A 72,089-nucleotide genomic window follows, 5' to 3' on the forward strand; every position below is an offset into this window, starting at 1 on the left:
TATTTAATTTGTAAATTTATTAAACAAATTAAATAACCCACCTAGATAAGATACTTGGATAAAGTACATTTCAAATAAATCTGTATTACATCGTATAAACTGAGGCATAAACCATGAGAGAGAAATATTTTCTAAGCATAATTATGAAAAGAAAATCGGCATACGAAGACATCCAGGTAGACTACAGATGCTGTAGACGAATAGCATTAGAAAATATACTGGAATCAACGCTCGAACACCCTCGAAACAGAGCAACGACCTAGCTACATCGAAATACCGTTTCCTAAAGGATCACCGAAGTTAAGCGATGTTAGACGATGTGAGTATAGGACAAGAGTATAAAATCTATTGACACACACTGCTCATTCACTCTGATATTTCGTAAGAGTCGATTTAGACTCGCCAAGTCGGTAGGTCATTGTCAATGATATGGCCGAGGATCGCGGTTTGGATTCCGCATAAATAAAGTTAAATATTCAGATTAAAGTTAAATATTCAGATTATATGGCAAAGTAGAGTAGGAGGAGGAGAAAGTAGAGTAGGAGGCAAAGAAAATAAAGTCCTCCTACTCTGGGTGCCCGCTCACCAAGGGATAGGAGGCAATGAAAAAGCAAATGATCTACCTAGGAAAGGAGCGAACACTTCACTAACTGAACCAGAACCGTTCTATTTTCCAAACGGGAACCAACTGAAAGCGGAACTGAAGAATCTAGAAGACTCCATCCGTAACTTGGAGTGGGTGTCCTCCAACGGTCTAAGACACTCGAAAAAGTTCCTAAGAACTCACGACCGAGAAAAATCAAAGGTTTTCCTTGATTTAAGTAAAGACAATCTTCGGATTGTCACGGGGTTTCTAACAGGACACTGGCTCCTCAACGAACACCCCAGTAGGCTGAAGCTGAGAAACAACGGCGAATGCAGATTCTGTGGGGAAAATGGGGAAACACCAGAACACATCATCACTGAGTGCTCCGCCGAGACTGTATAGAAGCATAGAAAATTAAGAATTTATCATTTGAGAACCAAATATTCCAATATTAAATTCAATTAGTTATAACTATTTATAACATAGTTTTATATTTCCTAGGAATGTTAAAAATGTATGCGTGCATAAAACTGCTACTAAATTCATCTTTTAATGTGCAGGCAAAAAATATGCAAAGCTTGGCTAATACATATGCATGCACGTAATTTATAAGCCAAGGGCTCTAATGAAGAATTAATTGTATTCAAATTTCATGTTTTAGTCATATAGCATTCATCTATTATGAAAAAATATACCGAGAAAGTTCCACCGGGAATATTATAAAAAGTATATGTTATACTCGTAAATAAATGCCTTTATTGTCAAAAATTTTTACAATTTGTAGACAAAGGTAAAGTAAACAAACAAAGTAAACAAACAAGGTACACATCTCAACAAAACAAACAAAAGATAATACAAAACATTATACAAATAATATTGTCAGTCTTATTGTTTAAAATAAACATTTATATAAATGTTTACAATATCAAAGAATAAAAAAAAAACAAAAAAAAAACAAAAATAATATTCAAAAATATTTAGTTAGTTTATAGTAAATATCAATGACCTCTAAATAAATTTATTTCGGTGTCATTGGTAAATATAGCAATAGCAAACATTAGACCAGTGTTTACAAAATCAAATTCGATTGTCAAAATATAATTCATTTACGGCGTAGAAAGCCTTGTCTAGTAAATAACAGTTCAATGCTTTGCGAATTGAAGAAAATGATGTTATGGATTTGATTTCAAATGGCAGGTGATTGTGCATTTTTTCGAGTTGTATAATACTGAACTGTCGACAATATTGTACAATACTGAACTACAAAGTCCTGGCAATCAGTTCTGCTGTTTAGTCCCAGTGAATATCGAACAGCTCTCTTCTGGAGCTTGAAAATGCGGTCAAATTGAGTCGCACAAAACGTACCCCAGAATGGAAGGGCATACCTGAGGTGCGACTCAAAAAGTGCATAATAAACAGTTCTATCCGTTGACAAGTTAAGCTCCTTAGACACAGATCTTAATGCAAAACAGGCAGAGCTCAATTTTTTCGACAAAGCTTCGATATGCATGTCCCATTTCAGAGAATTGTCCACAACAAGCCATAAGAATTTTACAGATTTTACGACGTCAATGGTGGTGTTGTTAAGTACAAAAGGCTACTATAGAGTCGTGCATTTAAGGAAGTATGATCACAAAGTTTTCTGATCATGCTACAAGCTAGATTTCGATAGTGGTAGTTAGGCAGATTCTTATGATATGTATTAAAATATTATCAGGAAGTTTGGTTGTATTTTATACTAGTAATTATTAAGTAAAATTGTAATAATATTGACATTGTGAATGATCTGAGCTAAAGAGTATAAAGTGTAATTGAAATCACTATTTTATTCAACTAATTACTGATTCTGAATGAAGCTTATATTAGTTTAATAATATATTTTCGTACTTTTGTGCTTTACTTTTATGCCTAGACGTTAAAATTACTTTTTTATATTGTCAATCACGTCGCAAAAATTAATACTTTCGTGACGTTCGAAAAAAATATTTTTTTCTTCAAAAAGTACGCGCGGTGACGTTTTTTTACAAGGGACAAAAAATGTAGTAAATACTATAGAATAGAAAAAAAAAATTACGAAAAACCAGTCCCGTGCGTTTTCTTGATTTTTGTAAAAGTCAAAGCACTTAGCAAAATATAGACTCCCAAAATTTCATTCAGATCGTAATAAGAGTTCTTAAAATATCTGAAAAAATGCGATTAAAATCTGAAAAAATATGTGAATTAGTTAAAAAATACGTTTTTAAGCAAGTGATTTTAATAAATATATTTTTTTTGTTCCAGGTTCTACTTTAAAGGAAAAGGAAGGTAAGAAACATTTTCCATTTCATTCGATATCGACGCGTTCGCATTTGCGATCGGAGGTGAAAACCATAAAATTTTCTCTCGCCAATTCCGCTATTTTCTATGTGACATTTAATCACACAGGGTAAGTCAGAAAAATTGCCTCCGCCATCTATTCTTAATGCCTTCATATATCTTAGAGTGATAGAACTTATTGCAGTAAAGATATACGGTTTCATTCAATTTTATTTTATTTTACCACTCACAAAAAATATTTAAAGGAAATGAATAAATTAATCAATTTTATTGTCAATTTTAAAATAAATGTAAATTATACCGGGTGCATCTCAAAAGTTGCGCACCCCTATAACTTTTTATTTTTTCTGATAAAAAAACGAGATTTGGTACGTTAGTATATGACATAAATTAGGATTGATTGACATATTCAATTGTTTTTGGCCACCTCCTGTTTCACCGGAAATTACTACAAATTTTTATTTTTAATTAGCACCCTTGGTATATTTTTACTTTATTCGATAGAAAATGACACTCTGAATAGAATGACATATTATATGTCAACTTTTGACATTATCGCCTTAAAATTAATTATTTATTATTTTTATTTATTGTAAAGTTTTACAGTTTTTTTCGATTTACTGTAAAGTTTTAAAAAAGTTGATTTTTTTATTTAAATCACATGATTAAAATTAAAAAAATCACTTATGTGCAATAAATAGTTTCTTAAAAACAGAAATCAGGGCATACAGGATACGTGTGTTTGTCTAATTATACGATCTGTTCAACTAGTCCACGACACGTCTACGAAGTGTGTATCTCTACTTATAAATTAAATACACGAAAAAAGACAGAAAAAAACACACAAAAATGGGACGCCCTGGACACGAAAAAGAAAAACAGAAAGTCGCAAAGCATCCAGTAAATATTTGCACTAAATCAGAAAAGAAACGTCCAGAGTAGAAATTAAGTTCAACCGTAAATTAAAAGATAATTCAATTCCAGAGCTTGCAGGGCATCCCCTAATTCTTCGGAACACTTCTCGCCAAATTTCCAGCCCGCGCCTCTCCCGTCGTAATAGAGAACGCTTTCCAGGATGCACCATCTTTTACCGTCCGCTTTTTGGATATTTAGATTTAGGATGACGGCGCTCTAATTTAACCGGGGATTGGGGTACCTACAATGTGTAAATTCCGGTCGTGTTAAGTCGGAAAACGTAGCAAGCTGGAGCAAGCGAGGCAGTTGGTCTCGAGAAAATTCGCGTACATGTGGAAATTTAATTAAGAAACCCGAAAAATCTTATTTTTGTCGAGTGTGATTTTTTACATGGATTCCGCTATGCGTTGTAGTAGTTTAGGTTGTTTTAATTTAATAAAGCAAACATGTAAAAATTTTCCAATTTTTGCAAATTTATTCATATTTTCGCTAATAATAGCTTATTTGTCAAGATTTTTTTGTGCGGGGGCCAGATATCACAAACATTATCATACACAATTTTACATATACACGAATTAATCATTTGTAATGGTGATGATAACGCAAAGCAAGAATTTCCATTAACATACAAACTGGATAAAATTTTCTCACATTTATGTCAGCATGAGAAAAAACAATATGGCGATATTATTATATAACTTGTTAATATTTGAGGGGTAGTTTCATCTCGTTGGAATTTGACATTCGAAAAATCCGTTTACCAAAAATAAGCTTTTTCCGTCAAGCAGCTTAAGCAGAATCATGGTTAAGAAATTACCCAACTTTTTGGAACACCCTGTATGATTTTTTAAAAAAAATTCAAATTGTGTAAAAAACCAAATAAATTATGCTTGTCCAAGCGTTTTCCCTAAAGACTAACCGTTTTTTATATAACAAATATTGTAATATTTGAGGGGCGTTTTCACCCTCTTGGGATTTGAGATTCGAGAAACCCCTCCTTATCGAACCTCTACACCCCACAGTAAATGCGTTTGCCAAAAATCAGCTTTAAACGTCAAGCAGTTTAAGCAGAATCGTGATTTCTCAATGGTCATATTTTATGAAATACCCTTATAAATTTATAAAAAATCTTAAAATATGTAAAACAACAAAATAAAATAAACGTGTTTAAGAGTTTTTCCGTAAAACTCACCGGTTTTTAAATAAAAAAAATATTTTAATATTTGAGGGATAGTTTCACCCCCTTAGAATTCGAGTTTCGAAAAATCCCTTCTTATCGAACCTCTACACCCTAAAGTCAATCTGTTTTCCAAAAATCAGCTTTTTACGTCAAGCGCTTTAAGCAGGATCGTGATTAATCAATGACCAGATTTTTCGAAACACCCTGTATACATTTTTAAAAGATCTTAAAATATGTAAAAAAACAAAATAAAATATACGTGTTTAAGCGTTTTTTCGGAAACTTGACCTTTTTTTAAACAAAAAATATTCTATTTGAGGGGTGGTTTCACCCTCTTGGAACTGGAATTTCGAAAAATCCCTTCTTATCGAACCTCTACACCCTAGAATCAACCTGTATGCCAAAATTGAGCTTCTTACGTTGAGTGGTTTGAGCAGGATCGTGATTAATCAGTATGTCAGTCACTTAAGGATTTTATATATTAGTATAGATATAGATGTGCCACAGCTCCTAGATCATCAAGGGGTGTTGGATGTCCCTTGGATGCTGATATTTCAGACCAAATAGTGAAGGTAGTCCATTATATCCGGGAAAATGGACAAGAACAATATACTCTGAAAGAGTTGCAAGATATTGCAGGTAATTTTGAACTTTTATCATTGATGTCCAACTCCTCATTGATGTTTGTTACTTATAAAGTTATTATGCAATTTTCTTTTGTTTACACTTTCCGGAAATTCCTAATAAACGGAAAAGCCGCTCCCGAATAGTTGTTTTTTATTAAAATGAGTTGCTTAAAGAGGCTCTAAGAACAACTGTTAAAAACAAATCTTGATAAATAATTTTAATAATAAATTTAATTTAATTGTTTATGAACATATAAAAAATACATGATCTTCATGCGTAATAAATATTTTCTTAAAACCAGTAACCAGGGCATACAAAATACATGTGTTTGTCTAATTACACGACTTCTAGAAACAGACACGACACGTCTACGAAGTATGTATCTCTACTCACAAACTAAAAACCCAATAAAATACTCAAAAATGGGACACCCTGTACATATATGGTCCGGACACGAAATAGAAAGATCGAAAGAAGAGTCACAAAGCATCCAGTAAATACTTGCACTAAATTAGAAAAGAAACGTCCAGAGTAGAAATTAAGTTCAACCTAAATTAAAAGATAATTCAATTCCAGAGCTTGCAGGGCATCCCCTAATTCTTCGGAACACTTCTCGCCAAATTTCCAGCCCGCGCCTCTCCCGTCGTAATAGAGAACGCTTTCCAGGATGCACCATCTTTTACCGTCCGCTTTCTGGATATTTAGATTTAGGGTGACGGCGCTCTAATTTAACCGGGGATTGGGGTAACTACAATGTGTAAATTCCGGTCGTGTTAAGTCGGAAAACGTAGCAAGCGAGGCAGTTGGTCTCGAGAAAGTTCGCGTACATGTGGAAATTTAATTAAGAAACGTGAAAAATCGTATTTTTGTCGAGTGTGATTTGCTACATGGATTACGTATTCCGCGATACTTTGTTGTAGTTTATTTTGTTTTAACTTAATAAAACAAAAATGTTCGTTTATCTTTTTAAGTATTAGTAAGTTTGTAAAAATTCGGTATATATATACAGGGTTAATAGACGATAGAACTTGCAAAAATAAAACAAAAAGTTCATATCAACTTGTAAGATTTGAAACTTCCTTTTCGAGATACAGGGTACCATTAGAACCCTAATTATAATATTAATTACCAATTAGAATTTAATTTTTTTCGCAAGAAGTAAGCAAGATAGACAAAAAAGTCAGGAGACAAAAAAATTATATTTTTAATTACTAAATCCAAAAATAATATTAAACTTCTAAAAAAGCAGTGGCGTGCCTATTTCTTCCTTTAAAATAATTTAACAGTGATGCCCCCCCTGGCCATTAAACTTAAATCTAATTACATCAAATTAAGTCCCATAGTAAGTATTATAAACGGGTCAAGTTATATCAAAATCGATTAAATAGTTTTTCAAATAACTTAAATTTTTTTTCTTTTTTAAGTAACTTTAACGCCCTGTATCTCGAAAAGGAAGCTTTAAATCTTACAAGTTGATATGAATTTTTTGTTTTATTTTTGCAAGTTCTATCGTCTATTAAATTTTCCCGATTAAAATCTGAGACACCCTGTATATTCCTTTCTTAAGGAAAACTTTCAGTGAATGTAACGATAGTCCTAGAGTGGTGTCCCAATGATTAATTTCGCAGTACCGTCTATCTTCAATCTGTTAAATGCAAGTTGGATTGATTTACTGGACTATTGGAAGACTGACAAGTACGATATCAACAGACGCCGTGTTGCTGCATTTAGTAGCTGAGGAAAAGCGAGATTTATTTGTTAAAGGAGAGATTACCGATAAGGTGAAAAAACGACAACGAAGAAATACCAGTCAAAAATTGTAAGGGGAGTGGGATGTATCCGAAAAGGGAAGGTGGACTAGAAAGTTAATCTACAATGTGGAGGACTGGATGAGTAGGAAACACGGGGATTTGGACTATTACGTAACACAGTTTCTTTCTGGGCATGGATTCTTCATGGACTTCTTGCACAGAATAAAGAAAAGACCAAATGGCAACTGCATGTACTGCGTCGAAATCGATGATGCCGAGCATACGTTGTTCTGCTGCCTAAGATGGAAAAACGAAAGATCTGCCTTATTGACGGATGTAGGAGAATTAACTTCTGACAACTTGATCATTGAAAATGACCAAAACAAGCGAAATCTGGAGAAAGGTAGGAGCATTTATGAAACAAATAAAATTAGAGAAAGGAAAAGAAGAAAAGGCAAGAAATGTGAAAGTATCCTAAAAATAAATACGATAGTATATAGATAAAAAAAACAGCATAGATACGATGTAAAGGCATCTCTAGGCAACCTTTGACCAACTACGAATTGAGAGTTTCTGAGTTGATCGCTTTTAGTGCTGTTTGACTATCGGATAAGACGGCTTTCCGGATTTCCTGTTTTCCATAGTTCCTATCTAAGATAAATTGTACGCATCTTTCGATAGCGTAGATTTCTACATGAAAGATGCTGGGGTATTGGTTGGGATTATTTAGTTTTCGGACCAAATACTCCTGTTTGATTTTTGGAAGCATCAGTAAACCACGTTATGGTAGGGTATTTACATGCTGAGCAAACGTTTCTCTCTTCCAATCCATTTTATTGCTCAATACTACAGTGAGGTTTTTCTCAAAGTTGTACATTCATTGGTATGTCATCCACTGGGAGTTGGAGGAGTGGAATTTTCTTTTTGGGGATGTTCCAAGCCCCTGACCTGAAAATTCTCCCAGTACTGTTTACATCAATGACCATTATAATTATTGTCGCATTTGCAAACAAAAAGAAATTGTGTAACTTTGTTACACAATTTATTTTTGTTTGTTATATCTATGTTAAATACAAATATTGTTGCTTTTGGACTGATAGTTAGTGTATTCAAAATTCCGTCGTTGTGGTGCTGCATAGTTAGTAACAAAAGTGATTATAAATATTAGTTTTTGTTAGGCTTTTGTCACGTGATTAATATTTTCCAATAGAAAGTCATGCATTTGAGGTGGACATCGAAAGATGGTGTTTGGCGGTATTGACGGAATAAGCCCGATCAGCCACACGTTGTTGTATGATTTTTGTCGCGGTCCATTATTTTGAATAGTACAATGATATTTATAGTATATGACAGTTGTTACTGACAAAATGGAGAATTGTATCGTTTACAGGTAATGTGTTGTTTAAGTAGTTGTTTAGAATGATCAAACGTTAATATTATTTCAGTAGCATTATGGCGGCCAAAGATTTTCTTGAAGAGTGATGGAAACGACACCGGCCGAAATGATGCATTGTGATCTTGAGTTTAACGCTGAACGAATTCAACAATTCAAATTTGCAAAGTATGTAATATTTCGCTAGATGATGAGAATTCAGATGTATAGGAATACGAAGTCAAGCTAGCAAAATTGTTAAAAAGGTGGAACTTACTACAGCTCGTACTAGTATAAAAGGTAAAAAAAATATTTTGATGAACATTACAGAATGTACAGGGTGAGTCAACGATAGAATAAGGTCATTATCTCCTTTGTTTTGAGATTTACAAAAAATGTTAAATATAAAAGTTATAGGGAGGGTTAAGATACACATTTTAAAATTATTGTAGAATATACAGAGTACTTCAAAAAAGTGTTGCGGATATAACATGTTTTTTTTAAATGCAACACCCTATTTTTTTTTATTTTTAAAATTCTACGTAAAATTCTACAACTTCTCTATCTAATAATATTTTTTTTATAATATACAGGGTCCGGCAGTAGTGTAAACTTCACAATTTTGTTTAAGTGCAAATCTAAAGTATGTACTAGGATGTATTTCAGGAAAATATTTCAACTTTTATAGGGTGGTTCAAAAATGTGACCGGTATGTTTTTTTTTAAATCGAAGACCCTGTATATTATTGCATTTTTGGCTTTCTTTTGGACCACTTTACATAATATAATATATATGAATAAATATATTTCGATATATTACTTTATGAAGCACCCACATTTATATTCTACAATAATTTAAAACCTGTATCTTAACCTTCCCTATAACTTTTGTATTTAACATTTATTTGTAAACCTTCAAACAATTATTGAGATAATGGGCTTTACTCTATCGTTAACTCATCCTGTACAGAACAGAAATTTGTACAGGGTGGAAAATTTAATGTATTACCCAACTACAATATATTTTCGCGAAAGAATGAGTGATTGACTTTCGAGTTTTTCAACATAGCGCGGTTTTCCCATCTATAGTGGCGTTAGGAACCTAAAAAATGCTGTTTTTTGCAACTTTTTTTTTACTGCAAATCCTGTATAACCTGTATAGAAAAATTTCTGTTTCAGGTTAACTCCAGTTTTAAGATGGAGAAAAGTATATCATATATTTAACTAAACGTTGCTTTCTTTTTTAGAATCTCTGTGGCCTTTGAAGGAATCTAATAAAGACAGATCAATTCCAGGACATCACAAAAACCACTCGTCACTAGACAAAATTCACCAGGATACCCTTATATCTATTATTTTTTTTATTTTGGAAGACATTCAATACAATTGTATTTACCTACTTATCACCAAAAGATTAATTCCGAAATAAAGTTATTTTCCTAATAAATTTGATATTTAATTCATTTAAATTGTTAGTACTGATCCTATTCGATTAAAATCAACTCAAGCTTTAAACAAAGTGACATATTAATAAATCACTAAGCATTGCATTTGAAAATATAAATAGAAAGGCTTGAAATAAAAGGAATGTATTTGAAAAACAAAAGGAAAACACTAATAAACAAATATATATTTCTTTAAATCAAATAGGCAGCATTTTTATTCTAAATCTGATATACCACTAATAATGACAATGATCATGTATGTTTTATATATACGAGTATATGCATAAAATCAATAGATATCTTATTAATTCAATTACGACCATTAATGAGGCCAAAACATGTTTGATTTTATTTGATTCATTAGCATTATTTTTGATTTTACAACGTTTTTTCTCTCAGTGTACAAATAAAAAATATTTTTAAACAAAAATAAATTTTGTAAACTTTTTATAAATAACACGTATTTACTGTGCACCACCTTGCTTGTATGCTAGAGATCTGAATTTGATGAAATCACAGGTCCTGCATTACAATTTATAAACGAGGGTGGAAATATAAACGAAAGCTACGTCACGTTTAGTTCGCACCGATTTAATTAAGTAAATTTTCAAACTATTTTAATTAAATTGAGGCCTAATCGTCCCGCAATTGGTATGCCTGTGCGAATCTGGTCGTTTCGAAAAAATAACTTCTGACTAGAGGCCGCCTCAGAGTAATAAGGATTAAAGCTAAATAAATATTAAGCCTTGTAATATTCATATCCATATATAAAATCTGTAAGTTTTTTTTGTCCCAACAATCCCGCGTCGACCGCTGCACCATTTGCGATGATTCTTTTTCTATATGAAAGGTATATTTTTGCAGATTTTTTATGAAGCATTTTCATATTGTTTAAACGCTATTTATTTATGAAAAAACGACTAGATATTAAAAAATTCTTGAGAATCACCATCACACAATACCTTTAGAAATAAATTATTTGTATTTGTCAGGTGGTTAAAAAAATAACGAAAAAAGAGAGTAGTAGTGCTCTTAAAATTCTTATGTTTTGATATCTTTTATTTCATTTCAATAAAAAAAATTAAAAAATTCAAGGGGGTATATGAAGAAATCGACAATTGTACACATACATTGCTTTGCTTTGCACATGGATTGCACATACACGGTGGCCCATCGAAAACGTTCCGCTAGGCATAACGGCCAGGGTAGTTTTTTTTTCAGAAAATTCAAACACACGTCAATTTTGTTTATGAGGGGGTCAACGTTTGCCCCAAAAATGATTGTAAAATCTTCAACCCTCTAAGCGGGGGTGTCATCCCCCAATTGTTTTCAAATGGGAAGGGGGTCAAGTGGTACCGCAATGAAAAGGGCTTTCTATTCTCTATACTTTCCGGCTTCGTTTTTGAAAATCGGTAGAGTCATTGAGAAGATATGAAGGATTGAAATTTGAAAAGTTTATTTAAACATTTATCATCGTAAATGATAAGGATAAATTCCTTCGACCAATTTGCTGTTTTTTCTTATTATTTCTAGATGTTTACGCATTTTTTCACTTGCGACAAGGTTGAACGATCAGGTGCGGTAGTTGCTAGATAGCTGTTCAGTGAATTATGCGTTGAAGTTCTTCTCAATATCGTTAAACTTTTTAATAATTATGGTGTACTTACTTGCAGAAACAGTGGAAATAATCGAACTTTATTTTAAAAATAATGAATGTGGCAATCGGGTTGCCCAGATATTCAACGAACGCCATCCTGACAAACACTTTTATGGCAAAATTGTTCGCGAGTTAGTAGCAAAATTTCGCGAAACTGGTTCCGTTATGAATAAAAAGAGGCAGACGGAAAATCCTGTAATAAATGAAGCTATGGAGGCATTCGTATTGCAAGTTGCCATGTATAGTACGCTGAGTACAAGAAAATTAGCCAATGAGACCGGCGTGAATCGTACAAGTGTCCAAAGGATATTAAAAAAATTCACAGTCCTTTACAAAGATGCAACCGGGGGGGCATTGAAAATGATGAATAAAAACGTAAAATTATGATTAGTGTTAATATGAGTGTATTACATACATATGTTTAAATAACGAACTTAACAAAAAACAACAGATTCACTGAAAAAGTAGTAATGTTAACATTAAATAAAACATTACCAATAATAATTATGCGATCGTCACCTATCCGTAAAACAAACAAGCAAAAAAACAAAATAACATACAAAACATCAGGTTAACATGATGACAGATCATGATCGATGACAGATAAAGAATTCTTACGGAAAGTTACACTTTTTTAACTGTTAAAGGCAAACCCCATTTAAACACAAAACTTTTTAATATCTACTACTGTATCTAAAAGATATTTTTTTTAAATTACTAAATTCTTAGCCACGTAGTTTTTCTTGGCTGTTGTGCGTCACGTCACAGATTAACATGCCCACGTTTGCACCACAAGGTGATGCTGCAGACCACTAAGTAGACAATTTATGTTATACAACTTGTAGTCAATCTACACTATCTAGCTTTTTTTCTTTTAAAATGTGTTCAGATTTTGTAAAAAGTATAAGTCAAAACCGCAAATCTTAAATTTGATATGAGTTTCTTAGTTTTTAACTAATATAGTTATATATTATATTATATAGTTATATAGAATTATATAGTTATATAGAATTACAAAAATTCATTTTCAATGAAAATTAATGAGTTAAAATAATTTAATAAATTACTAGCTTTTTTCCGCGACTACGTTCGCGTTACACCTCAAATCGTTCATGCATTGATTTAAATGATTTTTTACTTCTTTATAGAGAGCTAGTGAGCATATATGTTTTTTATTTTTCATCTTTTTTTTATTTATTAAGAGCACTAATACTCTCTTTATAGGTTATTTTTTATTCTTTGAAGGATAATTGAGGAAGATATATTTCGTTATGATGTCACTAAATAAACCCTTGTATAAAATTTTATACTGTCTGGTTTATAATGTTATAGTATTGCATTTTCGTACAGCAAACTTTCATTCCCTATTCTACTCCCTAAGTGTATAAATTTCATAAATTCACTTTATCTTTGTGCCAATTTTTATGTGTATAATCCAGAGGTCACCAAGTTTTATATAAATGTTTACTAACTTTACCCATTTGGTTGATGAATTTCAAAAATTTCTTCTAATTCTTTTTGTAGGATTTCATTCTTCTAGACCAAATAGTAAGGAATTTTCATACAACAAACTGTTCCGACATAATTTTACTCTCTAAGAGGATGAATTTCCTAAAATCGCTTTGTGTAGCTCATTCACTAATGTCGTTTAAACGAACATTTGTGCTAATCACACCACTGACAATGACAAATAATTTATTTCTGGAGGTATTGTGTGTAGGTGTTTTTCAGGTAGTATTTAGTCGTTTTACACAAAGAAATAGACTTTAAGCACTATAAAAATACTTCATAAAAAATCTACACATATATACCTTTCATTTAAAAAAGAATCCTCAAGATTGGTGAAGTGGTTTCGGCGGGATGGATGCAACAAAAAAACCCTTTGAGCTTTTATATATGTATGGATTAATTATTTTTCCAACATATTTTACTTTGCAAATTATTATAAATATTCAGACACGCCAATATCGTAGTCCACCGTGTCCAGCCTGTTTAGCCAAATGTAGGCCGATTCCTTTTCGGCGGCGCGCGGCGTCGTGACCCTGGCCAATGGAAGTGTCTTGAAGACGCTCATCCGCGCATAGGAACAAGTTGACTGCGTAGCGTATTGCGTATTAATCGATTCTGAAACTTTCTATCTCATGTATAACATGTTACGCAAGTTTATTATTTTAATCTCGATTTTAATAGATAAATATGTGAAATGCCACCTGAATATCTTCCGCCATGACATGTTTTTACTTTTTGTTATGGTAAGTGATTTGTATAAACTTTATTCAATAACTTATATTTTCCTCCATTTGTGATTTTTTAATTTTAAGCGAAAATTAAGTATAACATTTTAGGAAAAAGAAACACTGTAATATTTAAAAGAATAAGAAGAAATTAGTCTTATTTTGAAAGAAAAATATAGAAAAAAATCTTTCTATAGAAAAGAGTCTTTATACTAACCAGAATCCGGTGACATATAAGCGGTCTCACCGGAAACATTACTTATTACTTCACATAACTTGAAGAATATCTACTTTTAATAATGAACACTTCAGAAATACATCAGTAAAAACATTTATTATTTGAGATTAAAACTCGAATGAAATTATAAATATTAGTTTCCTATGTTGTTATAGCTTTTATAGGCCTGTTTAACGACTTAATAAGTTACCTAGCGAAAAAATCTGTGCGCGTACCTACCACTATTGTTGCAGGTTAATTTTTTAAAGAAATATGTTACGCAAATTAAAAACGCTAAAATTTTAATCGTATTACTTGTGCATTATTGGCCTTATAATGCAATTAGTTGGAATTATATCTTCTTTAAATATAATTACACTTTTTAACGACTTTTAAGTTACCTAGGAAAAAATCTGTGCACGTACCTACCACTATTGTTACAGGTTAATTTGTTAAACAAATGTGTTACATATTATTCATGGTATTAGTGGTATTATATTGGAATCAGCTTGGCATTAGTGGGGCATGATATGAGAGATTTTGGTATTTAATTTGTATTTTTGGCATTACTTTGGCATTAGTATAAAGACATTTGTCAGCGGTTTACTCCTTGTAGATAATCAAAAAGTTTTTAGATAAAATTTGCTTTTTATGTCAGATCATTTCTATGAAAAATTACATTAGATTTTTATTAAAGACGCTGGGTAATTAAAACATTGACTAATAAAGCTTGTCCACTTTAAATAAGGGGTCACGAAATATCCTCCTTGGAGTGTTTGGGTTAAGGGGTGTATAATAAATTAATCCAAATCAATCAAGAAAAACCAATCAGGAAAAAATCCAAAACCTACCGTTATAGGAGGTATAAGATGATTAAACTTATATAATGACAACTACTTATCGGATAAAAATTAATTACTACTGTCAGCTACTGTCTAGGTAGAATATACCTAGAGTACCTACACCTACCTATGATGTAGGTAGACTAAAGCTTATTTTGACTTTACGTCTCACTTCGGTGTCACAAGCTGAATTTTTCAGGGATGGAAGTACAGTACATGATATGGGGACTCTTATTCCGAAAGTAGTATAAAATTAGACCGGGTAAAAGGGCACTATCATCAAAAATCGATATATTAATACCACCGTATAGAGAAAACAAATACTTATTTTTTGATCCAGTACACAATAAAGTTTTCGTAGGGAGTAATTTTTTATAATTATTTACAAAAATACATTTCCATTAGTGCTTATGACCAAAAAAAAACTTTAAACATGAATAACTCATTTTAATCATGCGAAAATTTGGTTTAAAAATAGGCTTTTTTTAATATAACTTTCATTTAACGAAAAACGAAGACCTAAATGAAAAAAAGAAACAATTTAAAAGTTTCGCTTATGTCTTGAGAAGGTATCAAAGCAAACCCCATATTTTTTGCTTTTAAACTAATAAAGATATATCAATAAACAATTAGCGATGTAATGGTTTTTGTGCACGCTGGCCGACTGCCGCCGTTGCGCCGAGATTTCCTATACCCTTGTATATATGACGTCATGGTGTGGCAAATGTAGCATTTTAATTCGATTTGGGCTCCCTTATATAGGATAACAGAAACATTTTCAATGTTAAAAGCACATGTTCCACCCGTACAAAATTCAGTTGGTACAAGAACACAACGAAGGCGATTTTGATCGTCGCTTGCAATTTTGTGAAACTATGAGTGAACGAGTGGCGAATGATAATAATTTTTTATTTAACGTGCGTATTTCAGATGAGTGTATTTTCTTTTTGAACGGTGTAGTGAATCAGCACAACTGTCGGTACTCGGCTAGGACAACTCCAGGGTTTTTCACGAGGTGCACACACAAAACCCTCAGAAATTGAACGCATGGGCTGGTATTTTTGGAAATTCTATTGTGGGTCAGTTTAACGATATTGAGAAGAACTTCAACGGACAAGTCACAGAACAGCTATCTAGCAACTATACCGCACCAGATCGTTCAACCTTGTTGCAAGTGAAAAAATGCGTAAACATCTAGAAATAATAAGAAAAAAAAACTCAAATTAGTCGAAGGAATTTATCCTTATCATTTACTCCGATAAATGTTTAAATAGACTTTTCAAATTTCAATCCTTCATATTTTCTCAATGACTCGACCGATTTTCAAAAACGAAGCGGGGTAATATAGAGAATAGCTCTTTTCATTGCGGCGCCACTTGAACCCCTTTCCCATTTGAAAAAAGTTGGGGGATGACACCCCCGCTCAGAGGGTTTAAGATTTCGCAACATTTTTGGGGCAAAAGTTGTCCTTTTAGATATTGTTAAGATATGACTAACGTAACTCAACCAAAGAAATATTCAAGAAAGGAACTAACCTTAGAACAAATCAGAATGTGTTAATTGTAACTACATGAATGAAAAGGATTAGTAATAATTGCCTAATTCAATTAGCAATAGCTTTTAATAAGGACAAGTTAAAAAAAAATAGTTTTACGTGCTCTGAGGTAACTAGCAACGGTGACTGCTGAATAGGGAAATTTAGGTGCGGAATCAAATTGCGTCCAGGCCGGAAGGACTATTGGGATAAACTGCATATCGGATCGTTCCGGTGTGAAATTTCCAATGCGGTAGTCGTAATTGAAACAAATATATTCTGTTTTGAAATAAACAGATAACGTGGTCGATCGCTATTTTAAACTAACAGATAAAAATGCACCGCGTAGTTTCTACACCTATTGACAATTTTAATATATTTCCATGGTATATACCTGATAAATGTAAAAATTATTTGTTTATATTATTGCTCAATATTTCGATCTTTTTTAAAACAGCCTCTACACTCTACCACAAATTACCTATAACAGATGCGAAAGAACACCGAATTACGCGTTCAGGTTTCTGTGACCTTCAGAAAGAGTTCATAGACAATCCGCATCAATGTATAGTTTGGTTTATTATTTGTTTGGGTGAAAATAGTCTGCACCAATATGTTATCGAGGCATACAAAAAGGTCCACAGACTTCGGACATACGAAAAATCAAGTCCATTTAGAGTGTGTCGCACCTTTTTTTTTCACACCTTAAAAAATTAGTTTTTTATAGCTATAGCAACTGCAGCGACTATGAAAAAAGCTGTGTGATTTTCATAGAAAATAAGGGCACCTGTAATTAATTTGAGAATGTTATAAATCGCTAAAAGAGGTTTCAAATCTCTTGGATCTCTATTAATATTAAATAAATTTTATTGAAAATTGAACTAAAATTGTTAGTATCATTAAAAACAATTCAAATTCAAAAATCGTATCAGTCAAATTCCCTCATTTAAGGTGAATATTAAAGTAAATATAAATACAGCTCATTCTAAGCTCTACTTATCTTTAAGAAAAATTTAAAGCATTGTTGCAATTGGGCCTTAATGCCATTTCGAATGAACAATAGTGTTAATAATGTACATTATAATAATAGTAAATTTTATATCATAGTGTGTATTAAAACTACTAAAACACTTTTAAATTGGTATTATATTAATAACTTTTGTTTTTTAATCCAAAAAAAAAGTTACCAATTTTCTCAATCAAATTATTTGTGGTCCTGAAAAGGACCTTCGTTTTCCCATGTTTGTCAAGGTAGGTAATAGGTAAACGGTAAAAAAACAGAATAATGAAATTTAAAAAATTACAAAAATTGTTCAAAAGTGCCTCCCTCTTGCATTAAACAATAACACAAACGATCATAAAATCCCCTCCTCACATTGGATAATATATCAGGGGTGACAGTGTCAAAGGCATTAAATATTTTCTGCCTTAACTGTTCCAAGTTTTGAATTTCTTCATGGCCGTAAATTTTAGATTTTATGTACCCCCATAAAAAGAAATCATTCACCGAGAAGTCAGGTGAAATTAAACGTCAGTCTAAACAAAACAGTCATTTTTGAAAACTTGTCAAAATTTGGACACACGCTAAATGGACTTGATTTTCCTATGCCTCGAAGTCTGTGGACTTTTCTGTATAATCTCACAGTAATTTAATAGATTGCTCGTCATATTATATCAGCTCGTAGGAGATGAGGAAAAAAAAAGATATTTATAGTATAAAAAATTAATTTATTTAACAAAATTTAATTAAAGATGTGATAAAATAGTTACATTTTTATTGGTTCTATCGGACTTTTTTCGACTATATAAATCTTTATTTTTTGTAAACTTTAATGCATAAAATATTTTCAATCTAATAAATAATTTAATGATGTAAATAAGAGGAAATTTCTCACATGGATGGTCAAATTCTATAGTTTTCAATATATCAAACAGCTTCTGAATGTTTTCTTCAGTGCAATACTCATCAAAATTTAATATAAATAATTTTTTCCGGCCTGTAAATAAAATGAAAAAAATTTTCCACTTTCATGATAAAAGGCTTTTAAATGGGTAAATAATTTCGAGTTATCCAGAGATTCGGATTCTATTGCAAATTTTAGACAAATATCACATTGATGTATTTGAAGACCCTTTTTAATGATGTAGTCAAACATAATTAAAGGCATTTTGAGTTAAAAACATTTCTCAGAGGCTGTTTGATATAATGAAAACTATAAAATTTGACCACCCATGTGAGAAATTTCCTCTTATTTACATCATTAAATGATTTATTAGATTGAAAATATTTGACGTATTAAAGTTTACAAATAAAGATTTATATAGTCGAAAAAAGTCCGGTAGAACCAATAGAAAGGGAACTATTTTGTCACATTTTTAATTAAAATTTGTTAAATAAATTAATTTTTATACTATAAATATCTTTTTTTTCCTTATAAATAAACACATTTGCATCCCATTTTAAATAAGATATACAAATTACCAAAACTTAGAAATAACAGTTCAAAAAAATTGCGAAATATTTCTGGAAATATTTCGTGAAACATTTTGCAAAACATTTCTGGAAATACTTTCAGAAGTAAACTCAAATATAAGCCCGTGTTAAAAATATTAGTTCCCACGTTCCACGTTGTTTGTTTTTTATTGTTAACACAGATTAACAATAAAAAACAAATAACCAATCACGGCGCGGCTCGATCTATTTCAGGGAGATAATTTTTAGTAGACCGATAACAAAAGGGCTACTTTTTTTGTGATGATGAGAAAAGTCTTATAACCACATTGTCAAATATAAAAGATCCAGCATAGTCTTAGGAAATGTTGTTTTTCGAAATCGGTGCTCTTTTTACTTCTTCTACAGCAAGCTGTCAACAACAGCAAATTTCGATAATTTCATTTTTTTCTATGGAATTTACCGATATACTAAATTATCTAAACACATCTTATGGTATCTACTATTAAATCTGTATTTACAATGATTTGTCTAATATACACTTGATCTGTGCGTAATTAAAAAAATACAGGGTGGTCCGAAATGTATTCCGGAAACTTCGGCAGCATATTATGCAGATAAAAATAAGTAATTCTTCGAGTAATTCTTTTATTCTGTTGTTTTATACAGGTACGGACGAAAAGTTATTAGGTACTCTTTAAACCCTTTACAGGTAGGAGTCATGTTGACATCAAATTTCTCATGTCAAAAAACTCCCAGACACCAATTTTCATCCAAATATTGATATTACTTCAGAAATTATTTGGAACAAATCGAAATAAAAATGAAACTTCTACATAATAAAATTCTCAAATTATTTTATTTATCCCTTTTACTGTTCTTTAACACAGACTGGTACTGACATTTTATTAGTTAAAGTGTATCACCCTGTATACATATGGAGAACAACAAAACTAATTTATTGATTTTTATTACACACGCTGTTAAAACTTTCTATATATCGATATAGTTTATAGTAATTGGGGTTGCCACAATTTAGAACATATTATTTATGAACATTTTATTTTTCATTGTTTTCTTTGCAATAGACATTCTTTAAAATAACAAAGAATAACTTTTTAAATTACTAGTTTCTAATAGACTCATTACATAGAAATTATAAAGGAAATAGCAAAGTTTAATGATATAGGTTTTATTGACAACATTATTAATTTTTTATTTTACTAAAGTATAATATGATCGAAGAAAATAGGTATGGTTTTTTAATTAAATAAACGGCGTCAAAGATGGCTGGGAAATGATAATCGATGGTAGTTTTGGCGAGGTCAATCTCTAGACGTCATTTACAAAAAAGTGACATAAAGCTTGAATGCAATAAATTTAAAAACTACGTTATTTTCTAACCAATCGAAGTCTTTAAATTCTACCAATAAAATTAATATCGTATCAACGTATCGTCAGACAACGGATGCATGAAAATCAAGATTTATTTGAAAAACGATAAAGAGAAAAGTTTCTTATATCGAAATCTACCACTCCTTAAAATACTTGCACTTATTTCTGGGACACCATGTATAAAGCTTTATTAGAAATTTGAATCACCCTGTATAAAAATTTCCTATCTAATATGGAATTAATAAAACCGCGTATACGAGAGACCTATATATATTTTTTTCTCTACTCATATTATACATAATATCGTCCCATTGCTGCCAAAAGTCACTAACTTACTTTTTATAACTTCCGAGAAAAATGCGTCTAAAGATGAATTGCATTGCATAAAAATGTTATAGTTAGTAACTATTCGGTATTAAAATAAAACATAAATAGCCAGAAATCGTAGTTAATGACTTTTGCAATCGATTCTCCGCTTCAAAACCTAGTTAGTGATTGAATTTGGTTGTTCGGAAAAATGTTAGTCAGTAACTTTTGGCAGCAATAGGACGATATACAGGGTTGCCCATCGAATACGTTCCTCAAAGCATAACGGCCAGGGTAATTTTTTTTTCAGAAAATTCAAAAACACGTCAATTTTGTTTGTGAGGGAGACAACTTTTGCCCCAAAAATTATTGCAAAATTTTCAACCCTCTAAGCGGGGGTGTCATCCCTCAACTTTTTTCAAATGGAAAGGGGGGTCAAATGGCGCCGCAATGAAAAGAGCTTTCTATTCTCTATACTTTCCTGCTTCGTTTTTGAAGATCGGTCGAGTCATTGGGAAAATATGAAGGATTGAAATTTGAAAAGTTTATTTAAATATTTATCAGAGTAAATGATAAGGATAAATTCCTTCGACCAATTTGCTGTTTTTTCTTCGCTTAAAATTTCGCGAAACTGGTTCCGTTATGAATAAAAAGAGGCAGAGTGAAAATCCTGTAGTAAATGAAGCTATGGAGGTATTCGTATTGGACCAAGATGCCATGGACAGTATTCTGAGTACAAGAAAATTAGCTAATGAGACCGGCGGGAATCTTACAAGTTTCCAAAGGATATTAAAAAAACACAAGTTCCACCCGTACAAAATTCAGTTGGTACAAGAACTCAACGAAGACGATTTTGATTGTAGCTTGCAATTTTGTGAAACTATGAATGAAAGAGTGGCGAATAATTATATTTAATGTGTGTTTTTCGGATGAGTGTACTTTCTTTTTGAACGGTGTAGTTAATCGGCACAACTGTCGATACTGGGCTGAGGACAACTCCAGGGTTTTTCACGAGGTGCACACAAAAAAACCCTCAGAAATTGAACGAGTGGGCTGGTACTTTTGGAAATTCTATTGTGGGTCAGTTTAACGATATTGAGAAAAACTTCAACGTACAAGTCACAGAACAGCTATCTAGCAACTACCGCACCTGATCGTTCAACGTTGTGGCAAGTGAAAAAATGCGAAAAAGAACATCTAGAAATAATAAGAAAAAACAGCAAATTGGTCGAATTTGTCCTTAATTATCATTTACTCTGATAAATACTTAAATAAACTTTTCAAATTTCAATCCTTCATATTTACTCAATGACTCGACCGATTTTCAAAAACGAAGCGGGGAAATATAGAGAATAGAAAGCTCTTTTCATTGCGGTGCCACTTGACCACCCTTTCCATTTGAAAAAAGTTGAGGGATGACACCCCCGCTTAGAGGGTTGAATATTTTGCAATCATTTTTAGGGCAAAAGTTGTCCCCCTCACAAACAAAATTGACATGTTTTTGGATTTTTTGAAAAAATAAATACCCTGGCCGTTATGCCTTGCCGAACGTTTTCGATGGGCCACCCTGTATAGTACTCGTATATGATACAGTATAAAATATTAATTTAAAAAGTTATACTTTGTTATTTACCGAAAAGAAAACAATGAAAAGGCTAAAATATTTATTAATAATGAATTCTAAATTTTCTTCGTAGAAAACTTAGGGCGTTACCTTTAAGAAAGTTTTAACACGTTGTTTAGAGATAATAAAAAAATCGAAACCAGAGCGTATGCGTTTTCACACTATCGATGCGCATGCAGTAGCTTTCAGTACGTCCGTCGTTTAACAATGGCCAAAGAAAAATTGATCAAAGTTCCCAGATTATTCTTAATCATTAAAGGCTTGTGGAAATTCAAGAACAAATCTCAGTCGTTCATGTTTCTCTACAAATTATATCAAGGCTTAATGGTCACCCTTTTCGCATGTCTCTCTGTCAGCATGGGAATGGCGTTTTTGAACTACGTTAGATACGGAGCGGATAACAAACAAGACCTCATTTTGACCGGCGCATTTTTTATTAGTTTATTGAACCTAAACTTAAAAGTCTACGTTTTGTACAAGAAAAAAATAATAGAATTGTTGGAACTGATTCAGGATATGGAAGAAGAAGTATGGAACTCGAACAATCCAAAGATTATCACTTGTTACGACGAGCAGACGCGATATTGCCGGCTTTATTCTAAATTCTACAGTAGTTTGTCTGTTTCACTTGCCGCCCTTCTAGTGATTGTGAGATTGGTGCAATTGTATATCGACGAAATCGAAGCTACATATTTTATTTTTCCTGTCTGGTTGCCTTTCGATAGAGCTAATTACGTTTTGATTATCTGGATTATTCAGATTTACATTACCTTTTACGGAATTTCACTTACTGGAACGGTGAATATAACGGTGATCACGTCAATTTATTTTCTTCACACCCATTTTCGATTACTGCAGACCGAGATAATGGGTATTGGGGAGACCCAGGAACTTAACATGAATAAACTAATCAAAAGACACATTTACTTATTGGAGTAAGTTTCATCTAACACTAATTTGATAGAAATAAATAAATATATTTTGTTTATTTTTTAAGTTTATACAGGGTTGTTCACCACATACGACACGGAGTATTGTAGCCAAACGATTAGATTTTTACAAATTGTAAGTTTTGGGTTCTTTGAAGGACTATTAGAGCTACAATTTAAAAATATTTTTACCCAGTGTCCCAAATAAATAAAAAATATCAAACTTGTATTTTTTTAAAAGGAACACCCTGTATATTATTAAATTTTTAGTTTCTACAACTAAAATAAACGTAAATTTGATAAAGGTTTATTACACTTAAATCTTACCGTTTTTGAAATATTTTCAATTTTGTGAAACTGCAGTAAAAATTTTAAGGCTTCATTTCTCCAAGGGTATCAAAGTTTTTAATACTAAATATTTAATGAAGTTTATTTACTGATCAGTTATTGTGTTGCAATAATAAAAATAATACTACCTTATACAGAGTGTCTACAAATTTATTTTAAATAATTATTAGCTTCAAAGGGCAATAACTTGTTTAATTTAAATTGAACACCCTGTATATTTTACGAGAATCAGATGCACAATTTAATTGTCTATCAAATTATATTATACCATTTTTTACCTATCTCTTTAAATTTCCGTAGAAAATGCATTTTTTTGTAATTTAGAACTTATTTATCAATATACCCATGGACTATTGACATTTTAGATTATTTTTAAAGATGTACCAAATTTATAAAGAGTACAGATACTAATATTGTCGATATAATTCGTTTATTTCATTAAAAAGTAAAAAAAAACTGTTTAAATATTTGTTAAAGAGGATCAATTAATATCATTCCAGTATTCAAACTACATTAACTGACTGTTTGCGTTGATTAATAATAATTGCTCCAAATACTAAAAAACTGAATTTTGTATGGGCATTAGACAGTGTGATAAAAAGTAACACCTTAAAAATGATATTTAATTTTTTAATAAATGCTTATTTATAACAACAGAGACTTTAATTTGATAACTTATTATTATATTGATTTCTGACTCAAATCCACATTTATTTATAATAATTTATTAACGAACACAATTAAGTATGTAATTAGTTAGTATATGGGCGGAAATAATGGTGTTATATTTAATTAATGGTATACTCTTTTATAAAGATTTAAATAGTTTTCTTTTTGCATACAAATGGGCTAGTAATAGGTAGTATAATTTTTATTATTGCAACACAATAACTGATCAATAAATAAACTTCATTAAATATTTAGTATTAAAAACATTGATACCCTTGGAGAAATGAAGCTTTAAAATTTTTACTGCAATTTCACAAAATTGAAAATATTTCAAAAACGGTAAGGTTTAAGTATAATAAACCTTAATCAAATTTACCTTTATTTTAATCGTAGAAACTAAAAATGTAATAATATACAGGGTGTTCCATTTAAAAAAATACAACTTTGATATTTTTTACTTATTTGGGACATTCTGTATCTTGTAAAAATATTTTTAAATTGTAGCTCTAATAGTCCTTCAACGAACCCCAAACTTAAAATTTGTAAAAATCTCATCGTTTAGCTACAATACTCCGTGTCGTATGTGGTGAACAACCCTGTATTTTGTTTATTTTTCAAGTTTATACAGGGTTGTTCACCACATACGATAGATACGGAGTATTGTAGCTAAACGATTAGATTTTTACAAATTGTAAGTTTTGGGTTCTTTGAAGGACTATTAGAGCAACAATTTAAAAATATTTTTACAAGATACAGAGTGTCCCAAATAAATAAAAAATATCAAAGTTGTATTTTTTTAAACGGAACACCCTGTATATTATTACATTTTTAGTTTCTACGACTAAAATACACGTAAATTTGATAAAGGCTTATTACACTTAAACCTTACCGTTTTTGAAATATTTTCAATTTTGTGAAATTGCAGTCAAAATTTTAAAGTTTTATTTCTCCAAGGGTATAAAAGTTTTTAATACTAAAAATTTACTGAAGTTTATTTATTGATCAGTTATTGTGATGCAATAATAAAAATTATACTACCTTATACAGAGTGTCTAAAATTTTATTTTAAATAATTACCAGCTTTAAACGGCAATAACTTGTTTAATTTAAATGGAACACCCTGTATATTTTATGAGAATCAGATGCACAATTTAATTATCTATCAAATTGTATTTTAATTGCCATTAATTTGCCAGTCTCTTTCTATTTGTTTGTCTATGCGTAAAAGTCATGAAAATGTATATTTCTTGACTCAGTAGTATTATACATGTACGGATGAATAGTTATTACTCTTTAAAACAGTTAAAACACATGTTAGTGGCGCCCCCTACAAATAGCAATGATATTGACATCAGAATCAAATTTGTCATGCCAAAAAACTGTCATACACCAATTGAAGGGTTGGCTGCAATAACCAGGCAACTCCATTTTAATAAATTTGTGGGAAATCGAAAAAAAGCTGTTCGGTTCTTGCTGCATACCAACAGAAGGCACTGATTGTTGCAGGAACGGTCGGCCAATTTTTAATTCATTAAAAATCTCATTTTCGAAAAAAGGTGGAGTTGCCTGGTTATTGCAGCCACCCCTTCAGAAATTATTTGGAAAAAATCGAAATAAAAGGAAAACTTCTACACCCTCTACATATCTCCGAAATTAAGCATTTTAGGGAATATATTTATACGAACTTTTTTACTTATTTTTATCTGAGGGGTAAACACATAGGGCAAAAAGTGTACACCTACATCCTCTATCCTTAGTACATCCCCTACATCCTCCAGTACATCCTCGGTACATCCCCTACATCCTCGTACATCCTCTAGTACATCCCCTACATCTTCGGTACATCCACTACATCCTCGGTACATCCCCGATACATCCCCTACATCCTCTAGTACATCCTCGGTACATCCCCTGGAAATCCTCTCATGAGTATGCCATACATTAGAATAATTTTCGTGATGAACCGTTTTACTTATCTAAAATACTTTTCGAGATATACTTATCTTGGACACACTGTATATATTTTTTTTTAAATTTTATTTGAATGGTAAAAAGAAAGTTAAAATTTTGAACGCTATTATCTCCCAAACTTTTAAATATATAAAAAAAAAGATGAAGCACCATTTCGACTTACATTTACTAGAGGGATATAAAAATTTACAGGGTGTTTTTTATTTAAAATAACAAAATTAAGGTTACTTTACTTACGACGAAACCGGAATTGTTATTTATGTTAGAGCGATCTCCCACTTTATTACGAGCTTTATTATATGTATAACTACACAAAATTTCTCAAACCTCTACAATTTATTGGCTAGTAATATAGTTGACACCTAATATTTCTGTTGAATTCAAAAAGAAAAAAAAAATCAAAACCATTTAAAAAAGTTATATGGGGTCATCGAGAATCGAACTAAGGCATGCCAACCCATATCAAATCTTGCCAGAGCTGTAACAATCTCGGCTATTATTGTGCCTACAACAATTCTCCGTTACTTTTATTATACAGGGTGAGTCTTAAATAGGTGCAAATATTTTCAGGGCTGGTAGATCCCGGTAAAAGAAACATATTTTTTCTTTACCATTTTTCAAATAAGTCCAAAATATCCGAGTTATTTAAGTTTGAAAATTTAAAAAAAAATGTTTTTTTTTTAATTTTGATAGCCACCTGATTTTTTTCTGTATTTGCATCCCTTTTAGTGCCGTAACCATAGAGTAAAGCTGTAACTATGGTAATATCCGAGATTAAGAATTTATAACGTGGGAAAATTAGCGGTGAATAGGCAGTTCTAAAATGTTTTCGAAAAATATACAGGGAAATTTAAAAGAACATGCACGATTTTTAACATATTTTATTTGCAAAAAAACATCATAGACGTGTTCCTGGGGTCAAAATATACCACCCCTGAAAATATTTGCACTTATTTAAGACTTACCCTGTATAACAGCAGTTTATGCCTCGGTTTATGCAGTTTATGTCGGCGGAAAAAATAACTTAGTCATGCGTAAAGCCCTATATTATGTGCAAAGTTATCAATCTCGTGTTTTGAACCCCAAATAAAAATGAGATCTAGTAGCTACCGAGGATCTACTTTATAAAACAGACCTAAAAATAGGCAACGTTAAAGGCATTCGCATTTATGAACTTCGTTTTTGACGTATAGAGGGTACAATAATAATTATTTACACACACTTCCCTTTAATTCATAACGCTTACGGCACTATGCAATAAGATATGAACACACATGCCAAACATATTTTTGCATAAACTTATACCAGAGATATGGATTAAAGGCTATATATCTGACTTATACATACATTTTGCGAGATATTTTGATGTTATGAGTAGGGGTGAGCCACAAAGCCTTGAGTATCGATATATCAAATAAAGGTCCATTTTCACTACCATGAAATTTGTGCAAATCGGCTTGTGAAAATCGGCTTGTGCAAACTTTATTTAATAAATTCATTGAGAAAAACGGATGTGCACAAGCTAATTCACATACTTGAAAACCAAGTAACGATATATTCGTCCACAAATATCGATATAGCTATCGATATAACAGATACCGCTATATCTCTTTATGAATACTTCATATCGGAAATATCTAGATCATCTATATTCTCAATATCGATATTCGATCCTATTTGATTTCGTACAGGGTGGTTGTTAAATATTGAATAAACATCAACATCTCGTGAACCACATTTTTTTGGAAATCGCTCGGCCACATCAATTATTTTAATTTTTCCGGGGCAGATTATGCAAAAAATGAATATTATACATGCAAAATGAATATTATACAGGGTGTTTCAAAAATGCTTTGTCCAAAACAATTTCTTATAATGGAAACCCTCGTGGCAACATAATTATTATTTTTCTGCATTTTTGAATTGCCCTTAAAATTCTGAATATTTTCCATGTAAGTGCTATACCCAAATCCAAGCTTTCTGGAGTTATTCTCATTTAAAAATTAAAAAGTGAAAAAAAATATTAGAAAAAAACTTTTTTAAGAAGATACCGAAGAGGATACCTTATGGAAAATGTATTCAAAAGACAACCCACAAATTTGGATGACTTGAAACATCGCATTCGGCAAATTACGGCCCAAATAATTCGAAATACATCCCCGGTAAATCCTCGCTACATCCCCTACATCCTCTAGTACATCCTCGGTACATCCCCTACATCCTCGGTACATCTCCTACATCCTCTAGTACATCCTCGGTACATCCACTACATCCTCGGTACATCCACTACATCCTCGGTACATCCCCTGGAAATCCTCTCATGTGTACACCATAAATCCCCTAAGTGTTCATCCCTCGTTTTTATCTGTACAATATGCTGCCGAAGTTTCCGGAATATAGTTTGGACAAAATAAATCCATCAAGTTTTCTATTTGAGATTTTCACTACAAATGTTTACAAAATATACAGATAATAACGCACAGTTTATTTTTTTATACCTATGCAGAATAGGTCATATTATATCATACATTCAAAAAAACGGCGTCAGACTTGATTCATAAATTAAGATCGTCATTGATAGGCAATTGGAAGCCAATTTGACAATTTTTGAAGTAATACCGAATATATTTTCTTTTCTTTTGATAGGTTGGGAAAATATGTCAATGACTGCGTAAAGTATATTTTGTTGCTAGAATATTTTCTAAACGCTGCCAATATTGGTGGAATCACAGTTCAACTTTTGACAGTAATTTAAAGAAAAACTAGCGCACTTTACATCACAAATAATACAATAATATTTTTGTAGTGCGAATCCATGAGTGAAGTAGTGTTTTTTGTCGTTTACGGATCTGGATTAACATTTCAAATTTTTGTGTTGGCTTATTCCACCAACGAAGTCAAAGACCAGGTGAGGTATGCTGGAAGAGGGCACTTAAGTCCATATTTTCTGTCAGTGTTTTTATCGCTTTTTGGGCGGTAGTCCGTTGCAAAACCAGGTGAACCAGAGAGGTAAAGTACGGTAAAATATACGGTTTGGTAAAATACTGAATAATATCAATCATGTTGACGTTTTCTAAATTTCAATACCTCTATTATAGAATTTATTTTGTTACGCATTTTTAATGTATATTTTTAATATATGATGTTTTTGCTTATGCGTAACAACCAACCAAACCAAAAAGTAAAGAGGCAACAAAGTAATGAGATTTTTGAATGTCCGGAGTGCGGAAGAGAGATAGCATCACGTATCGGGCTTTTCAGTCACAGAAAAGCTCATGACAGGAAACGCCCTGCGTAACCATCTTTTGATGCGTGTCAAATACTCGTTAGCGAGTAATGGCAGTAGTAGTAGTAATTATTTGTTTTTCATTGTTAAGCATTATTTATATTAATTATTGTCTTTCTATAGAGTTTAGCCATCTATAGCGCTCTATGGAACAGCTTATGGTACAATACGGACCAGTCGACCAAAAAATCCATTATCATCATGATGGCAGCCAGTCAGCGACCTTTGCTGTTGACAATTGGGCCATTTGGTCCGATGACTTTGGACTCAGCTATAGCGGTATTATACTATATTTGAGTAAAGATCATCAATCATCATCATTATTTTCAGCATATTCAAACATTTCCAATTGTGAGCCTCCCTCACATATTTAGATACTCTCCTTGTAGGTGGGCTCATTGTTGTCTATTGTTTGCTATGCGGACCCAAGTTATCCTTGCTAAATTCCTTATATCATGGTCCCATCTGAAGTTTGGTCATCCTCTAGGTCTCTTGGTATACTGTCCTTCTTGCCAGGTGTCTGCTCATTGCCACTGGGATTTAATTCTGTGGATGGCATGTATTACTTGAGTCTTTTGTCGTATCTACTCTATTCTTTTACCGTCTGTCTTGGTTATTCCCAGCATATTTCGTTCCATTGAGCGTTGTGCGATTGAGTTTCCTTATAATGTCCTTTTTAAATGTCCATGTTTGGAATGCGTAAGTCAACTAATGGCTGGCAATACATTGTTTCGCTAGGGCTTCTATTACTTACTACCTTAGGATATAACGAGTCGAAGGCCTCCTCAAAGATTACAGTTGAGGGTTGGAACCTTTGGTGTTAAACAGCAAAATAAAAACACTAAATCACCACAATACACCAAAACACTTTTACTTTTACACTGGACGCGCGTTTCGCTAACCATGTCCAAAGGATAAAACATCTCCACTGGAAAGGTCGGGTATTTATGAAATTTCTTGTATAGATTGTAATCAGAAATATGTTGGGCAAACTAGAAGATCAATATTAACTAGATTTAAAGAACATTTAGCTCAGATAAGATATGGTAGACCGGATAAATCTTGCGTTGCCGAACATATTGTTGATAAAGAACATTGTATAGATCTTAATAATTTAAAATTAATTAAACAAGTCTCAAATTACAGGAATTAGATGCATATGAAAGCATCAGAATTAATAAATGTAAAGATAGTATGAACAGAGACAACGGTCCAATTCCTTCAAGTTCTTTGTTCCTACTACTCTAGTGGCGGAAATCTAACTGTTACGCTCAGTTGGCTCTGACTCGGTTGGCTAGTTTTTGCCACGCCCACTCGGTGCCTACTGGGCGAGTATATAAACGCTCAACTTGTAGATTGTACTTTAGTTTATAATTATCTGCTGATGATGCTAACATGGTTAGCGAAACGCGCGTCCAGTGTAAAAGTAAAAGTGTTTTGGTGTATTGTGGTGATTTAGTGTTTTTATTTTGCTCCTCAAAGTCTATAGAGGTTATGGTTAGTGGAAGTTCGTATTCTTTTGTTCGGCTGCTAGTTCCTCTTAGTGTATGTATGTGATTAATCGTGCAGAAGCCGCTTCTAAAGCTTACGTGTCTAAGCCCACGGCCACACAGAAAGCGTTTTTTGCGTCTCAAGCGCTTTTTGCGATTTTACCGTTTTAAGCGCTTTTTTGGATTTGTGTCCATTAAAAACAGGCAAAAGACGCGGCAGGTCAGTAGTTTCTATCAAGATGTCAATTAGTAACGTCGCAAGCTCGTGGATTCCCGGCCCGTCCAACAATCAATCCTGTGAGAAAGAGATCGGCGCCGTTAGCGTTGAAGAGACGAAGATAAAAGATGCTGGGATTGAACTGTGGACGGGCCGGGGCATATATTCGGAGACAAACACAATCTACTGCTAGTACCAGTGGTGTGTGTAAAAATAATAATTAATATTTGCGATTTATTTTACGAATTTTAGTTTATTATATGTGTATAGTTTTTTTTATGTTGTAGTGTTGTGGTTAGTACTTGTTATAATTATTATAATATAATATAATAAATAATTATAATTATATAATAGAATAGTAAATATTTCTAGTTGCTAATGCAATTTTAGGACATGATTTATGAAACATTTTGGAGTGAAACTTCTTTACGCGCGCTGGGAGTAAAAATTCAAGGCCGTGACATACGAGCTAGTGAGACGGCCCTGACACACGAACTCGTTGTAACAAAACGTGTTAACGGCTTAGAAATACGTAGTGACGCGACGTGTATTTGCGAGCAGTCCACGTGTTTATCAAAAATATTGATATTTTAATACAAATTTTGTAAAAGTGAATCAAATTATTACGTGTACAAAAACATTTGTTACACGTAAAAAACTTATTGTTTCTGGTAGAAAACCTTTCTTACGCAAAAAAATTACGTGTAAAAACTATTTGTTACACGTAAAAAACTAATTTTTACGCGTCGAAAACTTAATGTTTTGGTAAAAAAACTTTTTTACCAAAAAAAAAATATTTTTTACCTGTTAAAAACTATTTGTTACACGTAAAAAATTATTTTTTTACTCGTCAAAAACTTATTGTTTTTGGTAAAAAACATTTTGTTGCGTAAAAAAAAAAATTAAAATTAAATTGCGTAAAAAACTAATTTTTACGCGTCAAAAACTTATTGTTTTTAGTAAAAAACTTTTTTACCCAAAAAAATATTTTTTACGTGTAAAAAAACTATTTGTTACACGTAAAAAAATATTTTTTATGCGTCAAAAACTATTTGATTCTGTTAAAAAAAACCTTTTACGCAGAAAAAAAGCACTTTTTACGCATTAGAAAACTATTTTTTACCCGTAAGAAAATATTCTTTAATTTATTACTTTTTCAACATTTCAAACTACACTTTTTCAAACATTTCCTTCAAATTTTTGAATTTAATAGAATGTTCCTAAACAGCAGATGTTCTTTATAAAAATATTTTTAGATAATACCCAAAAATGAAAAAAATGCATACTATTTAATTTATTTTTATTGTATGTATTATTAAATATAACGTCCGCCTATGACGGGGTCTCATCTTAGAAAACGCTAAAGACGCTACAGAAAACAAACTGATTTGTTTTCATTTGCGTTTTTTTGCGAGACACGCCGAAAGCGACACGCTTTTGGTGTCGCCACTCCTATATAATCCTGTTATTTTGTTTTAGCCGCTAAAGATGCGTCACGCTAAAAACGCAAAAACGCTTTCTGTGTGGACGTGGGCTAAAGCTAGCCTCGTGGGTGTGTAGCGTCTAGCGTATTTTGTATTATTGTGTGTTTAGATACTGAGAAATCATCTTATTTAATAAATTGCCAGAAAGGCTTAAAAAGAAAGGTTACCAAAAAAGACAGCTACCAATTTTCTTAGTTTTATGAATCAAAGGACAATTATATCCTCAGATACTTCGACTTTGAGGGTATCTGCTGATATTGTGATATTATTCATGTAGAACAAAGAAAGGTGGTAGCTATTTTCTTAGACGTTTTATTGAAGCAGTTTTTTGTAATACCTTTGATTTTTTGATACCAACACTCCTTATTTTCTGTTCTAGGTAATGAAAGCTGCTTATTCCTATGCAACTCTAATGGCTAACACAATGGGTTCGAATTAGTTTGTAGAGGTTATGGGAACGCACTACCCTATAATCGAAAAGAAACGGCGTCGCAGTGGCTTTTGAGATGGTAATATTCTAGAGAGATAGTAAGATTCTAATTCATACTGGATTGACTCCTGTCATATTATATCAAAAATCGACATAAGTATTTGTCAAAAACTAATCTCCACTTTAGAGGGAAGCAAATGTTTATTTTGTTTTGCAAGTGTATAAACTTTTGACTTCTTTTCATCCATTTAATATTATTTTCTGGCAATGCCAATTTTTAATAAATAATTCATGGATTTTCATCTTAAAGGTCACTGTAACGACATTTTTTCGAGGGTGCTTTATTTAATATTAGTACATTGATTGGGGTAGTTGAGTGTCAATATTTCTACAGATATTTATTAGCTCTAACGAGTTTTTAAAGTTTTTAAAGAACACTTTTAAAGTAGTTTTGCTACTTTAAAAATAATAAATGCTGCAACTATATTAATAATTCTTCTATAATACGCATAATGTTCTATTTGCTGTAAATTGTTTTATTTTATAATTGCATTTCCATAGCTGCCTATGCTTTCCAATAACTAAGAAAGATTTGAAGAATATATAATAATAATCTATATACTAAGAAATATAATATTCTATTTACATTTTTTTTTGTGTTTTATTTAATTAATGACATTGTAATATACAGGGCGAGTCTTAAATAAGTGCTAATATTTTCAGGGCTGGTAGATCTAGATAAAAGAAACATATATTTGCTTTCTACCATTTTTTAAGTAAAATCCCAAGAAACGTTAGAAAATTGCAAAAAAAAAATATTTTTTGTTTAAATTTTGAGAACCACTGGATATTCTCCGGGTTTTTTTTTTCTAAATTTAATCTATTATCTATGTTGCATTATTATCAAGAAATTATGTGTTTTATATGCTGTGACGCAATGACTCGTATATTTTCCAGCTCTCAGTACTTTTCCTTCCTCCAAGGTATGTTTAGATTGTTGTGAATTTTCTTTCCCAGGATTCATTCTTTTTTTGTGTGATCTATTTCCTGACTTTTGTTTGTGCTCCTTTAAACAGCGTTTTATCTTCTTGTTTTTGTGTTGTTAAGAATGTTTGGTTTAGTTCCCTTTTTTCTTTAATATCTCTTTCAATGTCTTCTTCCCACCAATACGGTTTCCCTTGCAGTATCCTTTCGTATGTCCCAAGGCTTCATTTGCGACTTCTTTTAAGCATTTCTCTATGTGATTGTAATTGTTATTGCTGTTCTCAAAGTATGTTTTAATGGCTTTAATTATGTTGTTATATTTTTTTTTGTTATTGCCATATTTCCAAGACACACAGGGTCCGACAATAGTGCGTCGGGCCTCTGTAGCTCCTATAATAAAAAAAGTTAGGAATTTTGTGTGCAAACCTAAAGTATGTATTAGGATGCATTTCAGGACTATTAGGATGCATTTCATAAAAAAACTTTAAATATTTAAAAAAAAACTTAAAAAAAACTTTTTTTTTTAAATATTTAAAAAACTTTAAATTCAGAAAATGTTCATTTTTTAATTGTCTACCCAACAATATACAGGGTATTCCATTAAAAAACGAAAAAAAACTTATTTTATATTTTAAGAAGTTTGCCATAGAATTTTGAACACCATGTATGGTTAAATATTACGATATTTGGAGCAGAGTAAGTATAGACCCACTACAGTAAATACTTTATATAGGTTTGATTTCAGGACATTTCTTGTATTTTTAATAACTTTTCTAAGGCCGAAAAAAATATTTTTTTTATTTATTTATCAATATCTCTGAAACTACCGAAATATATATATTTGTATCTTAGAATGAGGTAAAGGGATCAAAAAGGAACCGAAAAATGCAATAATATATAGGGTATTCAATTTAAAAAAATAATCTCTATCCAGATATTATATATCTTCGATCCATAAAAAAGGCAATAAGCTGGACTGCAGTAACTACCGTGATATATCAGTGACGAGCACAATGAGCAGGTTATATGATAGAATTTTACGTGATCTCATAGAAGAAGATTATAGAAAAAAGCAGGAAGAAGAACAGAACGGTTTTAGAGCAGGAAGGTCGTGTACAGATAACGTGTTCTATTTAAAACAAGTTATAGAAAAAAGACCGGCAAGAAACTTGGACACACATATAACATTTGTTGACTTACGGAAAGCGTACGACACTGTCCCAATATCAAGACTATGGAGGGTACTAGAACAATCTACGATCAACCATACTTATATAACAGCTCTTAAGGAACTATATAAGGACGCAAAATCAAAAATAAAGGTAGGAAAAGAGCTTACAGAAACATTTATAACCGACAAAGGCTTGCGTCAAGGTTGTTGCATCTCCCCTACTCTCTTTAAAATATAAGTTGCAGTCGCTTTACAAAATTGGAAAAGAAAGATCCGTGGTATGGGCATAGAGATTGACAATGAATGTTTGTTCATACTTCAATTCGCAGACGATCAAATAATAGTTGCCAATGACAAAGATGCTATGCAATATATGCTAAGAAAACTTATTGAAGAATACGGAGAATGGGGCTTGACAGTTAACATAGCCAAAACAAAATATCTATGTATAGGCGCACAAGAAGGAAACTTGAACTTGGACAACGGTCACGAAATTAAGCAGTGTCAAGAGTATGAGTACCTGGGAATTACATTTGATAACACTGGAACTGACGGCAGAGAAATAGAGAAAAGGATTATCAACGCGAAAAAAATTCAATATATATGAAACCATGATAAAGAGCAACCTCCTGTATGGAGCAGAAACATGGAGAATAACTGAGAGATACAAGAAGAGGATAGAGGCCGTAGAAATGTCATTCGAAGATCAATGGGAATTTCAAGACAACAACGAATAAGAAATAATACTATAAAACAACAAATGGGTATAGAAGGTACGATAACACAGGATATAGAGAAAAAGCAGCTGATCTGGTACGGACATGTAGAGCGAATGAAGGACACTAGATGGCCCAAGAAAATAATCAATTGACAACCAAAGGGCAGAAGAAAACAGGGAAGACCGAAACTGGAATGGCAAAAAGCGTACACAAAGCGATGAGTAAGAAAGAAACCTGTCAACACAGGATTGTACGAATAGAACAGGCTGGAAATTGGGTATCGGACAACGTAGAAAAACGTTCTAAACCGAATATATATATATATATATATATATATATATATATATATATATATATATATATATATATATATATATATATATATATATATATATATATATATATATATATATATATATATATATATATATATATATGAAATGAACAAAATTCTTACAGCTTTAGTGTATATTAATAAATAATATTTTCATATTTTCTTGCCTTTAGCTGTGTATTTTTTCTAATTTCGAAAAATCGAAAGTAGAGAAAAAATTTAATAAAAAAATAAAAAGTAAAAAGAAAATTGTTTTCCTTGTCGTAAAGGGGAACCAAGCTCCACTCCCACAACCGGTTTCTGGGCCTACCCTTCATCAGGTGGGCTGACCAGGGGCTGGTTCTCACCGATACAGCAAGCAAAACTTCTTCTATATCAACAGACGATGTCGTAAAGTGTCGGTGAGATATTAGTGCATCTCTCGTCAAAAGATGGTAAAGAGCGTTTTCGGCCCGCTCAAATATATGAAATGAACAAAATTCTTACAGCTTTAGTGTATATTAATAAATAATATTTTCTTGCCTTTAGCTGTGTATTTTTTTCTAATTTCGAAAAATCGAAAGTAGAGAAAAATTTAAGAAAAAAAAAAAAGTAAAAGAAAATTGTTTTTCCTTGTCGTAAAGGGGAACCAAGCTCCACTCCCACAACCGGTTTCTGGGCCTACCCTTCATCAGGTGGGCTGACCAGGGGCTGGTTCTCACCGATACGGCAAGCAAAACTTCTTCTATATCAACAGACGATGTCGTAAAGTGTCGGTGAGATATTAGTGCATCTCCCGTCAAAAGATGGTAAAGAGCGTTTTTCGGCCCAACCAAGAGACAAGGCTAGCCTAGCCTTGTCTCTTGGTTGTTTCGCTGTTCCCCTCACACTATCACTTGCCTTACTAATTGTCTTGGGGGTTTTTGGTTAACCACTAAAAACCTTTAAGTCAAAGAAAATTCGAATTATTAGAATTTTTACACTAACAGTGTGTCGACTTTCGAGCACTCATACAATTCTCACCCATCGCGTGGTGATGAGTTGTTGTGTAGGTGGTGAGTGGGACGGTGTTTCCACCCGGAGATTTTTTGTCTCATTTCGTTGTTTATGTATGCAACGGAATGTTGACCATATCTTTTATAGATGCTATGTAATTTGCTAATCGCCCCTTCCCAGTCCCTCTCGGACTGTTTCAAGGTGTATGCACTAATACGTTCCCAGTGCATATTACCATAACAGGTGCCTGTGTGCACTTGTTTTTGTCTCTTTTACCCTCCCTTGGTTCCTTCAAGAACCAACGGTGGTTTTACCTTTGATTAAATGTTTTTAATAATAAGCAATTTGCGTGGAGTGCACTGTCAGTTTGGTGCATTGCCTTTTCTTGGATTGTCCAAGCCGCACATTGTCTTTACCTTGTCATTTAATTGGTCTTAATTTGCTGATTTTGTTTGTTCCCCCCTTTTTGCGGAGTGTGTTTCTGTAGTTTTTTACACCTTATGAAATTTTGTAATTTTGGAAGTATTGCCAATACTATGAAAAGGTTTGGTTCATGAATTTCCTGGAAATTTAAAAAATTGAAGGAGAAAAAAAAAATTGTACAATTTAATGATTTTTTGTGACAGTTTTTTCACATTGATTAATAAGAACATTATTGTCATATTTTCCTCATTACCTTTTTCACATTTGGCCTTTTCTAAGTGTTTGCATTGCACCTCTGTCTTTTTTCAAAATTTTTAGTACATCCTAATGTTTATTCAATTGCTTATAAGAAAATTCTTTTTCTGATTGCGCTCGGTGTTTTTCTGGTTGCAGATATTTGGTGACATTTTCTGAATTGTAAATGTAATTGTATTTTTACCACCTAATTGTTTTTTGCTCTCGTTGCACGAGTAAGGGTGTTTTATTAATGTTTTTTAGTGTTTTTTTAGTGTTGTGCCTTGATCACTCCACTTTTCTACATGACCACCCACACCATTGGTTTTTTACATGAATACAATGATGGACATGCCACAGCCTTGTTCGACATCCATAGATCACTTTTACTAACTTGACTTCTGACAATTGACTTTTGACGTTTGGATGTCGCGGTTGTCGCCTGTCAATTGTTTTGCGCCTCCACGCTTCGGATTGAGACGCAAAAAATTCTTTAATTTAAAAATTTCTAACATCTCTTAATTATTCTAATGTTCTAACTTATATTTGGCGGCTTAACCGCCTTATAAGAGTCCTTGTGGTTGACTGGTCAGCGATGCTTTCACGGTGGAGTTATCAACACAAACCATGTTTAATGTAGTTTTTATGAAGGTATTTTCTGTACCACGTTAAGTAAGTCTTATTCTTAACTTTTATAACAGCAATTGTCTAACTTGTATTTCCATTTTAGTGTCCTGAGGAAGGAATAAATTAATTCCGAAAGCTTGACAATTAGCAAAGTGTATTAATTCTTTGTCAAACCCTTCCGACTGCAACCCACATAAATCCTAGATTTTATATATATATATATATATATATATATATATATATATATATATATATATATAGTTTATACATATATATATATATATATATATATATATATATATATATATATATATATATACAGTTATTTATATTATAATTTTATTTATATATTATTACACATATATATATATATATATATATACAGTTATTTATATTATAATTTTATTTATATATTATTACACATATATATATATATATTTACAGTTATACATATAGTATATATAGTTTACAAAATTGTTTGCGCCCATTATGAAACCTACCGAAAAGAATTTTTATATTCGGAATTATTATCACGACACGTAACTATTTTTCGCGATTTTATTACGAAAACTACAATTTCTCTGCCGTCTACCTCCAACAAATAAGATTTCCTCGCGTAATAGGAGCGAGTTGCAAACAAGCAAACATAGCCGTTTCGAGCAAACATTTTAAGGTCGCCTTCCTAAACCTCGTTGCAAATTGGGCCGGTTTGTATTTGAATCGCTATAATATTTCGGATAACGCGCCAGCAAAATTTTAAAATCGCGGATAAATCCTGAAAAAAGGCTACATAGTTTTGTAGTTGTTTGCTTTTTTTGGTGGTTATAATGGCGCTCTCGTATTACATTTTCATCCGTTTAATGTGTATGGATATGCTGGTACTGAATTTTTATTGTTTTATAGATAGAAGTTTTAACTTTATGATGCACGGAATTAAGTAAACAATTTTTAATTACAAATCAAGTTGTACGTGTGGTAAACAGTAATATTTTTTTAGCCACTATGTTTATTTTGTATAATTTAACAAAAGGCTTATCACAGCCACATAGATTTTTTCAAATAATAAAGATCTACTGGAAAATCTAGGAAAATCTTTGTCTGAGGGGTAGGCAGCCTTGATAATATTTTGAAGATATACCGTGCTGGCAACTGTTACTTTTGGGTCGGCATTTACATGTGTGGAAGTAAATCGCATAGGGATCTTATTAAGTCGGAGTGAGAGAAATGCGAACGACCGACGCGACGCGCGACGGTGTGCTGTTGCGGCGTTGCCGATACGCCTTTCCCTATCAAGTAAAGTAAAATGACGATCGCATACCGCTTATTTTTATTTTTTTTTTCAAGAGATAACTAGATAAAATCATTAGACATGTTTCTGAGCATCTGAAATGGAATTATAAGAATATCGTTAGGGTGTCATTTTTTTTATAACGAGAAAACGTCAGTAATCGCGATAATTTAAAAACTCAAAACTTTTTAACACATAACTCCAGAACCACTTTAGATATTGAAACTTTTTTTTATTTTCAAGATCGGTTATTTTACAATATGTTTACATAAGAAAAATTCGATAAGGTTGTTTTTAAACAATCCATCCATTTACTTTTAGAGCATAGCAATTTTCAGCAATCGTGTACTGTCTACAAAGAAAATACAGCAGAAATATTAAAAAAGTTCTTGAAAAAAAAAACAATCTATTATTTCTAATAGATTTCAAGATATCGATTTTTGAATTCATATTTCTAATAGCGCGACCACTATCGAACACTCACTCAATTCCACTTATTTTTACCAAAAATGCAAGTGTTTCTAGCTTGCACTTAAAAAAATTCAAGCTATAGGGAAAATTACAACGACTCGTTAATAAATATACAAATTAAGTGTCACGAGACGCATGACGTACACCTTTCCCTAGAACTTTAAGTACTGACAGAGGTATTGATTGGATCGATCGGTCAACTGCGACAAATCTGCTATATCCCCTTCCACGTCTCTTAGCGATGTGCACATTTTCTCGGTTTATTTCATACGTTTGGCAACGTGTTTACTGTCCTCTCTTTGTTCAGTACATTATAAACGCATTGTACTCTTCTTACATACGGAAATCTCGACCCAAGACTAACCTTTGCCAGCACTTAGTATGAATTCGCCATTGAAGACCTGAAAAATAAACTGTGTGTTCAATTTAAAATAAAGGTGTAATTTGCTTTTAAAGGTGTCCAATGTTTCTTATTAATTTTGTCTCGCCCTGTATAACTTTTCTGGTCAAATTTAATAATTAATTTGGTTTAACATAAAATGCTTATTGTAATTAAATATCAGGTTATACAGGGTAAATTAAAATATAGGCAGTTATTACTGAAATTTAAAATTTACAGTTCATTTTCACAAAATGTGAAATAATATGTCAAAATGCTTACATTTTAGGCATATGTTTCTTTAATAAAACTCACCTTTATTTTTTTCCTAGAATCCAAAAATCAATTAATATATAGGGTGTTCTGTTACAAAAAACACAACTATGATGTGTATAATTTTTTTTGGGGAGACACCCTGCATAAGTTTATATATTTTTATAAAATTATTTCAATAATCTCCGAAAATTTAATTTCTATATAAACTACCGTTCTTCTTGGAGCCACCGCGTCATATGAGTCATATAGATATACAGGGTGGTGCCTACCCTGTATATCTACATGAAACAAAAAAGAAACAATTATTATTTCTTAGTCCGTTGCGGTAAAATTAAATCAATAATTTTGTTGGAGCTTTAAAGATTTTCAAATTCTTAAAATTTATAATGGATTTAATGAAGCAGGGTAAAAGTCCACTCGATCTATGTTAGAAAACTGATCTAAGTAAATTTACGCCTTATTACAATAAATCCACTTACTAGTCGCCTTTTACAGGCTAGAGATCAAAGCCGGCGATGCATAATTTCCCATTATTTACCGTATTTCTATTGGCGAAGCCCTTAAGTGCGTTGCTGAAACTTATACCGAACTTTAATTAAAATTGCTTTATTAATTACCGATCTTCCGGAATAGCAAGTGCGGAGAGAAGACTCGAATCTAAAATATTTCCGCTTTATAATACGTACGCTAATAATTCTCCGCTGTTTAAGTTTTATTATCCGTCGAGTAGCTGCACACTCTAATTTCATTTATATAAAGTTTTGGCTAATTACTACTACTAAGTTAATAGTACGTATCTGTTATATTTATAACTTTATTAATGAGTTTTACTCTTGGAATAAATATAAAGAAAATACAGCGTATTCAGCTTATAAATTTTATGCCTAGATTTTGGCTATATTGGTACAGTACGTCTGTCCGTTCTGTAGCTACGGGGCACAGTGGAACGAGCTTATGGGAGCTGTTGGACATGAGGTTTTCTTCTCAACACTTTTAATCCAAAAGACGAAAAAATGATTTTTATATACCGTAATAATGTATAAACAGAACAATTTTAAACTTTAATGAAAGAAAATGGTTGGCTCGTTACAAACCATCTACAGAGTGACCTAAAAATATAGTATGTTTTGGAAAAATCTTACAAGTTTTAAATGCTTATAAACTTTGCCAAACTGTCATGGAATGTTTTAGTTTTGATCCTTTTAAAAAGAAATAGCTTTAGATTTTACCACTGAAATCTAAGACTACTGATACCGTGTTATAAAAATATGGTAATTAAGGGCTTACATATATTTTCCTACTTAATATAACTTTGCTAATATCTTCGATTTGAAAGAAGATATCAAGATGCGGTTTTCACTGACTTTTTAAGCTTTCATTACTCTTTACTATCAGCTAAAATGGCATATACCATCGCATTTATTTTTATTTGAAAAAATGCGCAATATTTGTTGATTTGTAAGACAGCGTCCCCTAGCATCTACGTTCAAAAGCTTACTATTATTGTTTATATGGTATAATATAGAGTAAGAAACGGTCTTTTAAACGAGCCCCCGTTAGTTGGATTCCGTCCATCCAGTCCGGAATTATTAATACTTAAATAAAAACAGATCTAACCTTCCCCCACCACTTTATTTTGGCAGATAGGGGAAAATGGTTCTAACAAAAAATATTCAGAATTTACTGAAGATTATGAAGCTATTATTTATAGTACCCCTTATCTAGGCAAAGTTGTGTAAAAACTCCATTTTCTTATTTTTTATAGCAGTTGCGCCCTCTAGCGGCCATTCTACAAATTTGAAAATAATTTCCAGCATTTTCTCATGGTCTCTTTAGTTATGAATATTTTTTCCGCAAGCCTCACGGCTAATACTTTCCGAGATATAGCCGAGAGCTATTCTTAGTGGGACACCCTGTACAATAACTTTATTATAAGCAAAGAATATAACAGTAAATCAACGCACTAGAATATTTTTATTACAAACAAAAAACCTCAACACTGCACTTTAACCCTCTTTCTTTTTCCAATAGTTTATAAGTTTTCCATATATTTGTAGCACCCTGTATCTGTTTTTGATTTTAGCGTCATTTTGTATTTATTCAATTAATAATTAAATATTAATAAATTTATAAAAAATAAAGATAATTTGACTCTAAAAATGTTAAATTAATTTATTGGAATTGAAAAGGTTTTTGATTTTAGTATAGCATGTATTAGTAATATATTAAATGGAAATTTTTAGAGGGGGGCAAGCTGGGGCAAGATGTTAAATTAGTTTCGTTATTAGAAAGGCTTAATCTACCTTGTGATATATATAAGTCTTGGCCAACTTTGGCCATTTTTTTATTTTTCTACATACACATTTTTTTGCTACTAAATATAGTATTTAGCAGCAAAAAAATGTTTATGTGTCTCTTATATACAATTGTTCTCCCAAACTTTTGTGACTATATATATCTTTTATTTTAAAGTGAAAACAATCGTTTGCACTAATATGTATAGTTAAAAAAAATTATTAATGTCTTTGCCAGTTTTTATAAAACTAGGTTGTTTCACAAGAAATGAATACCATAATTAAGTCAGTGTAATATCTTCATTTGAAACTTTTCAAACAGACATATAATTAAAAATATTTTTTTGAGTTGGATAAAATATAACGGTCTGGACTTTAAGTAATTCAAATCTTCTACCAAAATTATTTAATTTAAAATTTTATTTTTAAGTCAATGTCCAACATTTTATATTGGGTCTTTCCACCGTGCGGGGTATCCGTGAGAGGGGAAACGATATTCTCTCGATGTTTTTGGTAAAAAAATAGACGACGCGTCCCATCAATAAAAATTCAACAAATTTGCAAGTAGCAAATAAAATGAGTGGGCGGAGCGATTTGCGGTGACGCACTCGTCAAATCGACGTATAAAATATATTGCTGTTTATTTAAATGTTTTTTGTCCGCATTCCTTTCATAGCTTAGACAAGGAAAGAGAGGGGACAGCTAACACGAATATTCTTCAGTGAAAAAATTTTGAGGCCAAAATTTGATCGGCGGCCATACTTTGGTGACAAGATTTCGAGGTGACACCGAGCGAATTTTTATGCTTTTTGTGAATACTGTTTGGTTTTAAATTTATAAACTGTGTTGTTTCGTATGGTGAAATGTTCAGCGTATGGCTGCAAAGGTCGAAGCGAGAAAAAAGTGGCTGGAATTACATTTCACAGGTAAAAATCGACACACAACTTTTGTTATGTGGTCATAAAATGTACATTTTTTTCATTATAGCAGTAAAAATATGTAAAATGCTTTTAATATGTCTTGTACCACATCCTAACAAAACTATTTTTAATAATTCCAAGTAATATTTTCAATATCCTGTATTATAATTAATGTTTGAAACTATAAATAATGCTACTCACCATGGATTTCTCCCGTGGCGTAGTAATTAGAGAAATACAATTTCTGCAATAAACATTTTTTTACATATTTTACATGTAAAAAAATGTATAAAGTATTGTTATCAAATAGTAAAATAATTGTAAACTATAAAAAAATTAAAAATTCTGGTGATAAAAAATCTATATGTATAGTTGTTATATAAAACTTAAATTTACCTGCCAAGATTTGCTGGGGGTGGACAAACTTGTGGTGGGCTACTTGTTACTATATTTTTTTAAATATTCTTTTAAAAAATTTGCTAATTTAGGTGTATACTAATAGTTTCAGTAAGTAATTAATAAAAATAAATAAAATAACACAAAGCTTCTAGAATTGTTTATTTTTTTGTGGAAAATTAGAATATTCTTATGATTGAAGGTAACAAATATTAAAAATTACATTATTCATTGAATCCGTACGCAAGTGTGATGGAGATTGGCTAGATTCATTATTATACCGTATGATCGAAAAAAAAACCGACGTCCAGTTGGCTTGTAAATGACGATCGACGACATTCCCCATATAATTTTACATATAAAATGACAGCGATCTTCATTTCATAGCCATGGCTGACGCTGTCTTTTTTCGATGTCGTTTTGTATAGTTTTTATGTCATTTTATATGTAGAATTATATGGGGAATGTTATTGATCGTAATTTACAAGCCAACTGGCCGTCGTTTTTTTTCGATCATACGGTATAATAATGAATTTAGCCAATTCCCCTCACACTTGCTTACGGATTCAATGAATAATGTAATTTTTAATATTAATTTGTAAAATTGTCATTTCCAAACAAACAAGATGCCGGTTTTTTTCGATCATACGGTAATATGTATATACACATTTAAAACATATATATTTACATTATTTTTTATTTAATTATGCATTATACACACGTTAATAAATAAATAATTGTCTTGATAATCAGTCCACTGTGACTGTTAAATAAATTTTGCATTATCGACTTAAATATTCTAATATTATAAAGGTGAGACTATAAAATACAAAATTGTATATGAATTACTCAAAAATAAAAGATATATTAGTTTACGTTTTAATAAATATTTTGTATCGTCTGGGTACAAGCTAATTTCTGATGCTACGCCATTGGAGAATTTCATGTGGTGACAAGTGGCCTCACTTTCAGCTGCCGTGTTACCTGTCCCCTCTCTTTCCTTGTCTAAGTTTCATAGACACAGATCCAGCAGATGTACAGTATACAGGGTCTCCCAGGCTCACCATGCATTAGACAACTACAATATCTAGATCGGAGATTTTTTGCACATCATTGTTTTATAATGAGATCTATCGGCTAAAAATATTTTAAATATGGCGTCACTTCCGGAAATACCGGAAGTTGATAGCAACTTTCTTATTTTAATTGGGTGCCCCCATTTTTATTACATATATATTTAAATTATCTATAAAATTCTATGAATATTGATGTTAAACACTCTATACTAACATTAACCGTTTTTGAGAAAAACAAATATTTAAAATTTGTGAACGAAAAAAACATGTTTGTCAAAAAAAAATTGTTTAGCCTAAAAGTCAAATTTAGTGATTACTACAGCCACTGTGAAATAAAGAGAAGACATTTGGTTATCTGTTTCAAAAATTGAATTGTTCGAATGTCATATAATAATGGCGGTAGCTGTCACGGAATTGAGCGATTAAAAACTTATCAAAAATCATTTTTTTTTAAATGGGAATTAACATTTTTTTATTTCATTAGTGAAAAGGTTTTTCAACTACTATGCAGAATTTCTGACAGAAAACCGACCAGAATTCCAAGCTGTAGAAGATGAGAACAACCTTGCAGGCACTTTAATGATAAGCGAAAGAAAAGTACATCAAAGTCTCAAAAGAATGAAAAATGGACGGTCACCAGGTCCTGGTAAAATTGTAAGTGTGGAACCCAAAGACTGCGCTGGCGTCTGGCAGAGCTATTTAACCAGTGCTGCCTGCAAAGTAAACTACCCCGAGAATGACGAGTGGCTCACATAGTGTCTATTTTTAAAAAGGGAAATCGTAACGACCCCGCTTGTTATAGAGGCCTAAGCATTAACAGTTCGGTCATCAGACTTTTTGGAAAGGTGCTACAGGGTAGGCTCAATGACAATATTGGTGACAAAATCTCGGAAGACCAAAGCAGATACAAACCGGGGAAATCTTGCGCAGATAACCTTTTTATCCTGCAGCAGGTGATGGAAAAAATATAGCAGTAGATAAAGAAGTCCATCTAGCGTTTATTGATTTGGAGAAAGCGTACGACTCTATTCCCCGCAGCAAGATATGGGAAGTCTTGAATATCTTAGAAGTAGATAAACCCTTGCTTAAGATAATAAAAGAGCTTGCTTAAGATAAAGAAAATGAATCGTACGTTAAGATAAGACACAGGCTATCTAATCCAATTAACACCACAAAAGGGTTGCGACAAGGATGCAGCTTATCTCCTCTGATCTTCAACGCTTACGTCGAAGTAGCCCGAAGTAGCCCTTAGGGAATGGAAGACGAAATGTCAAGGTATGGGAATACCTATTGAGGACAACACACTATTTACCCTGAGCAGTACCTTTGCAGACGATCAGGTCATGATTGCGCAGGACTCATACGATCTAGAGTTCATGACTAAGATGCTTTATTAAGAATACAACAAATGGGGACTTCAGGTTAGTCTAAAGAAGACGGAATACTTAGCTGTCAATTCCAACGCTTGTTTTGAAGTCTTCATTAAGGATAACGCCCAGATTCAACAAGTAGACAAATTTAAATACCTGGGTACTACTATCAACAACGAGGGTTTGGACAAAGAAGAAATACAAACCCGAATTCAGAAGAGCAAACAAGTTATTGGATATCTTAATAGCCTCTGGTGGGACCCAAACCTGTCTGCAACAACTAAAGAGAGACTTGGAAGAACATTGGTGGAGTCAGTTCTTTGCTATGGTTCAGAGCTATGGACTCTGAGTGCAGACGCGAAGCGCAAAATCTCAGTTGTTGAAATGGACTACCTTAGAAGAAGTGCAGGTATATCTAGGATGGAAAAAAAAAGACAAACATCGAGGTCAGGCGTATCATGAATGCATCGGAGGAAACAGTACTAGATCGAATCGAAAAATCCAGCTGAAAATGGTTTGGACATGTTCTGCGTATGCCGGAGAACAGGTGGCCAAAAAAAGTTTTTCAATGGACTCCCCAGAGCAGAAGCAATGGAAGCTCATAACTTAGAAGCTGATGACGCTCTAAATCGAGATGTGTGGCGTAGGGTAACGGGAAGGCAGCAATAGGCTGTAGTTGGAAATGAGTATTAAATACTTAAACCAAATTCCGTTTATATATACAGGTTGAAATATGGCAACCTCGATAGACGACGCGACGGGACGACCCGGTAGAAAACCCTATAAGTGCATGCGTTCTCAATAGACAGTGTTGCCATTCTGTTCCCCTATAAGTAACTGTCCAGTTAACAACCTGTATATATATAAAAGGTTTTTCAATTCGTTACCTTTTGACTATACATGTTCCTATACCTAAAATAAATAGTTTTCGAGTTATTTAAGATTTTGTTTTAAAACTTCTATTTTTTATTTTATCTTTTTGACATTAAGTGTCAAACAATCAGATAATTTATTTCCATCTCTCAGAAAACGAATTATTTGAATGTCCTATTTTATAAATACGGCTGCTTAAGAGTTTAAAAGGTGTATTTATAAAAAAATATAATATCTCGTATCTTCGCTATTTAGTGATACCTAATAGTTGATATTATTAATAATATGCCGTATGTCTACAGAATAATTCCTGATACGCAGTGATTACGGAATAATTCCTGATGCATACAGTAGGACATTCGTCAATTACCGTAATATTGAATCCATGATAAAAATGTAACACAGTAAGACATTCGTCAATCATTACGATTACGGAATAATTCCTGATATACAGGGTGATCCGAACTGTATTCCGGAAACTTCGTCAGCATATTCTGCAGATGAAGATAAGTAAAAAAGTTCGTATAAATGTATGTCCTAAAATGCTTACTTTCAGAGATACAGGGTGTAGAAGTTTCATTTTTATATCGATTTTTCCTAAATAATTTCTGAAGTAACGTCAATATTTGGATGAAAAATGGTGTCTGGGAGTTTTTTGACATGAAAAATTTGATTTTGGTGTCAATATGACTCCTACTAGTAGAGGGCACCACCTACATGTGTTTTAATTGTTTTGAAGCGTAATAACTTTTTGTTCGTACCTGTATAACACTTCCGAGTGAAAAAATATACATCTTTGTGACTTTTTACGTAAAAAATATCTCTTTGTAACAATCGCTACGAGCAACCGTTCTTAAGATATTTAGAATGGAAATAGACAATAAATGTCATTATTGACGAAAAATAAACACGTTGAGGATAGTTATTTCACTGAAATAATAGATCTGTGAAATTTTTATTTTTTTTAATTAATCATAAATTTTTCTGCAAAAAAATGATGATAAAACAGTTTCTGTTGAACTTTTGACACAAAAACTTTTCAAATTTATGATTTCATTCTAATAACTATTTAGTCAACATGTTAAATTTATGTCAACGATGACAGGTATTGATAATTTAGATTCCAAATATCTCGAAAACGATTACTTGTAGCTATTTTTACCAAGAGACCTTCTTCACGTAAAAAATGTCGTAAATGTATATTATTTTACTTAGTTGTTTTATACAGGTACGGACGAAAAGTTATTACTCTTCAAACAAGTTAAAAAATATGTAGGTGGCGCCCTCTATTAGTAGAAGTCGTATTGACATCAAAATCAAATTTCTCATGTCAAAAAACTCTCAATTTTCATTCAAATATTGACGTTACTTCAGAAATTATTTGGAAAAAATTGAAATAAAAATGAAACTTCTACACCCTGTATCTCCGAAACTAAGCATTTTAGGACCTACATTTATACGAACTTTTTTACTTACTTTTATCTGCAGAATATGCTGCCGAAGTTTCCGGAATACAGTTCGGACCACCCTGTATACAGTAAGACATATGTCCATTACCGTAATATTAAATTTATTATAAATATGTAACACAGTAAGACATCCGTCAATCACCATGATTACGAAATGTTCACTCTCCCCTCCGATTCAAACGAGGAAATCGTCTTTTTCGCCAGTTTAGGCATACCGAAATATCTAAAAGAAAACTAAAACCGCAGCGTAACTAACACCAACACTCACGACAATATTTTCACTGTTCGCTTCACCAGCACAAATTATGCAGTGATTAAGGTCTCAGGCAAGTCTTATCGAGTGCGTTTTTAGTTTTTCCCTTTAATCACTTTGTGCTGAACCGGCCAGATTCATGCTTACTACATAATGTAATGATCATTTCGGACAACAGCTCGGATAATTAAGATCGATCTTCGTTGCAGGAAAGTCGATTAATCTAGTAATTATCTTTTGTTTCGCAAGTCGTACGTAACAAAAATAATCTCAAACCAGTGCCTTCTATTAAAAGATCAGCCTACGGGCGAGATTTATGACGTCACGCTAGTTAGATATAACGGATTAATAAATATGTTGTAGAATACATGGAAAACATAATTATTCCTCAGATTTTTGGTTTGTATTTTAAAATTGATATAGTTTACTTGAAATATACATAATATACAGTTAATAACTATAACATATATATCTATTTATAGTAATAAATACTTTGGCAAATAAACTATGAACCATACAAATGCAGCAAATGTTTTACAATGTACAAATAGTGTATAGGTACATAAGATAATGAGTAAAATGTAAATATATTTTAAATTTTGGGGTTTGAAAATCGATCTAATTTAACAAAAAACATTCAATATCTACTAATAGTGATGTATTATTATTTGCATTCACAACATTTATATGTATATTTTGTTTGTATGTTCGAAAAATTATATTTACAAATAATACAATATTATCTAAAAAAAGGCGTCAGCGAAGGCTATGAAATGAAGATCGCTGGCATTTTATATGTAAAATTATTCTAAAATTTTTGATTTTTTTGGGATTTTTAGGTTCGGGAAAAACGCTGATTTAAGTTTTCATTTGGGTTTTCATTATTTTTATTTGGTTTAAAAAAACGTTTCGGCTAACTATAGCCTTCATCAGTGTTGTGTCATATGAGAAAATAGTGTTGAATATAATCCAAAAAATTACATATACAATATAATTTACACCTCATAATATTTACTGCAATTAATAAACTAATATAAACTTATCAAAAGATAACCACATATTTTTTTAAAATTATTATTCTTAACACTAAAATTATCTACATTCACTGTGGAGTACGCAGTACGCAGTACGCAGTAAACATTATGTGCGTGGTGTGAATATTTTATGTAATTTTTTGGATTATATTCAACACTATTTTTTTCATATGACACAACACTGATGAAGGCTATAATGTTAGCCGAAACGTTTTTTTTAAACCAAATAAAAATAATGAAAAACCAAATGAAAACTTAATCAGCGTTTTTCCCGAACCTAAATCCCAAGAAAATCAAAAAAATTAGAATATTTAGAAACAAGGTTCAAGAATATCAAATTTTCCAAGATTGTAAAATTCTAGTTAATTATTTTATGTGTACAGTTATTTAGGGAATGTCATCGATGTGCATTTCCAAGCCAACTAGACGCCGATTTTTTTCGATGATACGGTATAATTCATACATAAAATGTAAGTAACATTAGACCAATTAAAACAAAGAAATATGAATTTCTTAGTATTTTTAGTAACACCTTTATTCTTAAAACTTAATTTTGTATTATGCAAATGTACCAATTTTATTGTTATTTTATTCATATTGTATTCAGCCATCACTTAAATATTTGTATTAATTTGGTATTATAAATAATCAACACTATTCATTAAAAATTACTGAACAAATATATGTTATGCTTCACATACATTATATATTATCAAACAAAAACACATTCTTCTTTTAAACTGTATCAGTCTTGTCTTTACAAAAATCTTTTTTAAAATTTGAACTCAAAATAATAATCTTTTTCATGATCTTTAATACACATATTCTTTATTTTTCCCTAGATCATAATACCAACTTAAACGTGTTTGAATCTTTCAAAGCTGAACCAACAACACTTGGAATGGAGATTCCACAATATGAATAAAATAAACATAATTGTCCAGTTTTAATTAATACCATCATGGGAGTTTTTAAATTTATTAAAGATATTTTCAATAGAATTCTCTTGATTTATAACTCGTACACACTTTTCTTGCTCATCCGGACACTTTAGGCTGCCTAGTATAACTATCCTTTCCACCAGGAACACAACAAAGATGAGGCATAACACCAAAAACACACTCCACTTAAGCTTTATTGATGAATTCCTAGAGTCTTAAAAAACACACACAAAAATCACGATAAGTAAAAAATGTATGGGCACTTTTAGGTTAAATCACTTGCACAACGTGTAATTTTTCTATTTTTTTATGCGAAACCGAGAGTGACCATATATCTGGTAGTAGTTTATGTCACTTAAACACCAAAATAATTAGTTTTTTGTACTACAATAATAAATAATACCAAAAATCAAAGAGTTAAAACCAAAAATCAACCGACAAAATATGAAACGGAATCTAACCCAGTATCTAAGTATGTACAGCTGATGAAGTAAACAAAAGTCCACCCCCAGGCTGATCTTTTAAAGAACGGCAGTGCTCGAACATAGGTGTTTGGCGACGAAAATTTAGATATACCCTCGTATTAAACCACTTTTCAATAACCCTAGTTCTCTCTAAAATTAGAGCTTTCCAACTTTTCTCTACTTTAAAGAGTTTCCCGGACAAAGCAAATTGGTGGTGACTGAGTGAAGTGACACATTCTGAAACGAAAAATTTTCGAATTTAAATCTGAAAGCTTTGAAATCATGAGAAGTTCCTTTCTTTTGTTGTACGTTAGCTCTGGCTCTAATAAAGCTTTGATTACTGTGCCTGCTAGTGAAGGAAATACAATGAAATAAATGCTAAGGGATATTTATTTTGTTATTGTTCTGTGGAAAAGGCTGAACGCTATTTTGAAAAAATACTTTTGTAACAAGACATTTATTTTTTATCAAAATATTTTCCTCGTACGTGTCTTTTCTATAGAAAAAAAAGGTTGTGTAAGAGATGTAAAATAAAAATAAAGTGCATTTGAGGTCAGAATGGAGTCCGAAAATGTCGACTCGATATTTCGGAGAAATGGAAGCAATTAAAAAACGTGCGAGACGAAATAAAGTTTTAACCTATCCTCGCTGTTAAAGTATCATTTAATCTACGCTTGCGGTTAAAGTACTATTTTATCTACTATTTTTCATAGATATAAGGGAATTTTAACAGTTGCTATGGAAAAGAAATATATTTTATTCTAGTTTGGCATCTAAACTAGTTACTTTATCTATAAAACGTAATTCAGTCCGAAATAGCACGTCTCAGTTTTCTGATTGCAGTGAACTTTCGAGAGCAGTGTGGGCGAGGCTAACTGTCAGCGAGGGCAACAAAATATTTTAAGGTAGGAAGTTTTGTGAATTCAATTTGGAAATGTTGCAGATAAAGTTTCGCTTTTCTTTTAGCTTTAACTAGGCTCGTTCTAACGATGTTTCTATTAGAGTTGCAGTAGATTTGTGAAGTTTCCGTCGGCGTTGATTTTAATTCGGTTCAGGGAGTTTTGAGTGATTTAATTCAACACGATTTAATATTGTTTCTTAACAGTATTTTTCGGGTTTATTTGCTTTAAATATATGATGTAGTTTCAGAACTAGTCAGTTTATTCTTTTCTTTACTTTTCATTTTTACTGCACAGGGTGGGTCAAATTCGACGCTTTTAAATGGAAACACCCTTTTCTATAGGAGATAGACGAAAACTAATATCGGTGTCTGGAGCTCAATTTTCATCAAAAACATGATGGTGAAAACCCCACATCAATATCTGTTACCGTTTCGGAGTTACGGGGTGTTTAACTTTTTGTGTGTTAACTTTTTTGCTATGGAAAATTTTGTATTTCTATGAAAACATTTCCAAAGCACATTTTTACGTAGAATTTAATGGTTTAAGTATAATTTTTTTAAAATTAATAATTTAAGAGTTATCAACAGAAAATTTGATTTTTTGTAAAATTTTATTTTTAATTAACTGAAAAGAATTTAAAATTGCCTTTCCAAAAATGTAGCACACTTGATATTTTGTTATAATCCCCTTCGAAATACAGAATTTTTAAAAGTTCGCCACTTTTAACTAGTAGGCTTTGGACCCCTTATTGATGATATACCTCTAAGGGAACTCGAAACCATATTTTTCCAGCAAGACGACGCACCGCCCCTGAACGCTGAAGTTATCAGCAAATTTTTGCAGCCAATTTCAAGAATAATTACATAGCTAACCAAGATCCCAGCCGTTGGTCGTCGAGGCCGCCTGACTTAGTGCCCATGGATCTAATCCTATGGATATATTTGCGGAAGAATAAAGTTTTCTTATTGGCTTATTCTTTTGTATAATCTAGACAAAAATTAGAAATACTTAGCAGATATGAGAGGGTATCTTTCACCCCCACTGAGTTAATGAATTCCGCGGGAAATGTTCAAAAACTGTCCCGTCTGTCCATAACAGAAGACGGTTGATATGTCGAACACTAAGGTCGAACACCTGTAGCAAAATCTCATGTCTTGGTTTGCTATTTATTTTTATTGTTATTAGGTATAGTTTAAATGTGTTGATGTTGGTTAAATATATTTTAAATTGTTATAAAATTCTGCATCTCTCATAGCAAATATTATTTTCGTTTTAATTGATGCTCACACTTTTTTGCATTACAGCCGGTGCTGTTCAAAGCCTACTGATTTAAAGCGGGCGAATTTTTATATACTCTATATCTCGACGAGCAAAATATCAAGTGTGTTATATTTTTGGAAAGGTAATTTTAAATTCTTTTCAATAAATTAAAAATATACAGGGTGTCCCATATAAAAAATCAAGTTTTCTGTTGATAAATCTGAAATTATTAATTTTAAAAAAATTATACTTAAACCATTAAATTCTACGTAAAAATGTGCTTTGGAAATGTTTTCATAGAAATACAAAATTTTCCATAGCAAAAAAGTTAACACACAAAAAGTTAAACACCCCGTAACTCCGAAACGGTACCAGATATCGACATGCGGTTTTCACCATCATGTTTTTGACAAAAATTGAGCTCCAGACACCGATATTAGTTTTCGTCTATCTCCTATAGAAAAGGGTGTTTCCATTTAAAAGCGTCGAATTTGACCCACCCTGTACTGTTCTTTATTAATCTATACTAATATATAAAATCCTTAAGTGACTGACTCACTGATTAATCACGATCCTGCTCAAACCACTCAACGTAAGAAGCTCAATTTTGGCATACAGGTTGATTCTACGGTGTAGAGGTTCGATAAGAAGGGATTTTTCGAAATTCCAGTTCCAAGGCGGTGAAACCATCCCACAAATATTACAATATTTTTTATTTAAAAAACGGTCAAATTTCCGAAAAAACGCATAAACACGTATAATTTATTTTGTTTTTTACATATTTTAAGATTTTTTAATAATGTATACAGGGTGTTTCGAAAAATCTGGTCATTGATTAATCACGATCCTGCTTAAAGCGCTTTACGTAAAAAGCTGATTTTTGGAAAACGAATTGACTTTAGGGTGCAGAGGTTCGATAAGAAGGGATTTTCCGAAACTCGAATTCTAAAGGGGTGAAACCACCCCTCAAATATCAGAATATTTTTTATTTAAAAACAGGAACATTGGAAAACTGTTCAAATCTGATTTTGGATTGACCGTGGGGTGTAGAGGTTCGATAAGGAGGGGTTTCTCGAATCTCAAATTCCAAGAGGGTGAAAACGCCCCTCAAATATTACAATATTTGTTTTTTAAAAAAAGGTTAGTCTTTCGGGAAAACGCTTGGATACGCATAATTTAGTTTGTTTTTTACATATTTTAAAATTTTCTAAAAAATCATACATGGTGTTCCAAAAAGTTGGGTAATTGATTAACCACGATCCAGCTTAAAATGCTTGACGTAAAAAGCTTATTATTGGCAAACGGATTTTTTGAAAGTCAAATTCCAACGAGATGAAACTACCCCTCAAATATTACCAAGTTACATAATAATATCACCATATTGTTTTTTCTCATGCTGACATGAATGTGAGAAATTTTTATCCAGTTTGTATGTTAATGGAAATTCTTGCTTTGATGTATCATCACCATTACAAATCATTAATTCGGCGCGAACGAAATCGCGGGTACACGCTAGTTTATATATATTTTTTTGTTTTAGAATTGAATTATTATATTTTTTATTCTTAACCACATTTTTATTTGTTTTTACTATAACCTCTAATGTTACAGATCGATTAATGATCGAAATTATTTAGGAAAAAATATGCCAATGAAAATTTTATGACAAAGGTTTTATGTTAAAAAAATATTAGGTACATTTACAATGTCAATGTGTTGTCAATTGTTGCATTTTATAATAGAATTATTAATATCAGAAAATGGATATACCGGGTGCGCCTCAAAAGTGGCTCATGCACCCTCATAACTTTTTTATTTTTCCAGATAAGAAAACGAGATTTGGTGTATTATTGTATGACATAAATTAGTATTGATTGACGTATTCAATTGTTTTCGGTCACTTCCTGTTTCACCGGAAACGGCTACAACTTTTGATTTTTAAATGGCACTCTCGGTATTTTTTATTTTATTCGATAGAAAATGACACTCTGAATAGAATGACATATCATATGTCCACTTTTGACATTTTCTCATATGGTTTATTTGAAATTGTAACATGCGGTTGATAACGATAATTTGACTCGAAATGAAATGTGTGTGGTACCAAATTATTCGTAAAAATATGCTTTTTCCAAATATGCTAATGAGCCACCCTCGTTCCATTTGAAAAAATTGAGATAATATGATTAAAAGTACAATTTGGGCATCTTTTAACCCGCCAGGACAAGACACGAAAAACATTAGACGATCAAATCTATTTTTCCAAGGCTCGTTGATTCAAAATTAGTGTTTTTAACACAACCTAGATTGAAATTTAAAATACGATTATATTTAAAGCGAAAATATCAAAAGTTGACGTATGATATGTCATTCTATTCAGAGTGCCATTTGTATCGAATGAAGTAAAAAAAAACCGACGGTGTGTGATTTAAAAAACAAAAATTGTAGTCATTTCCGGTGAAACAAGAAGCGACCAAAAACAATTGAATACCGTCAATCAATCCTAAATTATGTCATATAGTAACACACCAAATCTCGTTTTTTTTTTATCTGAAAAAAATCAAAAAAATATAGAGGTGACCCACTTTTGAGACGCACCCGAAATAATAAGCTTAATAAACAAAAATTCCGTATCAAATAAAGTACGGTAACATAAAACTAATATTAAAATAAAAAGTAATATCAGTGAGAGAATAAAACATATTTGACATATCTAGCAACAGCCAAAACTTATTCTATACGTAGCCAACGTTGGTGTCTGTCTATTCATAGCGCGAGAATGGAACAGTAAACATGCTCGAGATTAGAACAAATGGTATATCACAAATGCAAACTTGAAGGAAGCGTTAGGAAAATCGGTAGCATCTTGAATTGACGCGCTACACGATAGCCGGAATCCTGAATTATATCGAACCTCCAAGGCTCCAGCCGCTCCTAAAGGACGTCGTTTGCCTTTGGCGAAATATCGAAACTGTCAATGGCTAGGAGTCTGATATTTATTGAACGTTAAACGGATTGTAGCTAGTGACACTTGGGAGAGTTTCGAATAGTTAGTTTATATAATTCCGTTTGATAAGTTTGACCATTGCTCCTGAAAATTCTTTGTTCGAAAATTTTCTGCATCTTACGAAATTATGTTTTTATGTTCTTACATGATAGTAACTATTTTGTATAGGAGTTATTAGACAATAAATCTTATCTTTTTCAAACAATTTCACTTAGTTAGCTATGGAAACAAGTTTAATAGTTCTCAACAAGTCATTGCCCTCAGAGATGTCAAACTGTCACATCCATACAAAAATATTTTATCGCATCTGAATTGTAAATATGAATTTTTCCAGCCATACATTTTCGAGGATACGTTGACGGGTGAATGTTACTTCCGCCTTTTTGAGAACAGTTTTCAAGACATGTTAGAAAATTTAAATTTCTCTAAAAAAGTCGTGAAGCAATAAATTAGTTCCATCATGACTTATATTATAACGCTATCCCTCATAATGAAAGAAATGTTAAAACTTATTTATATCATAATTTAGCAAACTGAAGGATGGGAGGATGTGGACCTATTGCATGGGCGTCCTCGGTCACCTGACCTATCCGTTTTTTTATGAGATTGTTTTTATGCGGTAGTGTTAACACTAAAGTTTACTAGAGAACTTATGAATCAGGAGAGACATTCGAAGATGGTTGGAGAGAAGTTTAATAATGTCGACCGCTTCTCTGTGAGAAAAGTTTGTAATTCAGTTGTAAAAAGGTGCATTTTATGTACTCAGAATAAATGGCAGATGTTTTGAACATTTGTTAAAATAGCTCAAGTGTACGTAGTGATATTAGTTTTTTAAGTTTTAATTTATTTAAAGTAAACTGTTAAGAACCGTTTAATAAAATATTTTTTTATAACATAGGTATAAATCATAGTAGAATAAGAATAGCCAACTAAGTGAAATTAGTGAAAAACTTATCAAAATTGACTATAACTCAGAAATTTTTCGAAAATAACAATTTTATAACGTTTGTTTCATATTTCAAAAATGATAGGCTTTAGAAAAAACGGAAACACATTCTCATTAAAGATATGATTGTCTACAAGTTTAATCTGAAAACTTTTTGTCTAAAATAGATTATAATGGAATTAGAGAGCACTTTTAAAATGGTCTACATTTGTTTTTTTTCGAAATATCTAGTAAGCCAAAAACTTATTCAAAAATCCGAAAGGCATATATGTTTGTACTCAAAGCCTCCCCATTTGACCGACTCTCTAGCTCCACTAGTTTCCAAGATACCCATACCGAACATCGTAGAAAAATCACCCTGTATCAGCGTTCCATATCTAGTTTACTAAGTAAACAGCCACTGTTTGTATCAGAATTTATATCCAGATTAAAACGGATTTTTGTAAAAATATTTTTTGAAATTTATCTCAAAAAGTTATTTAAAAATTCTTATGCTTAATTAATTTAATCCCTTGTAATTCTATTAAATGAGTTTAAATTGTTTCAAATCCTCTAATATATTTTGAGTAAATAAAATAGACCAACATTTAACGGAATATTATATTATGATCTAGAATTTAGTTAATATTTTTATAGAAGACTTTTATTATATTTTAGAGTAACGCTTCAATCATAGTCTGTTCTCAATTGAGAACAACGACAGATTACCATTTCTAGATGTATTAGTTTGTGATTGTGATTGTTGTTAGGAAACGTAGGTATAGGTTAATGATTTCTGAAAATTCGACTTTTCAAGTGGAGAAAGATACGTCTAAATATTTTCCGATACCTTTTGATAGAGAGTTATGCCGTGATCTAAGAGGAATTTTTAAGAATGTCAATTATAAACTTGTGTATAGGGCTAATAATAAATTACAACAATTATTAGGTAATCCAAAGGATAAAACACCTTCACTGGAAAGGTCGGGTATTTATGAAATTTCTTGTAAAGATTGTAATCAGAAATATGTTGGGCAAACTAGAAGATCAATATTAACTAGATTTAAAGAACATTTAGCTCAGATAAGATATGGTAGACCGGATAAAACTTCCGTTGCCGAACATATTGTTGATAAAAAACATTGTATAGATCTTAATAATTTAAAATTAATTAAACATCTCAAATTACAGGCAATTAGATGCATATGAAAGCATCAGAATTAATAAATGTAAAGATAGTATGAACAGAGACAACGGTCCAATTCCTTCAAGTTCTTTGTTCCTAATACTTTAGTGGCGGAAATCTAACTGTTACGCTCAGTGGGCTCTGACTCGGTTGGCTAGATTTTGCCACGCCCACTCGGTGCCCACTGAGCGAGTATATAAACGCTCAACTTGTAGATTGTACTTTAGTTTATAATCATATGCTGATGATGCTAACATGGTTAGCGAAACGCGCGTCCAGTGTAAAAGTAAAAGTGTTTTGGTGTATTGTGGTGATTTAGTGTTTTTATTTTGCTGGTAAAAGGTTATAAATCTTTGAAGCATAGCAATTGAAAAATCTAAGGTTAGAATTGGTATTACTTTTTGGTAGTTTTATATGGTCATTTGACTTGTTTCTCGTTTGATAACTATGACTAACAAATACGAATTTTTAGGTTTTTTATATTTTTTTAAGAAAAACTTGAATTTTCATTACACAGGAACTTGAATTATAATAATTAGTAAATAACCTAGCATTGCATCGGTTACAGTGTTTTATTTTATTGATTTTTTTAATTTGCTAATTTAACTTAAAATTATAATGCCATTAGTTGAACTTAATCTTAAAAATAAATGTGTCTCATACCTGGCAAAGTTATGCAAAATTTCCAGTTATCCGAAAAAAGATACTTTTGTATTTAAATTGTATAATTTTATTTATGTGTAAGATATTGCGATTACATCTCCCTTATTTTAGTTGGATTAATTTTTCATTATTTACCCCAAATCACAACATTAAATATAGTGTAGTTAAAAAAATATCTTCAAATTTATACTGGTATTTTATAAAACTAAATTGATTTATTCGTACTAATATTTCGCGGTGTAATAACAGCATTACCTTTATTGACAACCGTCTAGACGATCAGGTTTATCTTCAAAGAAAGTGCGAGAATCTGATAACCGAATCCGTATAAATTAGCATGAATTTGAAACCGTGAATACACTATTGAATAAACCCGCACAATTACGGTATTTAGATGTTTCGGGGAACTTCTCGACACTTTAGTGACGTGTGTTCATCTGTTACTATAGCAAGTTCGGTAAATAGTTTAATACAGCAAGTTTAGAGTTATTGTTAAAGTTGCTTAAGAGGCAATACTGGTGTAAAATATTGTTTATATGATATTAAAGAACTACTTGAGTTTTGATTTCTGTGTCGATTGTCATAAAATATGATGAATAAAATAGAATGATGAATAAAACTCACTGTTTTTTGCTATTAGGCGTATTCGTTTCCGAGAAATAGCGGTATTCCATTTTAGGTATTCTATTGCATATTTGGTTACTTTCCTCTTACTAAATTTTTGAAAGACAATATAATTTGGGAGCCAATTCCTTGCATTCTTTTGATTCCCCATGTAGTAAATATCAGTGGTTTTGCCATTAAATTTTCATTCCAAATTTTCCATAATGGTATCTACTAGACCGGATGATTTTTGAAATATAGCCTATTTTTAACTAAATTTAAGCCGTCTTTTCTAAAACTCCTAAGCCTACTTTTTTATTTTTGCTGATATATTTATCTTGTATGATATATATACAGGGTGACTCAAAACTCAATGTTGTATTTTTCTTTACATTAAGAATTATGACATTTTTAATGATAAACGTCCCTTATTGAATGAGGAAAAGTCAAGTTTTTTTTGTCTTCTTTGTCAAGTCGACCAATATATTTTGTCTTTTTATAAGTTATAAATCATAACAAAATAAGAATACCATACCAACTAAGTGAAATTAGTCAAGAAAGATAAGAATTGGCTATAACTGAGTAACTTTTTGAAAAAAATGGTTTCCATTTGAAAAAAACATATGTTTGTGTTATATGTCAAAAATGACAGGTTTTAGAAAAAATCGGAGAACACAAACTCATTAGGGATGTGATTATCTACAACTTTTATCTGAAAACTTTTTGTCTAAAATAGATTATAATGGAATTAGGGACAATTTTTAAAATAGCCAAAATTTGTTTTTTTCGAAATATCTAGTAAGCCATGAACATTTTTAAAAATCTGAAAGGCGCGTATTTATGACCCCACAAAACTGCAATTCTTTCCCCATTTAACCGACTCTCTATCTCCAGCAGTTTCCGAGATACTCATAGAGAACATCGTAGGAAACTCACCCTGTATAGTATTCAATTTGAAAATATATCTGATTCACCCAGAAAATGTATTTTCAAAATGTGCTTTACCATTGCCTCCATTTTAAATAAAAGTGTAAAAAAATAAATGGAAGATCACAAACCAAAAATCCAGTATAGATCTTTTAGGAAGCCTGGGCCACCCTGTATATAAGAATGGTCACGTAAAATCTTGCGGTCGTTTGGCCGCCGGTGGTCTAGAAAACCAGCGGTTAGGACCATGCTTTTTAGCCGCTCGTCGACAAACCATAAATTGCCTCTAATAAAAAAGACCTAAAATACATAAAAATTAAAACATAACCTCCAGATTCAAAAGATTTAAAATATTGTGTATGATTCGTATAGAAAGCCCAGAAAGTATAGACATTTAAACCCTCAAAACGTAATTTTAGCACAGTTTAAGGAAAAGTTTAGTCAAACATTTATAGTATAAAAGTTTTCTTTAAACACACATTAATTTATCCACTGGGTTTATTTATATCTTGATTTAACATTGAACTTAATATTCTAATAAATCGTCATATTGCTGCCAAAAGTCACTAACTTACTTTTTATTACTTTCGAGAAAAACGCGTCTAAAGATGAATTGCATTGCATAAAAATGTTATAGTTAGTAACTATTCGGTATTAAAATACAACATAAATAGCCAGAAATCGTAGTTAATGACTTTTTCAATCGATTCTCCGCTTCAAAATACAGTTAGTGATTGAATTTTCAGGTTCGGAAAAATGTTAGTTAGTGACTTTTGGCAGCAATAGGACAAAATGTTCAGCGATTGAAATACTAAAAACACCAAACTGAAATCTTATTCAAATGTTATTGAGACGTTGTTGCCACGCCCTTTCTAATTTGAAGTTCAATAAAACACATGTTTACTTAATTAGGATGAGTTGCTTTTGATAGAGGCCACTAGCTTTTTAATTTTAACAGCCGGGTGGTCGGGGTTCAAAGATATTAATAAAAGGGCACCACGAGATTATACTCTATGAACTCGGCATAAAAGGTGTTACTATTAAGTAGACTTCAACACTAACCTCGAACTGTTGAGTGCAACTACCATGAACTTCAAATCTTACTATAATTATTTAAACTTAAGTGACTCTAACTTAACTATGAGACTAGACTGTAAATAATACTACTAAAAATATATATGATTAAGTAATTTATTAAATATGAAAAGATAATATATAAGGAATGAATGAAATGTATGAGAATTGAAATAAAATGTAAATGATTGAAATATATTAAATCAGAATTTAAACCAATAAATACTAAATCTATGACGTCATCCCCCTTAACTTAAACTAAGTATGCTCTAAGGGCGGAATACAAATAGCAAACTAAATCTAACTAATATCTAAACGATTTTAGTCTAAAGTGTAATGTCTTGACAAGAACTTGAAAACTACTCGGAAGTTCCTCCGGCTGAGCTTCGGTGTATAGCAATGGGGTAGCTACAGCAGGGTACAGCAGCTCGGTGTACTGTCACTGGAACTCGTCAGCAAATGTACAGATACCAGGCAGGTGCAGGACTTCAAATGGTGACATAAAAACCCTAAATAATATTGGTTGTCTTAGAAAAGAGCCTCAATTATAGAACAAGGACTAGCACAACGTGTAGGAGTTATTAAAGGTAATAAAGAAGGACTAATCAAATCTGAACTTTACCCCAAAGAGGGTTTATGATGTCCAACGGGTACCACACTACACGGACAACAGGAACGGATGGAATTCTGGACTGTTCTGTGCTACGGTCTGGATCGGTCTTCTTGCTCTACAATTACGAACAACCAAATAAGACTTAAGAAAGATAACACTCAACTAATCTTTCTACACCACGTGGGCGTGGAACAATCGAAAACCAGTCAATGATACGAACAATACGAATAAATATGAACAATACGAATAAAAATCAGTTGAGCATTGACTTAGAATAGGCAGAAGAATTATAGTATATCTTGGAACTATTCGGGGACTTCTTGGACACGTGCAATCGGAACAACGGGTGAAAATTCGGCTATTTAATCCCTTGACGGAAATTTGGTCGGTGGTCCATACAAATTCAACAAAATCCAACCACGTGTTTCGGAAGACTTAGTCCTTCTCTAAGAGGACCTGTTAATTACCAACAGGAAATGCTTCACGAAACAGGCAGCCAGTTCTTCACACGATGTTCTTCGATCGGGAAATACACAAGAAGTGATGCAAGGATTCGATTTCCTTCACAAAATCAGATTTCAACCGGAAATCTCCCTCCAGGATATAGATAGAGAACTATATATCTCGACTAGTCCAACTCACAAAAAGGCATAAATAAAAAACGATGTGCTAGAATATTTTCTCCTCAGCCATATTTCATATCCGGTCAATGAACGAACTTAACTGACAAATCCCCACAATTAAATGAACGAATTGCACACTACTGCGATCCACATCAAAAATAACCAATTTAACTACGAAATTTAATCTGATAATTATAAAATTTCAATAACCAAAAAAGGATAAATAAATCCAAAAACATCTGATTTGATCTGACAGTGACAAGTGACGAACAGGTGATGATCAAAAATATAGAGAGCTCGACAAAAATTCTAATGCTAGGCGGCCGTATCCAGTGACAGTATTGTGTAGCTGTAGCCTGTATAATATCACGGTGTATATTCGGTTGCATAATGGTAAAATACTAAATAAAATAATATTTAACAATAAAATTATAGTAAACATGATGCAAAAATAATAATTATTTGCGATAATTTATGAGCTAGCACACAGAGGTCGTAGCGAGGAAATTTGACCGTTACATAGTCTATATTCGATTATTTATACAACGTATTTAACATTATTTTAGATTCCTTATAGAACACTCTGTAAATTTCAAGTAGCTTTATAAAACGCCAACAGCATAGTCGATAGAAATTGTCAGGTTTTAAGATTATGTACGGTCAGATTCGATTCGCTTTATTGGTTTCCGCTACAAGTTCCGAACCAACAAACATTACTCAAGTAGCAGTTTGAGGGTAGTTCTTTCTTATTACCGCATGCCAAGGCACTATTGCTATACGTACATTCTATGTATTGATTTTCAGTTGTAGGAAGCCAGTCCTTGGCATTGCCACGTAATGAAAATCAAGACCGAAATTTAATTAATTTGAAATCAACTGGCTAGCTGGGATTATATGAAAGAAAATATAAGTTCGATGATATAAAAATAAATTTCTATTATATTGTAATCTATAGCACAAAAATATTTTATTTTTATTTCGTATATTTTAAGACAAGTATTACACTGTCAAATTTTTCATCAAATATCTTTCATAAAATATCTTTGACAAAGAAATTTGACAGTGTAATACTAAAACAACTATACTATAAAATGTTACAAATTTTTTAACAGAAATATGTAGAATGTAGAATGAATGGGAGGGGGGTTAATAACGGCGACCTTAAAGAACTATTGCGTCCCCCCCAGAGTGCAGTGGCGTCTTTCATACCACGCGGAGGCTCCAAGGAGATCATAAAATCTAGTTGGCTGTGATATGTCTGACGTTACAATCAATGTTACGTTCAACATACCTATTTAATTAGATCAATTTCAACTAGTTATCATTTTCACAAAAAATATTCTCAGAAATTTGCCGAAACTGGATCCTATATCAGAGAGAATTGATATGATTCTATTAGTTGATGAATGTAGTGTGCATTCACCAATTAATGGGATACTTAAATACTTCTGATTTTATCTATTCTGGGCATTTTTATGTGGATATATTAAAGACAGTATTTACAAAACTCGACCAACTATTGCCGACAACATGAGAGAACTAATTGTAGTTATTTTTTGAAGTAAAATTCCACACATGCCTTTTAAAATGAAAACATCTTTTGAAAAGAGAATTATTTTATGCAGTTAACAGAAAAGGAAGGGCACTTTGAGTATTTGATGATTTTATCTAGCTAATTGTTGTCACTATACGTTTATATCTAGTTTTAATTCTGTAATAATGAAAATATGTCTTAAACGGTGTATCTTTTTACTACCGTTGACTATTTTACTCTGCGTCTTTTAATGTTTATCAAATTAACAAAAGCTGTATCATAGCCACCTAGACTTTTTCAAATAATAAAGATCTACTGACAAAAAATCATAAAAATGAAAATATCTAGGAAAATCTTTGTCTGGGGGCGAGGCAACCTTAATAATATTTTGAATATATATGAATTATCCAATGAACACCGGAATAATATACTGGGTGTTCTATTTAAAATTAAAGACTACCTTGTTTTTAAATGTGACCAATGCTAAATATTAATTTTGTCCCACCCTGTATAACTTTTCGTTTCAAATTTTAATTTGGTTTAACGTACAATAGTTGTTGTAAATAAATATCAGGCTATACAGGGTAAATTACAATTTAAGTAGCTGCGTTATTGAAATTTAAAATTCATTCTTCATTTTCACAAAATCTGAAATATGTCAAAATTCTTACGTTTCAGGCATATGCTTTTTTAATAAAACCCTTATTTTTTGCCTAGAATCCGAAATTCAATTAATATATAGGGTGTTCCATTGATGCGTATAACTTTGATGCGTAACTTTTTTTGGGGGCTGCCTGTAGAACTCTCTATATTTTTATTAAATGCTTTAGATTAACCTACATACAGGGTGGCCCATCAAATACGTTCCGCAAGGCATATCGGCCAGGGTATTTTTTTTTCAAAAAATCCAAAAACACGTCAATTTTGTTTGTGAGGGGGACAACTTTTGCCCCAAAAATGACTACAAAATTTTCAACCCTCTAAGCGGGGGTGCCATCCCTCAACTTTTTTCAAATGAGAAGGGGGGTCAAGTGGCGCCGCAATGAAAAGAGCTTTCTATTCTCTATATTTCCCCGCTTTGTTTTTGAAAATCGGACGAGTCGTTGAGAAAACATGAAGGATTGAAATTTGAAAAGTTTATTTAAACATTTATCAGAGTAAATGATAAGGATAAATTCCTTCGACCAATTTGCTGTTTTTTCTTATTATTTCTAGATGTTTATGCATTTTTTCACTTGCCACCAGGTTGAACGATCACGTGCGGTAGTTGCTAGATAGCTGTTTTGTGACTTGTGCGTTGAAGTTCTTCTCAATATTGTTAAACTTTTTAACAATTATGGTGTACTCACTTGCAGAAAAAGTTGAAATAATCGAACTTTATTTTAATAATAATGAATGTATCGGGTTGCGCACATATTCAATGAACGCTATCCTGACAAACACCTTTATGGCAAAATTGTTCGCGAGTTAGTAGCAAAATTTCGCGAAACTGGTTCCGTTATGAATAAAAAGAGGCAGAGCCTGTAGTAAATGTAGCTATGGAGGTATTCGGGTCAAGTTGCCATGGATAGTACGCTGAGTACAAGAAAATTAGCCAATAAGACCGGCGTGAATCGTACAAGTGTCCAAAGGATATTAAAAAAACACAAGTTCCACCCGTACAAAATTCAGTTGGTACAAGAACTCAACGAAGACGATTTTGATCGTCGCTAGCAATTTTGTGAAACTATGAGTGAAACGAGTGGCGAATGATAATAATTTCCTATTTAATGTGTTTTTTTTTCGGATGAGTGTACTTTCTTTTTGAACGATGTAGTTAATCGGCACAACTGTCGGTACAGGGCTGAGGACAACCTCAGGGTTTTTCACGAGGTGCACACACAAAACCCTCAGAAATTGAACGTGTGGGCTGGTATTTTTGGAAATTCTATTGTGGGTCAGTTTAACGATATTGAGAAGAACTTCAACGCACAACTCTTGCACAACGCTTTACTCTTATAAATGTTTAAATAAACTTTTCAAATTTCAATCCTTCATATTTTCTGAATGACTCGATCGATTTTCAAAAACGAGACGGGGAAATATAGAGAATAGAAAGCTCTTTTCACTGCGGTGCCACTTGAGCCCCCTTCCTATTTGAAAAAAATTGGGGGATGACACACCCCCGCTTAAAGGGTTGAAGATTTTGCAGTCTTTTTTGGGGCAAAATTTGTCCCCATCACAAACAAAATTGATGTGTTTTTGAATTTTCTGAAAAAATAAATTACTCTGGCCGTTATGTCTTGCGGAACGTTTTCGATGGGCCACCCTGTATTATGCTGCAGACGTTGGTGTAGCATCTTGACGTGACTTTTGTCTTTTTGGCCAAACATATTGCCCCATTCAACAAAAAATATTTTTTGATATAAATAATTTAAAAGATTGTGAGGTATAAGTCCCCCTTCCCCTCGCTAGAGATGTTGCATTTATGATGAACTCACACTGGGTTAGAGAACGTTTAGTTATATCTTTTGCTGTAAATAGCTTTAGAGATATCGCGTCTCTCTGGCGTAATCATTAGCCAACTCTGGGGTTGTTTTATATATCATCACTTTGGATTCTTTGTATACAGGGTGTTTCAAAACAAATGCGAAAAACTTTAGGGGGTGATTCCTTGTTCAAAATAAAGGGTAGTTTGCTTTATAAACGTTGGGTCAAAAGTCAACCATTAGGGAGATATCGCGGTACAAAGATGGCGGAAAAATAATGTTTTTATTTTTTATCTTGAAAACGAAAAGAGATAGACTAATGAAATTTTATGGAGGCATTACTGTTATGAAAACACACTTTCAGGTATTTTTTTTTACTTTTTTAAAATGAGTGGAAGGGGTTGAAATAAACTACCCCTATCATTCTTGTTAACGAAATTTAAAGAAAAATCTTATCAAACACATGCAAATGCTTTAATTTGGATAGTTTAGTTTGTTTAGAAACTTTTTTACCTCTTGTGTTTTATTGATAAAACTCACCGATTGGAAATTAAAAAATAAAATGTAAAGCATTACATGTCAGGATAAAAAACATTTTTAGATTAAGAATCTAGTGATAATAACGATAATAATAATCATCTAGATAACAACGTATTGCAGTGGAGTAATGTCAAATAAAATAATATTAGGAACATCCTAAAAAGTAACAGCGGCCGACTAGATTTTTTCCTAAAAAAATTACAGCAGCCCACTAGATTCTTTATCAGAAAATATTTTTTGTCCTGACATGTAATGCTTTACATTTTATTTTTTAATTTCAAATCGGTGAGTTTTATCAAAAAAATACAAGGGATAAAAAAGTTTTTAAACAAACTAAACTATCCAAATTAATTTTTTTGCATGTATTTGATAAGATTTTTCTTTAAATTTCGTTAACAAGAATGATAGGGGTAGTTTATATCAACCCCTTACACTCATTTTAAAAAAGTGAAAAAATTACCAGAAAGTGCGTTTTCATAACAGTAATGCTTCCATAAAATTGTATTAGTCTATCTCTTTTCGTTTTCAAGATAAAAAATAAAAACATTATTTTTCCGCCATCTTTGTACCGCAATATCTCCCTAATGGTTGGGTCAAAACGAACGTTTATGAAGCAAACTACCCTTTATTTTGAACAAGGAATCACCCCCTGAAGTTTTTCGCATTTGTATTGAAACACCCTGTATATTGGCGAGAGTTTCTATATAAGGCCTCTCAATACCTTGTTTCGCTATGGCTCAAAGTCTATAAATGTTATGGCTAGTGGGAGTTCGTATTCTTTTGTTTGGCTGATAGTTTATCTTTGTATATTTTGTATGTATGTGATCAATCGTGCTGAAACCGCTTCTAAAGCATGCTTGTTCTCGTGGTTGTCCAGCGTCTAGCGTGTTTTGTATTCTGTTGTTTACTATTTTTGTGAATATCTTGTATGTTACTAGTAGTAGGCTTATTGGTCTATAGTTTCTAATGAATTCTTTACTGTCTTTGTTTTGAATTAGAATCATGTTGGCGCTATTTCAGTCTTGCGGTATTTGTTTTCACCTTAGAATGCTGATGTATATATTTGCTAGGATTTTCCAAGTTCTCCTACCGGCGTACTTAAGTATTTCAGCTATTATTCCGTCGTTTCCTGCTGCTTTTCCATTCTATATTATTTTTCACCATTTTTTTCTATATTATTTCTGTTTTATCTATATTATTTTTGTGTATATATTTACAAATCTTCTTACTGCCACTCCGTTCTTAATTTAAAAGCTTATTTGGTTTATTCGGTGCAGTGAGAGAGCGGCAATGTTGCGAAGAGAATTGTTTGCACTCAAGCAACGGACTAAAGTACTTTTCCCGTTCCCGTTAATTAAACACTACAGTCTCGGGCCTCCGGGCTTCGCCCTCGAATCGCAACTATCTCAAGTTTAATTTGTTGATGTACCAACTTGATTGTAAATTCGCTCCTTATGTTTTACTTTGTTTTGCTAAGTAACTGTTGCATTTAGAAAAAAATGAGGTCTCATTAAAATCGAAGGTAAAATATATTAACATAAATGAATCTTTCTTATTTTTATTTTATTTTTAAGTTTTGTTCATTTATTCAATTATTAATGTAACAATCTATAGTAAGGGCAACGACCCAGCTACGTCGAAACACCGGTTCCCATTAGAACACCGAAGTTAAGCGACGTAAGGCGATGCTAGTGGATGGACGGGTGACCGGTTCGAAACTTTGCATTGTGCTGTGGTCCAAAAGGGAAAAGTGTAAAATCTATTGATACACAGTGCTCATTCACGCTGGTTCAAGGCCGGATGAGATCGGATATCTCGAGAGTAAGAGTTAATTTAGACACTTCCTAAGTCGGTAGGCCATTGACCATGATATGGCCGAGGACCGCGGTTCAGATTCCGCGTAAACAAGTAGGTCCCGTCCAGTTTAGGCATTGCAGCAGAAAGGAGACGTTAACTTGAACCTCAAAAAAAAAATCTATAGTAAAAAATTCCTATACCTCTCTGACGGATTATCTCTCCGAAAAAATTATCTTGCACTGTAAGAAAATCTACAAAATAAAATAGTTATTTTTTGTAGACACCGTTAGCTGCGTTAATACAACGGAGACCAACCAGCGATATTTTACTAATATAACAAATTTGTCTAAAGGATAAAAAAAAATCGTTTTGAGAAGTATATCCCATCTAGAGGTGAGAATTCTAGTTCCTCAGTTCTAGTTCCTCGAAAGGAATAGTTCCTTGAACTAGGTCTTTAGCTCAAAATAGGTCCCGACTAACATTAACATTCCCATTGCTTGCTAATGGGTTTCGTTGTCAGTCAGAACTATTCACAGTATGATCTGTATAATTTTTATAATGTACAGAAATATAACGAGACGTGTAATTGTGTATGTTTAAAACCTATAGGTAGGTTTTATTGCAGATAGAAAAAAAAATTAAAAAGAAACTCAAATCAGAGTTTAAAAAACTATATCACAAATCGACTGGAGCTTTCCTCACATCATGCTTTTTGTTTTTGTCTAAAAATTCAGAATATCTACTTCGTGTTATAAGGTATTTCTTAATTTTAGGGACCTAAAGTGAAACATTCCCATAAAATATTTATAGAACCAACTAAAAATCAAAAACAGTATCCACAACAATTTTCTGTGGTAATTACAAAGGCTGTGGCAATAGACAAGGCCGAATCCATCGTCGTCGCCTTGCAATATATCTCGGATCTGCCGACTGAATAGATTCCCGTGAACTAGTATTTCAATTAGTTCCTCTAGGTCCGGATCCGATAACGATAACATACGGTTGGCACCCCCACTCCTGGCTATCATCGGGCTACGTGCGCTGGCCGATCTGTCGCCGTCGCATATTATTATATATTGGTCACAGTCTCGATCCCGGAATAGGTCCTGAGGAACTAGTTCTTTGAGAAACCATTGGAACTAGTTCGTTCACGAACTACACACCTCTATCATGCAGTATCAACGTATCGGTAAACAAGCAGGAAGTGGAAATAGTTCGAATGGTGGATATGTTAGTGAAAGAAAAAGATTGGAAAGTATGGAAAACAAGCAACATTTTTATGGAGAATGCATTTTTCTTAAAATATTAAAATGTCAATAATAAACAAGTTTTTTCTCTTATAAAGATAATCCGGAGACATTCTGTATATAAACAAAAAATGAAGTTGATTTTCTTCTATACAGTCTGTCCAACGACAAAATCCTTGACAGTGATAGATGTGTCTGTCATTTTAATTTCACAGTAGTTTATTTTATTCTACAAATAAATAAGTTGGTACAATTAGAACGCATAGCAGAAAATTAATATATTTGAAATTTGAGTGACAGTGACAATGATTTTGATGGTATACAAATTTTACTGATGGTAACTTTATTGGTGTAAAACATTCTCTGTCTGGGCACCGAATATTAACTATAAACTGTGCTCTGGGTCTATAGTTCATTTTCCCTTGATTTTTCCACACCTTAACTTCAAAAGACACAAAACACACGTAATAATA

At 32.1% G+C, this 72,089-nt stretch overlaps 2 protein-coding genes across 2 annotated transcripts; both read left to right on the forward strand.

Moving 5' to 3' along the window:
- Window positions 1-22,709: 22,709 nt before the first annotated feature.
- LOC115878452 (odorant receptor Or2-like) lies at window positions 22,710-33,365 on the forward strand. The gene is made up of 4 exons (XM_030894961.1): window positions 22,710-23,387; window positions 29,016-29,277; window positions 29,779-29,934; window positions 33,226-33,365. The coding sequence occupies exons 2-4, from the start codon at window positions 29,185-29,187 to the stop codon at window positions 33,283-33,285; spliced, it is 309 nt and encodes a 102-aa protein (XP_030750821.1). The 5' UTR covers window positions 22,710-23,387; window positions 29,016-29,184; the 3' UTR covers window positions 33,286-33,365.
- Window positions 33,366-35,273: 1,908 nt separating this feature from the next.
- On the forward strand, window positions 35,274-36,038 carry LOC115878434. Its single transcript, XM_030894944.1, has 2 exons — window positions 35,274-35,634; window positions 35,761-36,038. The coding sequence occupies exons 1-2, from the start codon at window positions 35,274-35,276 to the stop codon at window positions 36,036-36,038; spliced, it is 639 nt and encodes a 212-aa protein (XP_030750804.1).
- The last annotated feature ends 36,051 nt before the right edge of the window (window positions 36,039-72,089 follow it).

Source organism: Sitophilus oryzae, unplaced genomic scaffold (assembly GCF_002938485.1).
Source record: "Sitophilus oryzae breed Bouriz unplaced genomic scaffold, Soryzae_2.0 scaffold_1512_pilon_pilon, whole genome shotgun sequence".
NCBI classification, from domain to species: Eukaryota; Metazoa; Arthropoda; class Insecta; order Coleoptera; family Curculionidae; genus Sitophilus; species Sitophilus oryzae.

Excerpts from the sequence above, each read along its gene's own strand:
- LOC115878452 (XM_030894961.1), top strand. The coding sequence starts at position 29,185 with ATGAGTGAAGTAGTGTTTTTTGTCGTTTACGGATCTGGATTAACATTT. Across the intron at positions 29,278-29,778 it reads CCAACGAAGTCAAAGACCAG|AGTTTAGCCATCTATAGCGC; the intron begins GTGAGGTATGCT and ends GTCTTTCTATAG. Across the intron at positions 29,935-33,225 it reads CTTTGGACTCAGCTATAGCG|GTAATGAAAGCTGCTTATTC; the intron begins GTATTATACTAT and ends TTTCTGTTCTAG.
- LOC115878434 (XM_030894944.1), top strand. The coding sequence starts at position 35,274 with ATGAGCAGGTTATATGATAGAATTTTACGTGATCTCATAGAAGAAGAT. Across the intron at positions 35,635-35,760 it reads CGACAAAGGCTTGCGTCAAG|ACGATCAAATAATAGTTGCC; the intron begins GTTGTTGCATCT and ends TTCAATTCGCAG.